The 70,718-nt window shown below is 42.4% G+C and overlaps 5 protein-coding genes across 6 annotated transcripts in view; 1 reads left to right on the top strand and 4 right to left on the bottom strand.

The window, feature by feature from the left end:
• Nucleotides 1-11,604: 11,604 nt before the first annotated feature.
• myca (MYC proto-oncogene, bHLH transcription factor a) lies at nt 11,605-14,270 on the bottom strand. Its single transcript, XM_080514639.1, has 3 exons — nt 14,031-14,270; nt 12,972-13,678; nt 11,605-12,652 (listed from the first exon to the last, which is right to left on the bottom strand). Exons 2-3 carry the CDS (start codon nt 13,645-13,647, stop codon nt 11,994-11,996), a joined length of 1,335 nt encoding a protein of 444 aa, XP_080370765.1. The 5' UTR covers nt 13,648-13,678; nt 14,031-14,270; the 3' UTR covers nt 11,605-11,993.
• An 8,994-nt stretch (nt 14,271-23,264) lies between these two features.
• ankha (ANKH inorganic pyrophosphate transport regulator a) lies at nt 23,265-34,377 on the top strand. 2 transcript variants are annotated; one of them, XM_080515357.1, is made up of 12 exons: nt 23,265-24,127; nt 25,338-25,414; nt 25,689-25,807; nt 26,047-26,130; nt 26,267-26,437; nt 26,528-26,662; nt 27,357-27,449; nt 27,553-27,645; nt 31,724-31,853; nt 31,968-32,091; nt 32,228-32,327; nt 33,533-34,377. In XM_080515357.1, the coding sequence occupies exons 1-12, from the start codon at nt 24,000-24,002 to the stop codon at nt 33,671-33,673; spliced, it is 1,395 nt and encodes a 464-aa protein (XP_080371483.1). In that variant the 5' UTR covers nt 23,265-23,999; the 3' UTR covers nt 33,674-34,377. The 2 variants fall into 2 exon arrangements, with proteins under 2 accessions (XP_080371483.1, XP_080371482.1); XM_080515356.1 differs by having other exon boundaries at nt 25,198-25,414.
• A 1,047-nt stretch (nt 34,378-35,424) lies between these two features.
• On the bottom strand, nt 35,425-45,657 carry LOC308144287 (uncharacterized protein). The gene is made up of 10 exons (XM_080515374.1): nt 45,374-45,657; nt 43,867-44,487; nt 42,292-42,498; nt 41,742-42,050; nt 41,330-41,415; nt 41,079-41,185; nt 40,811-40,954; nt 38,876-39,007; nt 37,387-37,656; nt 35,425-37,110 (listed from the first exon to the last, which is right to left on the bottom strand). The coding sequence occupies exons 1-10, from the start codon at nt 45,520-45,522 to the stop codon at nt 36,901-36,903; spliced, it is 2,235 nt and encodes a 744-aa protein (XP_080371500.1). The 5' UTR covers nt 45,523-45,657; the 3' UTR covers nt 35,425-36,900.
• A 2,201-nt stretch (nt 45,658-47,858) lies between these two features.
• On the bottom strand, nt 47,859-49,814 carry otulina (OTU deubiquitinase with linear linkage specificity a). Its single transcript, XM_080514952.1, has 3 exons — nt 49,665-49,814; nt 49,418-49,539; nt 47,859-48,325 (listed from the first exon to the last, which is right to left on the bottom strand). The coding sequence occupies exons 1-3, from the start codon at nt 49,776-49,778 to the stop codon at nt 47,908-47,910; spliced, it is 654 nt and encodes a 217-aa protein (XP_080371078.1). The 5' UTR covers nt 49,779-49,814; the 3' UTR covers nt 47,859-47,907.
• Nucleotides 49,815-62,680: 12,866 nt separating this feature from the next.
• The window catches only part of pou6f2 (POU class 6 homeobox 2), a gene marked incomplete at its 3' end in the record, with an annotated part of 73,242 nt that continues 65,204 nt past the window's right edge, over nt 62,681-70,718 (bottom strand). Inside the window, exons 9-10 of the mRNA XM_080514946.1 lie at nt 68,461-68,629; nt 62,681-63,188 (exon numbers count right to left, since the gene is read on the bottom strand). Coding sequence (XP_080371072.1) covers nt 62,681-63,188; nt 68,461-68,629 — 677 coding nt within the window. The remainder of the gene's footprint in view (nt 63,189-68,460; nt 68,630-70,718) is intronic.

The raw sequence follows: 70,718 nt of genomic DNA, 5'->3' as shown, positions 1-70,718 counted from the left end.
TGTTTGGGAAAACCTACCTCGACACCTTACAAGCCGGTGTCACACCAGGAGTAAAACGACATTAACCTTCTGCGGAGACTTTTAATCAGTCTAATGAGAGACGCCAGACAGACAGCAGCCTGACCTCCAACCCCTGATGAGCAAGCGATAGAGAGAGCTGGCACCGACAAGACACGATTAATATTTCATTTATGGCGCTTTAATGATCATTAAACTGCACCGTGCACTCAGCTGGAAACATCTGATCCAGTGTTGTACTGCCTGCTTCTCTGTGTAATAAATACAGATGAATACAAATGATGGGGGAGTGGTGAGGTTGACGTAATCTGATAACGGAAGGAAATGAGACACTTTTAATATACCACAAATGAGTCTACATGATATTCAAGTGCAGGTTGACTCAGTGGTAATCATTCATACTTGCAATCGTGTCTCATAATACAGGGGGTAAGAGTAGAAAGTGTGTGCTTCAAACCAAATCCCGACAGCATGACGATAAAAAAAACAACTTCCCAAAAGACAATTGAAATGAAATTTTAATGAGTCACAACCACAATAACCACACATTACTTTGCTTTAAAAAAATTAAAAAAAATTCAATAACATAAAAAGTCAGGTAATCAGAGTCTTAATTTCCTCCAACTCAGTTTTCTGAATAGGAAGCAGGTTTTCTTTTGTTGTTCTCCAACATCAATAGTGAGATATGAAGGGAAAAACAGATTGTTGAAAATAAAAGAGCAAAGGTTTGGTGATGCTCAGAGACTCAAATACTGAGGTGAGGTTTGGGAAAATAAAACAGCAGTTTGGATTTGAAACAAGTTTGTTTTCCAAGTGTCATGGCCTTCAGACAGTTGTGGATGATGACATGTGAAAGAAGCTAAATGTGGAAGAAAGCAGAGAAAACAATTACATTCTATTACATATATTAAAATACTGTAAAACTGAAGGAAACATTTGCCCAAAAATGTCTTTTGAAAGAAGTGACAACGGTCACCAAACAGAATGGAAGCCATGTGTATTTTCTGCTCTGCACAGAAATGAACATAAGATATAACTCATAAATGATAAATAACATAAATGATGTAAAGGGGCTCGAATGTGTGGCTAAAAACACCTACAACTGTTTTTTTTTTACAGTTTACCAAGCAAACAGCACATCCAGCACTTTTAAGACATTTGTCACGGAACAGTACTTGTCTAATGTTTACTACAACAGCTACAATAGCTCTGGTCAAAATATTCTTGATGGGTTATTTTGCTCGGGTTTCTACTGACTGTGAACAGAGATAACCTCCAGGCGACTGTTGTGACACCTGTCACGTCCTGTGTTTGGCTCATCAGGATGACTTTGGTCAATGCTTCCTACATACTTCAATCGAATTACACCACAGTTTGTTTGGTTTGCTTATCAGGTGTCCAGCAGGGCTCGCACTTCCATGAATTAACCACGCTAATCTACAACTGACTCCATTTTAATCAATCCAAACCAGATCTGTGAGCAGCCAAACCGACGCGCTCGCCTCCCGGAGCTCCGCTTCAGAGGCCTGGCTCTAAATACAAGACATCTAAAGACGAGTCAAACTGATAACTGTCATTTTATGAGCCACTTTCTTCTCTCGCAATAATTTGCAACCAGCTGGAACAAGCCAGTTTGAATAAAAGCCACCAGCTTTGCGGATTACTTGTGTATGTCAACATGCCAATATCGGTAACACATGTCAGATTAGTCATCGTGTTTGTCATCACTGCGAGACGCATGTAGGCTTCACCTTTCTCTGCTGTGGGTAAAACAAAAGGGAACCTATATGTCCGACGCTCCTCCTCTGCTCCCATCAGCTCAACAAAGGCATTTTAAAACTGGCTTATTAGACGTGTGGGCATGGTTCCTTTCAAGCCAGGGTCCCTTCCACTTGCACAATGGCAGGACACATAAACACAGTATGTAGGTCAGTCAAACAGTTTGCGTCTGTTGTCTCACTTCATGCCTGAAGTAAGCCGACAGCGAAGTCAAACACGTTGTTTGCCGAGTGTGACTCATCTCTCACGGAGGACGTGGAAAGTGGAACAAGGTTCGCCTCCTGCACCTTGACGTAGCCCTCCAAGCTGCCGTTTGTTTCAGTTTTTTGGGGGTTTTTTTTTTCACCAAATGCTGCCAAGGTCTGTGCCGTCCCGACTCTTTGACAGCAGCTGAGGATCACATTTCTTTTCTCCTATGACAGGAGGTTAACCCAGACCTCCAGGGTGTGTTTATAGCTGCATGTCAGTCAGTGGCATAAACTGTGTTGAGCTACTTGTAATGCGCAAAGTGATGCGGAAAAGATGGGAGGAAATCCATTCACTGATTTCACACATGGAGAGTATTTACAATTTTCTATTGGACAGAACGCTACAGATAGAAAAATAACAAAAATCTGCCGTCCTGTGGGTTCGTGTGAGAAGGGTTCAGTGGAGATTTTGAGACGAGTATGTCAGACAAAGTCATCCAGCATGGAAAAATGATTTTACCCACTTTAAGAAGCCTTTAAAAAGGAAGCTGAGGGAGTTCAAGAGGTTAAAGATCTGCTGGCAATAAATACACACACTAAACACAGCAAAATGTGCTCTTTGCTCCTCTGGTCTGAAGAGGTCTGAACTTCTGTCCATGTCTCTCCACCGTCCATCTGAAATTGGCTCAATAAACCTCTGCAAACTTCCAAACGCAAATTAACTAAGGGTGGCACCGCTTCTGCACAGATGAGAATGCAGCATTAAAATTCTTCTAAAATATACATTTTCACAGCTCTTATCTTCTATCTTTTCTCAGGCTTGTGCTTTTGACATCCTTTACATTTTAGCATCTTTCCACACCAAATTCTATATTTAAGTCTTTCTGTCAAGTTCTGGAGGACTACACCTGGAACCTTTTAATTCTGCATTAAATACAAATATATATGCGGCTCAATGTAGGTCTCCTCTGAGCAGTTTTCCGAACAGGACTCAAACTTGGTTATGTAACAGACATATGTACATTCCAAGTGGCTACAAAAGCCAACAATTAAATGTGGAACACACCCTCCACTGAAGCATTGCTCCCATCGTCTACATTGTGTATCATAACACTAAAACACTTATCTTTTCATTCTTAGGGAAATTCTTATTTCATTGTCAAGTTTCGCTTGTAAATTCAGTGTTTCTTCTGAGCTGATGTCGATGTAAATATGTCTGCACACTTAAATTATTCTAGCACCATAACTTTTCAAGTGCTGAACATCTTACACTAAAAAAAAAATTCAAATTCTGAAATGTTGAATGCTGCCGTCTTTGTTCTTTGACCTGATCACAATACTTACCGTTGCTTTCTGGCCCCAGAGTGCCTCTCAAAATAGGAAAATGGAGTTTTAAATATGCTGCTCCTGCAGCCTGGCTTCTTCATATGTTTTAGAAAGCAGATTGAAAACATTAGAAGAAGATGTGTAGAGGTTGTGACTGATGGTCTTCTATCCACAACATGTGGACATGCGTTTGAAAACGGTCTGTGTATACGTTTGTAAACGTTCGTCGGAATGTGCTGCTGCTGATACTAACCAGGGCAGTCCTGTAAAAGCCGTCTTCAATGTCAGTAAGGGCTTTTTTTGGGCTAAACAAAGGTTTAATACTATAAAATGAAGAAAGAAATGCATAATCATATGATCTGTGACATTGTTTCACCGGGGTTTTAATGGAACTGGTGCTCATGTGATACCTAGAAGACTTCAACTACAACTTGGGCATATTTTAGTATTCTATATATTCTTACTTGTTTTTCACACTCCTGATTTTATACTGGAAATGGACGTGACTCACATTCCCCTTGTGCCTCAAGAACCCGTGGACAGAGTTCTGTTCACAGGCTTTGCCAACAACAACAAAAAAGTTGTGTATTTTCCCCAACGTATACATATTCATAGATGAAGCCACACTGTCATCAGTGTGATTCAGAAAAGACGTACCGCTCATTCAGACATGTAGTTCAAGATGAGCTTGAGCAAACGCTGAAGGTTTTCCAATGCATCTTATCTCCATGCAAATGCAGATTGCCAAGAGCCATCTAATTCGACACGTTTCAATTTGAGGTGTAAATGACATCCTGTTTGGCCACTTTTTCATAGTTCTTCTCTTGGCTCTGCAGATGCGGAGCAGTAGTTGGTCTGCAATGATAGCGGGGGGTCATGAACACCTCATCGGCACAGTGTTTCAGGGTTTAGGAAGAGATAAGGTCAGATTCAGCTGCTTCCCAGGGGTTCTGCCTTCTAAAAAGCCTGTTAACAAGCCTCTCCGGCCCGGGGAGAGTTGTTGAGGCTGGTGGCTCCTGCGTGGCTGACTCCCTGCTGTTGGGGGTCAATTGGGGGTGGTGGTTGGAGTCAAAAGCTTTGTCTTTCAAATCAAAAGGTGTTAAATATTCAAGCTGTTGGCTTGGAGTCGTGAGGAGTCGGGGGCTTACAGGTCATGTATCTGATCATTACTTAACAGTTAAATTCAAACTCAAAGTCTTTCTAAAAATGGTTCTACTATCCACTTTTATATTAAGATATGACAACACTGAAAGAAAGTGTCTCAAAACGAGTTTACGCAGAGCCTATTTTAAATGAAAAAAAGTTGTTTTTACGACAAATGACTAGAGTAGGATTAAAGTCAGGAATTTTCAAAGAACAACTCATCCATAGAACTGCAACCCCGGGTTTCAGATTTGTGGACAAGTTGTCCGTGGACCATCAATCAAAAAGTAAAAAAAGAAATGTCTCTTCTCTTGATCTCAAGAATACACGATAGACCCTATTATACCATCCTAGTAATGGAGGAAATAAGATTTAACTAACTGCTAATAGGGAAAACCAAACTTTATGATTCCAGTATAAGGAAAATCCCAAAAGCTTTCAGACAAAGCAACAGTTCCTACTACAGACCTATTGCTGACCTCAGCCATGAAAACCTGAGGCAAAATCTGCATGTGCATCTGTTTGACAGCGGGTGTGAGATCGCTGGGCTTCTCGCTCTGCCGCGGAATGCGACGCGATATCAACCCTCTGCCCTGTAGACTCAGACAAATCACGGTGCCTCACATTGATCGCAGGGTTTGAAACTGACAGCATTGTGCAGAAACCCAGCACACGTCTAGACGGTCACACAAGTTCCTGTGGGAACTCCCTTTGAGCATCGCAGGGATACTAGGTTGTGGTCAGACACTGGGAGAAGGTCAGACAACATCCGTTTCTTTCACTGTTGATGGAGCGGTTCATCAGCGTGACTGATTGAACGACAGAGTCTAATTCCGACACTGATTGGTGAGTCCTTGGGCAATCTTCTGAGGATAAATCCTCCTCATCACATGCAGTAGTGTTGAGGATGACTTGATTCACACTGTTGGGGAACTTCAAACACATCGTGAGAAACTTCAAAAGTTCACTGCCGTAATGAAAAGTTGAGCCAGTGTTCCAATGTCACGTGTTTTAGTATGCAGAACGCAGCTCGGCAGCGAGCCTCATCATTTAAAGCTCTGGCACCAAGAGGACCGTGCTGATGGTACAATTAACTTAGCATTTAATGTAGTTTGGCCTCTGACAGCAGCGTGTGTTTGAGTTAGTGCATAATATATCAGAAAATAGAGAAAATCTTCAGAAGCACAATATGTCACATTCACTTGCTTGTCTCATCTGGCCAAAGGTTAGTTTTGCATCACATTGCATTTTCTCCCGTGCCAACATTTAGCTTCGAATGCTGCCCTGGGCTTTTTTACACATCCAACTCTGTTGAGAGTATTGGCAGTAACGCAAACAACCAAATTCCAGTGTACAATAATATTGTGCTACAGTTTGCGCTCATGTGAAACGAGGGCTGATGGTCTTCAGTATTCATCAGCAGCTCATTTCCATCTGAATGCAGCTTGAAAAGCTCCTCTCTGACAAATGAACACTTTTAGGCAGAGTGTGAACTCTACGAGACCTTGGGCAACTTACTTTTTTTTTTTTTAGGGGGGGGGGGGTATTTTCTTGATCACAAATGTATATTCCATAAGCATATCCAATGACATCACTGACCAGGGGGACCCATACAGTTACATAACAGCGTGACATTGCTTCTGGCACTCAACATTTCTCCAAGTATTACATTTTTTTCTCCGTCTGATGATCCATACAGTTCATTACTGAAGTCTGTTTAAATTTGTGAAACAGTTAAGTCTCAATTCAAGAAATAAACATAAAAATAAAGACTAAACCAGAGGCAAACAATTTGTTTACAGTCAAACTAAATTGTGATCGGTGTGACTGATTGGTTTGTGAGATTTTTCAAGTCGAAGATCAAGCAGCAGTTACTCTGTGTATCTCTGTTGTCATTTGCATTACAAGGCTCACAATAGACAATGTCTCTAAAAGAGGAAAGAGGGTTCTCATCCTGGCCATCAGCATTTACATTAAATCACTCACAAAGGTGTGAAACTGAGGCCAGATCCTACCGTGATATGGGATTAATAAAAACAGCTGTGTCACTGGATATTCATTGACTCTAGGGTAAAACAGTAAAAACAATCACAAAAAAGCAAACAAATCCACATGACATGTTTTTTTTTAACCATTTATTTACTTTTAAGAACTGAGTGACTCGTCATCGTTAAAAAAAAAAACATTAAAAAAAACAAATAAGCCAAGAACATGTAGCAGGTCAATAATAATCTGCCCAATGGAGGAATTCCTGCCGATGTTATGGCTTCTTTCTATATCCAACAGGTTTTGTTGACAATAAGAATAGACTTGATGTCAGAAAACATGCTGTGGATTTTGGTTGAAGTCTGCAACGGAGCTGTAGAACTTAACGTTAAAAGTTAATCGCAGAGCAAAGAAACAACAAAAGGACTGCGATAATTCACAAAATATACCTATTGGTAACCGACAAGGCAACATAGATTGTAAACTGGGGAATAAAGAGGGTAAAGAAGCAATCCAAAGTTATCTTGATGACTAATAGCTACGTCCTGCCAAAACAGTCACAAATTTAAAAAAAACAAAACTTGAAGCAACCGTTACATGCTTTTAGAATTGCTGAATAAAATCACAATGCAACATCGGTTCTACATGTATATTTTACATTGGAGAATGCATTTGTAACGTTTGTCTAAGCAGTTTCATATGGTTCAATGTTTCGTACTGTGCAAGCGAGAAGCTGGCAGCCCAACACTAGTGGCCACCGCCAATAAAAGCACACAGACGGCACCGAAACGAAGAATGCAAATGAGGCGGCGAACTCCCAAAGAGAAGAGTGATGTCATGCCATAATAAACACCATGAAATAAGAAAAGAGGCTGAAACTTGCAAGCGCCCCAAGTTTGCAGGAGTATCAGCTGCTTTAATTTATCCCAAGCATCCAAGTCCCGAAAAAAAAACAGCGATTACATAAGAGCAGACCTCCATGTATTACCAGGCCTCGAAGTATGTGTGCAGCTCTTCCTTGTGGCAAGGCAGCGGAGTTTGGCTCGCTGCGAGCTTGCCTGGAAATCACGCAGGTCTCGGAGCTCCGCTCCGACATACGTAACAGTGACTCCAGTGAGGAGCACAAGGTCTCAGTGTACCGGAGCGGCCGGGAGTGATGTAATCACGGCGGCGCAAAACAAAAATAAAAATTCCTCCGCTAACTCGAGGAAAAGAAAATATCTTTGGCTCTGGCCTCACTGCGGCTCCATCTGCATGATATTTCCATCGAGCCGGGAACACATGGACATCGTTCAAGAGTCCAACTCTCTCAACTCTGCTCTTTTTTTTCTTTTTCTTCTTCTTTTGTTACTTCAAAAATGTGAAACGTTTGGAGAGCAGACTGGTTCAAGGACTGAAACAATTAGTCAGCGATTCAAGCTAGGAGAGACGTTTGAGAACTTATTTATTGAGCAAATCATTAAACAATTTCTTTTGTCAGCTACTTGAAAAAGAAAACTGGACATTTTTTTTCATATTCCACAATATAAAGTCAAACTAATTAAAAAAAATCTTTATTTTTTTTTTTTTTTTTGAGAGGGGGGGTTAGGTTAGTCGTCTCATATTTAGCATTTGTGTTACACCCGAAAAACCGAGCCAAGCCTCATTTTATCTTTTAACAATGGTTTTCAAAGTGTGGGGCGGGCCTCGCCTGGGGGCCACAGCAGCAGGAAGTATCAGGGATTCATGGCAGTGGCCTTTTACTCAGCAGGCATTTTACCTGTTAATATGGAAAAAACAAAAATCATTATTTATTCAAACACACTTTTTTCAGATCTAAATTAATTTCAAGTGTGAGTGAGGACTTCAAATGACAAGATAAGCTTTAGGGGAAAACCATAAGGTGTAACAGTTGCGGCAGTTGCAGTTAACACATAGAGACTTGCAACATATTTCACGTTTGCACGAGATAACAATAAGCCTGTCGAGGTCCGTAGTAAATAATAGCTGAAAATATGACAAATAATAGTAAGTCTGACATCCAGTGAGTAGAAGCTGAAGGGAATCATGCGATTCAATATATCCAATAAAAGCCCATTTGGAAAACAATAGGAAACTGTAGCAGTTGCAGCACACATCAATTTTTCTTCAGAGAACAAGTTCATAGAGGTCTGTCATGTGCTGCAAACTATCTTACATCCAAACAATTAGAGGAGTTCCAAACTCTTTCACAAGATCCAAATATTCTTAAAAAATCCTTGAGGCATTGTTAAACATCTACACAATCGACACTCCGCTCAACAACGCAATGATACAAACGGGCGAGTATTGTTACCAAGATAAGCAGATGATAAACTAATGAAGGTGGAAATAGTACGAGTGTTTTTGAAGTCTTTTTTTGTGATCTGCATGTGACTTTGAACATCTTCAATACATATAACTGTGAGTTTGTGGATACGAGTATTCAGATGTGCTACAGTGAAGTGTGAGAGCTCTGATATTGTCACTTAAAACTCAAAAGTGCATTTGAGTATATCAAACTATCCCATATTATTAAAGCTTGGTCATGTTTTATCCGGAATCAAAAACACTTTGTAGATTGGCGCATTGCGTTAACAGAAAATTACTGAACAACTAAAACCATTATCTGTTGTTTTGGAACTTTTTGATTGAAGTGTCACAGGTTACTTTCGTGCTTCATGACGATCAATTCAATATCTTTTGATTACAACACAATAAGACTTTTCAAGCTGCATCACAGGTCTGGAGAACCAGTGGTAGTTTTTTTCTTCTTCTAATGATTAAAACAGAAAATACTTGAGTAATAAAATAGTTGACGGATACCTGCTGCAGTTAAAACGTTAAACAGCAACAACTGAACATGCCTGTACCACACCATGCTCGTCTGATTAACCATTTACACATTAATCTTATCCTATTTTAACACTTTGTGCAACCTGGATGTGCTGTGATGGGGGGGATTAATAAAGTCTGATGTCATCTTTTCTTGAAGTTACATCATGGCTCCTCCTCTGCATGGGGGGATTAGAAGTTTCACTCCAGCAGGGTGGATGCATGTTGTCATGGAGCCTTGAACCCAGGTCACAGCACACTTCCCATTGTCCCCTGTGCACCGCCCAGTCCATCTAGACACCCCACACAATGGATCCACTCTAATCCTGCCTTTTGTGGTCCTGCCATGTGTCAGCCTGCATGGCTGCACCCGGCATGTCTCAGACACACTGCTCCACCATATCCCAAACTGCTTCCATTTGCCTTCACAATATACATATGCACATGTACTAAAGCAGCTTCACAAAACACATTAAACAACCCTACATGATGCTGGTACAGGTGCCCTTTGTTATCTTGTGATCTAACTACACTGACAGCCAGGATCAAGCCATGCTGGCAGCAGGTTTTGTTGTTGCTCCAGGGAGAAATAAAATGCCTATACATGCACGCAAACACACACAAAAAATAAAGAAATAAAAGGAAGAATCAACAGGCAAAATGCAACAAAAGCATGTGATCGTGCGATCAGCTGAAAAAGCATGAAACTATAGCGGAGCACGTGTTTGGAAACATCCCCAGCTCCAAACTCTGCAGCTTTACCAGGAGTTGAGACAAAAGAGAAGCCGGACAAGAACCACACTTGTCCTCACAACAATAGTTTTTTTGCGCAGGTTGAGATCACATTCACACCAAAGTAAAATCATCCGCACGATCGATCGCATCCCGACAGCGACACGATTTCTTATTTTGATTTTACTTGCACAACACAGGCTGGGAGATAACGAGACTTTTTTTTTTCCAGGAGCAGCAGGATTATTGAATATGTTTGTTTTTTTTCCCAGTAGAAAGATGTCCTACCTGAACTGCACGGTGTCTCTGCCGCCGCCGCTGCTTTGAGCCTTTTAATTCCGTTTTTTGTTTTGTTTTGTTTTTTGGTGATGATCAGACTTCTCGCGGACTGAAATCTCCACCTCTCTTCCATGTGCTCGCGACTGGGACCACGCGCTCAGGGAGCGCTCGGAATACGGCGCATGACGTCACAGTCAGACCGGCAAACAAGTTAAAAAAAAATCACTGCAGAATCAATGGAAAACACATAAACATTGTGGAGATGCTGATGATACTCACTGAGTGTCATACAATGATATTTTCTTGTGTAGTTTTATATACTTAAGTGACTTTTTCTGCTTTGTTTTGTTTTATTTTGCATATTTTCTTATTAAATCTTAATCTGGAACTGCTTCGGTTTGTTTTGTCATAGAACTATAAATTCTCTGGTCAGAAACACGTTTGATCTGTGTAAATGTGGTGCAGATTCCTATTTGATGAGTTTCAAAACAATCAATCAGGTGTTTTGTCGTCTAAATTTAGATTTTTCTCAGAATTATATCTGAGCAGAAGGGGTCTATCTTTAGTTTTGATACCCAGGTCCAGTAATAATGATCATCCATCCATGATGACCATCCATCTTCCAAACTGCGTTTTTTTTTTCCAATTCAGGGTTGCAGAGCTGGAGCTGATCCTAACTGACATGGAGCAAAGGCAGTGTACACCCTGCACATGAAGCATGCCCATCATATTCACACCTACATGCTATTCAGGGTTATCACTTGGCCACAAATGCTGGTTTTTGGGAATGTGTGAGAAAATGTATGCATGTAAAGAGAAAGTAGAATGCACGCCTCAAGTCCAAAGCTTTATTATGCATGCAAGGGTGCAAACCAGTATGTCAGTGCACGAATGAAGGAGAGAAAAAGCATAGCAATTGGCTTTAAATGCGTGTAGGTGTTTTAAAGAGCAAATCAAACAGCTAAATATGCTTGTTTATTTACAATGTAAAGATCCACAGGGAGCCTTAACATGTAACTTCTAGATTGACTGCCACATTTGTAATCGTGGCATTTTTATGCAATGGAGTCCTCATCTTGTCTTTGATATTAAACCTGCAAATGAGTTCATTTTAACCAACTTCTTCACCTTTTAGTAGTCATAAGATGCACAGAACATCATCCGCATCTCAGGATAAGATGAGTTGTCATAATTGTAGTCAGATCCATCTAAATAAAGCATTATCTCGGGCGTGTCTCTCGCCAATACCTGAACATGTCTGGTTCATAGTGAAGCTGTGATGAGATGCTTTTCATTGCAAGAACAAGGACACAAATTCAAGAAGAAACATTGTTTTATATTTCAAAAGGAATCTAGGAACATAAGAAAAAACCCAAACACCAGGTCTGAACATCCAGACAATTGAGATCCAAAAATACATTTTCTTAAGAAATATTAATTATATACAAAACATAAAAATGTATATTTTAGTGTGGGCATTTAACAAGACAGCCCTATTTTTTCAACATTTTATTAATAAAAATAAACTTTTAAATATTTCTTCCACCCATAACTTCAGCTGAGGCAGTTTCAACATTGAAATCAAACAAGATTCCAAACAACTTAATCCTTTTTGCATTTGCATGCAACAACAACTGTACACCCTAAGCCTTGAACTTGCATAAAAAAAATAACAAAAAGAAGGCCAACGAAAAGTCTTTATGCCAAACTTTAAGCACGAGCGCTCTGTAGCTGTGCCAGTCTCTGCTTTAAAAGTTCACTTCTCCTCCTCAGCTGCTCTTTGGCCGAGAGGAGTCTCTGTTCGTCCGACTGCATACTGTAAATGCACTCCGTAGCCTTCTTCAGGATCACCACCTTGGCCGCCTTCTCGTTGTTGGCCACCTCGGGGATCTCGTCTCGCAAGGCGAAGAAGCTCAACTTGAGCTCGTTCCTCCTCTGGCGCTCCAGCACATTGTGAGTCCTTCTCTTGTCATAGTCCTCGGTGTCAGACGTCCGGGGGCTTGAGCGCGGGCTTGAACACTTGCGATTGCTGCTGATCTGTTTCAGGACCCTGCTGTGGCCGCTCCCACCTCCAACGCCACCGCCTCCACTGCTGCTCTCCAGCTTCAGCCTCTTGACAGCCGGCTGCTCGTGCCTCATGGATGGATGGGCGGCATAATTGTGCTGGTGGGTGGAGACGTGGCACCTTTTCAGCACGAGCGGGCTCGGATGCCGGGTCTCCAGCGGGCTGGGGTCGCACCGTTTCACCGCCTGCCTCTTCTCTACCGTCACCACGTCAATCTCCTCCTCCTCCTCTTCTTCCTGGTCATCCTCCTCTTCCTCCATCTCATCCTCCTCCTCCTCCTCCTCCTCCTCTCCATCTTCATCTTCTGAAAGACAAACAAATTATTATTCACAATATGTTTCAACATCAGGGTTGACATCCTGCAACATAGGGAGGGGCTGCGATGTCTGCAGACCCCTGCACACTCCCCAGCATCAGCTGCAGCCATGTGCCCTCCAGCTCATCTGACAGCCGCCTGTGACATGAGCTGGGTGGACCTGGCAGCCTCCAAATCTGAGAGCAAGCACTAAAGCAACATGCAGTCTGAAGCTACTCATAATGGTACACTATGCACACTCAGCAGAGGGGCACCCTGGGGAGCAGACGGGTGTGTCTGGCGGATGGGAGCATGCCCCACATCTTACCTGAGTCACTACAGCTGCTGCTGCTACTCCCACTGTTGGGCGGCGTGTCCAGTCCCAGATCCTTGCCGGGCAGCGTCCCGACACTCTGTTTGGGCGTCTCGGCGATCGGGTAGGGGAAAACCACCGACGGATCGATGCACTCGGACGCGGACGTGTTGAGGTCCTGCAGGTAGCTGCTGTTCAGCCGCCACGCGGCGGCCGCGGCCACGGCGGCGCCGGCGGGCTCTGCGCCGCCGCCGCCCGCGGCCACCGGCGACTCTTTGCGCGCAGCGTGCAGCGAGGCGAGCCGCTCGGACACCACCTTCTCCAGCTTGGCGGCGGCGGAGAAGCCGCTCCACATGCAGTCCTGGATGATGATGGACTTGAGGAACGTCTGCGAGTAGTCTGCGTCGCAGATGATGCTCTGGTTGACCGCGTCGTCGCCCAGGAACTCTGTGACCATCTCCAGCTGGTCAGCGGTGGAGGGGAAGAGGCTGGACAGGGACGGTCTGCGGCTCGGGGAGAGGGGAGGGGTCGGCAGCAGTTCGAATTTCTTCCAGATGTCCTCGCTCGGCGCCGGAGGCTGGAGCTGCTGCGGGTAGAAATCCTCCTCCTCGTTGTCATAGTAAAAATACGGCTGCAGGGAGTCGTAGTCGTAGTCATAGTTCTTACTCGCCAAACTTGAATTCAGCGGCATGTTGTCTTTTCTTTTTTCACTATTCTTTAAGCTGAGAGGAGAAAAAGAAAAAAAACAAAAAAAAACAACCGGGATTAAAACGTGGAGCTTTGGCGCCGATCCTGCCTGCAAGATTTGTAAGCAACAATCACATGGTGACTCCAAAACAACGACCCCCCCCCCTCCACACACACACACACACATACATACACACACACACACACACTTTTGCACGCCGTGCATGCATGCACCGGTGCAGCTGCAGCGTGTCTCACTGACATGAGGGGAAAACCCAGGATTCACCGCTTTAAAACTACTAACGGAGGATAAGCGGCTATTTTAAAAGCACTAAACTGCAATAAGAAGCTCCAAAAAAAAAAAACAACCCCGCTCCCTCGTCTTACCTGTTTTAGATATTAATCTGTAGGCGAAAGAAATAGGGACGCAGCGGACCCAAGAGGCGCGCGCACCAAAAAAAAAAAAAAAAAAAAAGCGCAAAGTAAGTTATTCCAGTGCGGCAGTAACATTAAATCCTTCCACGGAGGCGTCGCGGCGGGGGTTTCAGCGTTGTGTGTGAAGCGGGCATGCAATGCACGCAGAGTCGGGTAAGAGCTGCAGCGGCCAGCCGGCGAGGACGACGTGCTGCTTCCCTGTCATCAGCAGCGTGAGAATCACAGCTGAGCGCGCAGCGACCTGCAATAAAAGCGACCGCGGCGCCTCCTGTATCCATCCGCCGAGTTTTTCCCGCGAAACTGTCGCCGGCATTAAAAAAAAGGAAAAAAAAGCAGCACAACAAAAATGTAACCTCCGGGAAAAGCAGTTGTGCTTTTTGTTAAACGTACCTCGCGTGCTGAAAACACGCGCCTCGTGGTTAATTCCGTGTATCATTAATTTCTACGTCTGCATTTCTTGTCGGCGCCGGGGTCTATTTTCGTTTGGAGGAAGTGGGAGGGGTCATAGTAGAGTAGTACTCCCATTGACTGCATGCAAAAAATACTAATGCAAGTAGTAGTGGCAGATAATTAGGCTGGCTTGGTTTACTACTACTCCGCCAAAAATACGCACAAACCACACACAGCTTCTGAAACGTGCTGATGCGCGAAAACAAACAATATTAAGTTTTCACCAGGTCGGCGTTTTGCACCTTGAAAGACATTAAAATCATCAGAGGTATTTTTTTTGAGGAAGCGTTATTTTAGTTGCATGTGCACCTCTGCGAAATGCCAGACCTGCAGGGTGCGTTGTGTGTAATCTCACGTGCACAAGTTGTTCACGTAGAACCGTGTCCGCCGTGTAACGTCGTGGGTTTTGTGGTTGATCAGATTAGCGCCAATTAACTCCAGGAAGGAAGCAATTAAAGGAGCGAGACGGGCGCAGCAGATGGATGGAGGTGTCCTCTCCTGCAAAAGGAGTCGTAAGTGAGGGGAAGGAGATGGGCGGGCATAGAGCGCCCTCTGCTGTTCAAAAGGCTGCGGGTCTGCGCAGCAGCCAGGTGTGTGCAGCATCAATGCAGAGGTAAATAAAAACAAACAAAATACAAATCATGCACAAACTTAACAGGATATTTTTCGATTTTTATTTTTGGGGGCGTTTTTACAAGTTTTAGGGATTATTTGGGACTCTCAAACCCTCAGCAACAAAATAGTGTAACTCAGTGGGGTACTGGAGTGTTTGTAAAATCAAGGTTACTGGGTCACCTATTTAAACAAGTCTTAGAAATGCAGTGAAACACTACTTTTATAGTAACTACATTTATTTTTAGGATTTTCAAAATGTATTTTTTCCACAATCTGACGCCAATATTGATATTTCTTCACACCAAAGCTGAACTAGAAGCAAGATTCACACACAAAACATAGAAAATAACTGTTAAATAGAGGTACATGCATGTCAAGCATACAGCTATCAATGAATGTTTTAAAAGTAGTGAACTTGTAAAAGAGAAAATCCTGAAAGAATTTAAAAAAAAAAGTTTTGACATCCTTGACAGCAAAATGTTAGAACAAACTCCTTTGTGCAATTTTATATTCTAAAGGCACATTTTTGCATATTAATATATTTCTTACAATTATGTAGTCGTAATATTCCAAAGCCATTATGTCAAATACAACCGTCAAATCAGTCTGTGGTTTTAATAAAAAAAAAAGAAGAAGCACCATTTCACTTCTTGAAATAACACTTTAATGAACTTGCAGCAATCCATCCATCCACCCATCTCCTGCACTGCTTCATCAAGCTCTTGCTCCGGGGCAAATTAGAGTAACTAATTAGCCTCCAACATGCATGTTTGGACCGTGAAAAGACCTAAAAATACCTGAAGAAAACTCACACATTTTATATGTCATTTATTGTTGTTTGTTAGGCTTTTTAATTGAAAGTTATAGCCCGATGCACATGAATGCTATTTCTTTGTAATATTGACATTACTTGGGCTGTGATTCACTCAGGTAAAAAGGATTTCGAGCCGTCATGTTTGAAGCTCTTTTAAATCCACTGACCTGGGTATTTAATGTACTGTCATTTTTCTGAAACCTCTCTTGGTGTTTGATCTCCTGGCCGGGGAGCTGGATTGTGTGTGACATCAGTTCATATGGAGACTGACTCAGCCTTTGAGTAGGAAGTTTATCATTTCATGACATCCCATTTATACAACATATCCTCCATTACATACTTTCAAGACATTTCTCTTATTAAGATAACTTTTTGGGGATTTTTTTTAAGGTAATTTGAAGTCATGTAGGAAGGCCACAAAGAAAAACTAAAAACGTTCGAAGAAACTGCAAGAAGTGGACAAAAAGAGAGAAAAGAACACCAGAGGTACATTTCACGAGTTTCTCTTGTTATCAGAAATTGGAGGAGAAAATCCCCCCACTCTGAAATTGCATCCTCCTCTCTTTCTTCCTCACTAATTCCTCCATACTTTCTCTCACGCCTCTCCTTTCCCCTGCTGTAAGATGCTGTGTCGAGGATAGCAATCATAACCTCCAGATTCATGCGTTACGGTCACGGTGTTTATCGGCTCCGGATGTTTCTTGTGTTACTGTTTTTCAGAGCGCCCCGGGGACACAGAGGGAGCTTTGAGGCCGGCTGGCATCGGTTCCTCCGATAAGTGGAAGCTTAGGATGGGTTTGATTGTGGTGATTTTTCTTTCTGTCAGTTCAACTACATCTACCAGCCCTGTGTGACACAGTGTGGCTACAATAAACTGCAACCGGGACAAAGATTTTAATCTGGTCTGGATTGGGAAAACAAAAATAGATGGATAAATCTCTACATCTGATAAAAGTCAGAGGTCATTTCACAGCAGATGCATTTTGTCAGCACAAGATAAAAAACAAAAAAATCCAATAGCTTCAAGCAAGAGATGATTGTGAATCATTCTTTAGACTTAGTTTGTGTTCAAAGCATATTTGAATGGATCCTACAAGTGATTGGACCTCAGCTGAAAGCGTGAGCATTTGTTCCTCCAGAAGATAGTCCCTCAATGCCTCTTCTCAATGTCGTCACTCACAGTTTATCGTGCAGCACTGAGATTTATAACGGGCTGCAAAGCTCTCCCTCCCCACTGCTCACTCTGCGCACGTGTTGGCTGGCCGGCTCTACCTCTACAGACACATTCACTGGCTTGGTTTTATGGACAAGGCAATTCTTGGCTTACTGCCTCCGTACCTTTGCAGTTATATGACCCAAAAAAAACCCTAAAACAACTACAGTCTGCGATCCAAAGACTTATTTTTACTTACAACGTCAACTGTCCATATGGAATTGGGCAAAAATGCCTTCATGTGTTCTGCTCCATATTCATGGCATACTTTACAGAACGATCTTGAACTCGGAGCCGGTCAGTTTTGGGGCCCTTTTACAGCAGCTGGAAACAAAAAAGTCAGCATGTTCTTGTTTTACATAACTTATTTTAAACTATTTGATGCTTTTTATAATCTTTTTTTTTTTTTTTGTATCTTTCATATGCTTTGTGTCTGTATTTTTTTTTGTATTTCATGTATTTGTCTATTGCTATTTATTTGCTTTTAAGAACATTTCAGTATTACTGACACTGTAAATGTATTTAAGTACCTCAACCAGGACACACTTGCAAAAGAGATTATTCATCTCAAGGTGTTTCTTCTGATTTAATAAAGGCTAATGAAATTAATTAATTTGTTATGATGATGATGATGGTAAATAAAACTAACTAGTGAGTTATGTTTAGTAAAGTTAAGCTCTCATTAGAGGAGCAGGACAGAGAGAAACAGCAGCTCTGCAACTGTTTTCATGTGTGATGAATATAATGAGAAATTAGCTCACAGAAATGTCAGCAATCTCAAATATGTAATTGTTTTTTTTAATAATAGAAAACAGTTACCAGTGCTTTATTACCAAAACTTGTGATGTTACAATTTTGCAGTACTTTATGTTCTAACTTTTATTTGGGAATGACCAACGCTGCATATGAGTGACGATAGTAAACAAGTTTGAAATGGTTAATTATTCCATGCAGAAGATTTTATTGTCCATATCTCAGAAGTATGTGTGCTTTTGTATCTTTTGTAGAGAAATATTTCTGCTATTCTGATTTATATGTTAGACATTTTAGCTTCAACTCCTGTAAAGATATCGGGGAACTTAAAAAGTACCAAATTCATACAAATAATCCAGATTAAGGTCTTAATTATTAATCTATATGTAATAATATATCATGTTTAATAGGGAACATTTTATGCGGTTAGATTCTCTCTCCTTTAATCTCTTGGCTGTTTGAGTTAACAGTAATTACCTGCATTCTTTGCTTTTAAAGGCTTGGCCGAAGAAACTAAAGTGTTGCTTTACAGTTGGAACATATGTGTCTAATTTTTCAGCTTTTCGAAACACACAAACCCATATTTAGGCATGTTAAACATGCACAAATACACTTGTGAAATTGTTCCAATTCAAAGAAATTCTAAACTATTCAGTGTCACAGGATGTGCTCTCCTAATTTCAAGTCAGGACAAATTGCTTTTCTCCAATGGCACACTTTGTTCCTTCTTTTTTTTATAATTTCCATTGAATAAAGGGGCTGTGCAGACTTTGTGTAGCTGAGAAAAATAAACAGGCCTGTGGAAATGTGATGGTGTTTGACAGACCTGCGCACACAGCCGCAGTCAGAGCCTTTAATGAAGACGGAGGCAGACACACGGGCACAGGGGAGGAACACATCAGCAGACTCATATTGATAAATGGAGGGTGGATCTCCTTCTCATGCGGCCGGGACACGATTCAGCACGACACCTCTGAGCAGGGCAGGAAATCAATAGATGCTCAGCTCAGTGGCTGAGTGGAGGCTGCCAGCCAGGCAGCCAGCAATGAGACTGTGGCAGATGCGTTGGGCTACTCAAGAGCTGAATGTGTCATTAATTATTGACGGTGACATCGGGCGGATATTGACACAGGCGGCAGACGGATAAGCAACAGTGTGTTTGTGCAACAGAATCTCGGGTTGGGTTTCATTCCTCAAGTTTGATTTGTTTTAAAATGAGACAATGAGGCCAAGGACAGTGGGGTGATGAATTCTTCCACTTTGCCTTGACGCCAGCACACTGTGCAGCCGCAACAAAACAATACACCGCGGCTGCATGTCGACATGTGTATTGTATGTTCTCACAGTACTCACTGTCCCCCAATCCTGCCTTAGCAACACATTTCATCATCATCGCCGTATCCACACCGACACTGCCTCCTCACTCTTCATAACCTCCAAAGCAAACAATATGTCGGAGATATCAGGGGAAACACACAATAAAGGCATGCAATAACACATATTTTCGATATATTCAAACCCTGAAAGACCAGAACTCACTGAATTCAGCTGTTACGGTGTGAACAGAAACAAAATCAAGGAAAGCATTTGACTAACATTAGGTTGATTCACAGTTTCAAGTCAGAAGTAAACACAGTAAATATTAACATGAATTATTCACGCTCTTATCAGTGAGTGATTTGTGTCTCTGTTAGCTCTGCAATAATGGACTGGCAACCCTGAACTGGCACCAGACCCATCAGCAAGGAGAACGGATGAGTGAAGATGATCTAAGCTATACTGCACAATACATTTGTGCAATTTGAATAGAGTGTTAGGAGAAAGCTACTACAGTTAAAGTATAAGCCTGAACTGTAAAAGTGGAAAAACAACACCTAATACAATCAATCAAACCGAACCTCAGTAACATTCAGGGGAATTAATGGCGCAGCTCACTCCCTTGTGCTATACACATAAACAATGGGGACAAATGAGTCTTGAAAATTGTGACTGAGTGCAAATTATATCTGAAGACTTACCAGACATTTAAGATTAAATGCATATGCAAGTAGCACAAAAAGATTTGCAATTTCTAACTGCCGACGTTGGGCGTCGGTTTCTGACTGTGTCAGTTCAACCAGTCATAGCACATCCTCACAGTCTGTCTTGATATTAGTGGCTCAGTGTGTGTGTGTGAAGGGATGAATGTGACAATCAGTGCAAAGCTCTTTGACACCAAACATTGCTGCATAACTATCACTTTGTTGGAGGTTTCGCTTTTATTTGACACCCGTGTTGTCAGGTTTCAGGACGATAGCCGTTGAAGCTGAAGACAAAGAAAAAAAAGGAACAGGAAAGCGAATAGGACAGTGAGAAATGAGGAACAATCTTATTACCCTGCCTCGCTGGCAGGATGTGGAAAGTTTGAGTGAATAATAGACTGCAAGATTATTCCGATCATATTTTTCTTCTTGGCTTGGAACACATCATACTGTCATTCCTTGTGCACCTTAATGTTCTACGTGACTTATATGTGATGACTCATCTTCGAATGTCCCCTGTACACTCAACATCAGATGCTTTTTCATTCCTCTGCTTGAAAATAGACTTTGTCATGACCTTAATCACTATGTGTGGGTTTTTTTTATTTTTTATTGTATCTGCAGATGGAGACTTAGTGTAGCATGATAGGTTTGGGGGAAGTCGTGCCGTTTAGTCACACCAGCTCCATTTCAGAATGAGCTATACATTTATGTAAACGTGCATCATCCGCCGACCTTTGACGTTTTAATCTGATCTACGATCTTGTCTGATCAATCTGCTTCAAACTTCAAACTTTTTTTTAAATCTTTAATCAGTTAACCAGAAAGATTTACCGCAACCATAGAGCACATTTCAGAACCCAGTCAGAGAGGAATTTAATGAAGGTCAAACTTACCAGCATAATAACATACAAAGCAAGATTGAAAAAAACAAAAACATAATAATAACATGTTGTAATTTATAAGGTGAAAAGTACATCTACGTTGATAAAAGGACGACGAGACGATAAAGTTGGCAGCTGTTCTGATTTCCAGACTGCAGTGAGAGATCCTGTCCATTGTGAGGAAGATTTGTACCCATTTCAAAGAAAATGAAATCTTGCCTGGGTAATATGTCTTGCAAAAGGTTTCCCTCCTCGCCCCAGTGACTTCATTAGTTCATGGTGAAAACCAAAATCTTTTGGAAAGAGTGAAACTGAGCAAAATCACACTCATTTCACACCATTATGAGCAATAGCATGCAATGGATTTCTTAAACGATTTATGTAAAATAGCCTTACTGCAACACAACTAAGTGCTACTCACCTAAAATATGTAAGATTGACAATCACATACTAGATGCAATAAACAAACTGCCAATTGCACTTCAAGAAGGAAAGTGTAAGTTTACCAAATACAATTAAAAAGTTATAGGAACAATTGTCCCCCCCCCCAATAATATATTGTTTTCCTATATATTCACTTGAGGGAATCTAATTCAACTTTGAACAAAAGAAATCTGAAATTTAGAAAAGGAGTGATTTTATAAACATGTTTATCATTGGAGATATCTTAACATATTCAGAAATAAAACTCATGGCCCAGAGGAAGTTTCCGTGGGGATTTCCAATCTGCTGGTGTCACTACCAGTAGTCCACTTTACAAGTCCGTTGGCAGCCAAACCACCAAGAGCATTGCCCTCATGAAAGTAATAAAATCATAATATCTTCATTGCAAAAAGCCCCCCCCAAAAAAACAGCGGTGTCTTTTCAGTCAACATTACGCATTATGGGAGGATTTAATGCGGTTTGCACAGTTTCTCAGCTTGGTTAATTATGAATTAAAGTTGAAGACGGTGACCACAGGAATGTGATCTGTTAGGGTTATCCACAAAATAAGCTTTTATACTCAAACAAACGCTGCACAGCAGCGAATCCTGTTAGTTTCTGCAACCTGCAGCAAAGTAACCAAATAAGCAGTTTTTTTATACAGAAGTCATGAGACATTGTCTGCTGTGTGTGACTGTGTGTGTACATCACATCACTTTTAGTTGGATAGCGTTTCATTTAAAAAAATGCATGAATGGACGGATTAGGATGAGCACTAATCATAACCTATATTAATAATAAAATTGCTATAACTATCCCAAACCAGCATGGTAAAGAACACCACCAGAATCTGGTTCTGCAGACGTTCCTTTCAAGGGAGAAAGAAATATCTACACTGTAAAGCGGTTTGTTTCGTAGAGCGAACACAGAAATAACATTTCTCACCCTGGACCTTCAAAGTTAACTCATATTTCCACTGAAATCATTCATAGGTCTGTTGTAACAGGCAGCGACTGTGTGAGACGTTGCTATTGGCACTAGAAAGAAGGAGAAAACCTGCGCCCACTCAACTAAGTCACAATCCTCGTCCAATTGCAAAATTGTGGATTCCATCTGACCTCACCTTGTCTGTGTGTTCAATTGTCCTCGAGCCACTAAACTCCAGATGGCTCCAAATGCAGGTAGAGCAAAATACATGTCTGTCAGCCGTCACTACAGCTGAGTACATGGCTGAGATTGTAAAGTGCAATGGGACTGTCTAAGTCAAGTAGTGACAAAACAAATGTACTATATGAGTGGAATTAATGTATAATTATTATCATTATCATTGTTATTTAGTGAGTGCGCTCGCCTCACGGGTTCAAATGCTGGCTCGGGCCTTTCTGTGTGGAGTTTGAATGTTCTCCCTGTGCACATGCGGCTTTCCTCCAGGTACTACATTTTTCTCCGACAGTCCAAAACACAGGGTCTATGTGCCACATGTGGCCCCCGAGCTGCCTTCTTCTCGGCCCTCGGTAGAAGATAGAAGGTAAAAAAACAACAAAAAAAACACATTTGAACCCGATAGATGAAAAATGTGTTGCAAATAGCTCAGATTAGGAAAACTTAAGGCACACGTTTGTAAACAATAACAGAGTAATGAATAAAAAGGTGCCAAAATGCAACACTGAACTGATGTTGCACTGGATACTCTTTAAAAAAAATGTTTTAACCAAATGCACCATAAGCTTGACATCCTTAAATTGTTTATTTTTGAATCAATTGAGTTAATCTACAGTTATTCAGTCAACTCTTGTAGTTTCTGATGAAGAGGAGAGCATTTTGTGTCCCTCACTGAATGGAAGTGGACGAGCAGTTCCGAGTTCCTCCACTAGATGTCAGCATTTAACCAGTTATCGCTAAATCAGGGCTGGCCCGTTAAGCCCAATTTATAACAACAATGCTGTCCTCGGAGGAATGGCACACAAAGACAAGAAAACATCTTTTTTTGTTTTGTTTCAAACAACAGACTTTAAACACAAAGCCACTTGTGTTTTCTTCAGCTAGTTTCCAACTGCGGGGTTGTTTTTTTCTCCGATCGTGCTTGTCTTGTACAAATATTCCAGAAATGTGTGTGTAACGTGAAGCGCCTCCTGCGTGCTGCTGGTGTGGTGGATCCATCCTGTGATGTCACGCCGGGGATGTCAGGACTCAGGCCCATGTGCCCGGGGCGGCAGCAACAGTCTCGGGGAGCGTGAACGGCAGGCGGATCCACACACACGCACACACGCGCACACACACACACACACACACACACATACGCACACACACACATAGACACACACACAAACACACACACATATCCACGCCGTGCCACCGGTGACACAGCGGGGCGTCCTCCCAGCCAAACCCAGTGCTGTTTGAAGTCACCTTGCGTCCCCTCCCACCCAGCGACGATGATTTGCGGGGAAGATGCGCCGGTCTGGATTCTCCGTTGACCTTCGGATCCTGTCAGCAGCAGCAGCACCGGAGCTCCGCGAGCAACCGCCGCCGCTACAGGAGCGCCCCGGCTCCCGCCGCTGCCCCGCCGAGTAAAGAAGACGAAAAAAAAACCCAACCTAAACCCACCGCCCTCCTCCTCCTCCTCCTCCTCCTCCTCCTCTCCCCCGGCTGGATACACAGGTGCCCGGACTGTCCTCCTCCTCCTCCTCCTTCTCTTCCCGCCGCCAGCCGCTTGGTTCCCCCGTTAATCCCCGCGGACCGAGGCAGATGCCCCTCGCTCGGTCCTCCCGGCCTGTACTATGGTGGAGTTTCCATCCCTCAGCCCTTACTGGCCTCTCATCCGCTTTCTGGTTCCTCTGGCGATCACCAATATTGCCATCGACCTCGGGGAACAGGTAAGCCCTCCGCTCGGCGTCCCGTTAGCCGCGGCTAACGGGACGCCTTTTCTCTCATTTGTCGTTATTTAATCCGCCCGGCGGAGGAAGTGTGTGTGTGTGTGTGTGTGTCTCCCCTCCAGCATCTTTTATTCCCCCTCTTCCTCGTCACTGAAACTGATGTGTTCTTAGTCCAACATGGCCGGTTGATCTCGCGCTACAGCAGAAATCCACTCGGCTTCACATGTACATTATTGCGGAGCAGCGGCGGCAGAAGGCCCTTGTTTATTCCGCTTCTCGTTGCAGTAACGTCGAGCCGGCCGAGTGTCATTCACACCACAGCCTGTCAGTTTGTCAATAAGCCTGAAGCCACAGGCCCGATTGTGTGTTTTTTCTTTTTTTTTCTTTTGACTCTCCACGCGAGCTCAGGTTGAATTCAAACAGCCAGTGTTGACATTGTGTTTTTTATTCTTTCCTGCTTTGACATTTCCTGTCCCTCTCCTCTTTTCTCCCAGTGGATCTGAGCAGAGACAGAGGAGGAGGGGGAAAAAAACAAACACATGCAGGCTTGGAGATGTCAGGATTAAGCTTATGTAATGGCTCTGTTCGCTGGTATAAATAGACTCAGTCCTCCAAAAGGAAGGGGCCAGCTGTAGTAGGCTCGTTTTCTCAAGGCAATTGTTTTACAGTTGACTCTAGAAATGACACGGACACTGGCAAGGGCAAGGGAATGAAACATGCTTTCATAACTTTTTCTATTTTCTATGAACCCAAACTAAGTCAAATGGGATCCGCTATGGCAGGTTGTTGTTGTTGTTTTTTTTAAAATGTAATTACACTCTGAGTTTTGCACCAAGCCAAAGGTCCAGTTCTTTTATTGTGTCTATAAAGCACATTCACTTAAATGCGGGTTTTGGTGGAGCAGCAGTTACCATGTGGCCACAGATAAAGTTGGGCTAAGTCATGGTCATGTGGGCTTGGCCACTGCCATGTTCAACTTTTCTTTTCTTTTTTTTCTTTTTTAAATTCTTGTTCTTTTGTGCTGTCTCACCTCTTCCTCCCCTCTAAACATCCCGCAATCATTTTTCCAGGCCCTCAACCGGGGCATAGCCACAGTCAGAGAGGATGCAGTGGAAATGCTGGCCAGCTACGGCCTGGCCTACTCCCTCATGAAGTTCTTCACGGGGCCCATGAGTGACTTCAAGAATGTGGGTTTGGTGTTTGTCAACAGCAAGCGGGACCGCAGGAAGGCCGTGTTGTGCATGGTATCGGCCGGGGTCATCGCGTTCATCCTGCACATCTTGATAGGTTTGTGTTTTGGGAGGCTGGGGAGGGGGGGGGGGGTTAGTGCACGCACGAGGACAGAGTTAAGTCTAAACCGCATCCTGTGAATGTGAAGTTTTTTGGCATTTGTGGCGAAAGCCGAAAGTTTAATTTCCTGCCCATGGCTTGTTTTTGTTTTTCTCTGGAATGGGAGTGGAGGAGGGTGGTGGCGGTGGGATCACTGTCCAGACAGTTGGGCAGAAATCTTCTCTTTTTACCTCAACTCACCTGTGTTGTTTTTTTTTGTTTTGTTTTACAGCGTACACAGATTTAGGGTACTACATTATTAATAAGCTCCACTATGTGGATGAATCTGTGGGGCACAAGACGAGAAAGGCGTTCTTATACCTCGCCGCCTTCCCTTTGCTGGATGCGATGGTGAGTTGTTCTCTCTCTCTTTCTCTCTCTCTCTGGATTGAAACACACCTGACCTAGAAAAAGCTGTTGTTTTTTTTTAAATTTAATCCTGCTGGTTTTCAACTGATGGTGTGTACGCGGCCTCGCTTCCATCGCATCGTCCAGCTGTGAAGGAAGTGTCCTAAATGGAGCTTTTGTCTTTTGGCGTGCAGCTCTGTGTCTTGTGCCGACCGCTCTGTCCATTGTGTGTCTCTCCCAAGGCCTGGATCCACGCAGGAATCCTTCTCAAGCACAAGTACAGCGTCATCGTCGGCTCCGCCTCGATCTCTGATGTTGTGGCCCAGGTGACGAGATCCATCGCTTGCACGTCAAATCGAAGCCTTGTAAAATTGGGTTTCGTGAAGCTCTGTTTGGAAGTGGACTCCGCTGCGTTGTTTTCACCGTGTCCGTTCTCCCCCCCCCCCCCCCCCCCCCCTGCAGATTGTGTTTGTGGCCATTCTCCTCCACAGTAACTTGGAATGCGTGGAGCCGCTACTCATCCCGATCCTCTCCTTGTACATGGGTGCCTTGGTTCGATTCAGCATTGTCGGTTTGGGTTACTACTGTAACATTCACGACAACATCCCAGACTCCAGTGGACCTGACGTTGGGGTACGCGCCGCCGACTTCTCCCGGATATGAAGCAAAAACTCCCTGGAGATGAGCGTTGTATGTATTGACCGGCTGGGTTTTCCCCTCCAGGGTGATGCCACCATCAAAAAGATGCTGAGCTTCTGGTGGCCCCTGGCCCTCATTCTGGCCACTCAGCGCATTAGCCGACCCATCGTCAACCTCTTTGTGTCTCGCGACCTCAAGGGGACCAGTGACGCCACAGAGGTGGGTCCATCTGTCTATTAGTATTCATTTTAATCACAAAAGGTTTTTTTTTTTTTTCATGTGTGCTCTGTTTTTTATTTTTTATATTAATAAAGCCACTGCAATTGGCTTCATTATAAAACAAGTAGCATTACAGATATTACAGCGTATAAAAGTGGATTTTACAGCTCTCTCAGGCCGGTGGACTAATTTTTCCCTCAAGTTATTGCACACCAAGAGCCAGATGCTAACAAACTCTCTCTGGAGCGTTCTGGCTCTCACACAGAACCCCAACTACTAGAGACAATACAAAGCTGTTTACCAGAATCAACTGGAAATCGTTGACAACACTGGCTGCCAGTGGTTTGGGTGATTCACCGTGTACATGTGAAACTCAGGGCATGATTACACTGAGTGAAAACATTCCTATGTGGCTCCACAACCCCCCCCCCCCCCCACCCTGTGTAAAGCTTCACTTTTCCCGTTGTTCTTTAGGACACAATAACAAGCTCAAGGCGATTCTGCAATTATCAACTTTTGCAAAATAATGCCCGGCTCAAAAGGAAAAAAGCCAGAGACACACACACACACACACACACGTGGGCTATTGTTAGGCACTTGCCATTAATCTGGCCGAGCGCGGTTCCGAGTATTTTCAGCGTTCAAGCCGGCAGCGTGTTGATGACTTGGAGCCGCCGTGTCTTTGTCATTCCAGGCCGTGGCTGTGCTCACAGCGACATACCCCGTAGGTCACATGCCATACGGTTGGTTGACCGAACTGAGGGCTGTGTACCCTGCATTTGACAAGGTAAAAAAAAAAAAAATCACACTTTGTTTACCGTAGTACTCACAGCTGATGTTTGTTTTGTTTTGTTTACCCTGTGTCACTCATGAGCTTCTCTCATCAACAGAACAATCCCAGCAACAAGCTGAACATGGGCAGCGCCATCACCAAGTCGCATATTAAAAAGTTTACCTTCTGCTGTCTGGCACTGTCGCTCACGGTAAGAAGAGGAGTTTTATACAGGCATGTGATTTGACTGATGGCGCAATCAGAAAATATGGCTTGTCTTTATAGTCTTGTGTCCAAAAGGGCAGTTTTGTGTTCGACTTGAACATTTAGGCATTGGCTTGTTGAAAATACTTTTTGAATTGAATCATTTGAAGGTAAAAAACAAAAAACAAAACAAAAACAAAAACCATCCAGTTGTTTCTTGGCAGTCACTGCAGCCTCACGCTGTCACAGCTCATACATAGTTCGAGTGGTAAATCCCATAAAACTCCTTCCCACTCAAGCTGGTTTTTGTTTAGAGTGCAATGTGTCCTTCACTCCGCGTTGACCTTTCCCCCAGTTTAGTCGTCCAACTGGAGCCATACTTGGCAAACTATATTGTTTTTATGATGGAAAAAGTCCCTCTCTGCTGCAGACACCCACATTTCTAAAAGGAGCGTGAGGTTAGTCGGCCCAAAACACTTCACTCTGGTATGAAACCCTGTTCCCATTTCATCTCAATCCTGCTGCATCACAGATTAGGGGACGAGTCACTGGGCCAGCTTTCAATCCCAAGACTAACAGAACCGATCCCTTGTCGTGCACAAACACGTCGAGCGTAGTTTTAACCCGCAGCGCCCGAGGTAAGACCCCGTATGAATGTCATGTTTGTAATCCATTCTCAAAACTAGGGCAAACATGTGAAACCGACTTGGAAAAAAACAAAACAAAAACAGCCCACATGTTTCAGTTACTCCGTCATCCTTTCAGAGCCTCGTACAGTAACGCTCGGAGTTACTGGGGGGGGGGGGCTCTCGCGGACTCAATGTACTTTTTCTCTGCCATCCTGTCGCGGTTTCAGGTTGCAGGGAGAGACATTACAGTGGAATTTGCGAGGAGGCGAAGGGGCTTTTGTCCTTCTTCACACTCCCACCCCCGGCGTTCGGAGCTTATTAAAATAGGCATTCGCATAAAAACCTAACGGTTGATGCATTCCAAAAGCCACCTCGCAGGTACACACTTCTACTTAAGTAGTGAGCGCCGCTGTCGGCGAGGGGGTTTTGGCGAGCGACGGCGGCGGATCGTCCTATTTACTGTGCGTTCAGCGTCGACAGAGTGATTCAGAGTGAATCTTTGTCGGCAGCCTTTAACCCAGATTGCTGCTCGCGGAAGAAAAACAGGAAGTTTGCGGAAAAGGTTGGGTCTTTTAGAAAAAGGAGAAGGAGGAGGAGAGTGGCACACCAGATGTGAAATCCTGCAGTCGTAAACATGTGTGTATGTGTGTGTGTGTGTGCTAACGTGCCAAAAAAAAAGCGAGATACAGTTGGTAGGCATGTCTTTTTCGCAGTGTGGAAAACAAGTACTCATGCCCGGACTTGTTGTAATTACGGGCGGAGAGGAGGTAGCGCGGGGAAAACAGCAGTGGAGGTAGCCGAGGTGCCTCCCGACGAGGGCACTGAGTAACGCTCCGCAGCAAACACATTTTGATGAAAACAAGGCTGCCGGGGGGGGGGGGGGAGGGGCGGAGGCGCTGTACCTGGATGTCTCACCTTGTTTGGAGAAAACCACAGCCGAGTCAAGGGAGTCGGCGGTTTCACTTGAGCCAGACAAATTGCTCAGCACGTCCCTCCTGCTGCCAACGTAATGATAGTTGGTCAGGACTCGCCAAGTGAAATCATCCGTGACAAGTAAATCTCTTCATGCGTCTCGGCGAACGCAATCAAAATTCAGAACCCACATCAGAGGGCAAGTTTACAGTTCCTCGGTTATACAACGGAGGACATTGCGCGTTGTCACTTTTCCTTCCTTTCTTTACTGTTAACATACCAGACGAGTCAGTCTCAGCAGCGGGGGAATGTTCACATCGTTTGTATTCATTTAGCGCCGCGTTTTGGAGTTAAATCAACTGTATACGTTAAACAAATTTCCGTGTTTTTGGTGAGAAAGAGTCACATAAAGACGTACAGAGTTATTATTTGAAATACATGTGGGCAGAGGAAGGTCGGCAGGGTTAAGTGAGTGTCTTAACATCTTGACAGATTCAGCATATTGACACGTCAGAGGTTTTTTTGAATGTTGATACCCTGTGGAGCTTCTGCACAGGAACGGATCCCTGCAGCCTTATAGTATTTAAGCCAGGAAGCAGACAATTTACATTTTTTGCTTGTGTTTCCAGTTTTTCCTTAAAAACCAGTTTAGTTCTTTTTTTTTTGTCAAATATTTTTATTGGTTTTTACATTGGGAGGTACAGACACATGTAAAAACATACCAGATGTACAACAATGGTCATCTCTCAATGTAATTAAACTCGCTACACAGTTTAGTTCTTTAAGTAGAAATTCAACATACCTCTACAGGCAAGTCATCTACAGTTGTATTGAGTTTGCTTGCTATATCAATATTGGTTGAAGCTAAAGTTAGGTTTGTTTTCCATCGTCGTTATTCGTGAAGGATTCCAGGAAGAAGGCCATATCGGGTCAGAATTCTTCGTAATTCTTAATATTGATCTCAGACGTCACTGTCAATTTCATACAAATCAAAGTATTTCCTCCTGCAGAAAAGCATATTGTTGACATGTTTCACAAATCTGCCAACGCTGCAATTTGTGCCAAGTTACTAACATACCTGGCTCGGAGGATGCGCTCACACATGTCATGTTTGTTTTTGTCGAAGCAGAACTCTTTTTTTTTTTTTTTTTATGTTGCTGTGTCAATTAAGTCCACTGGAAGAAAAAGTTGTCGGGAGGCTTGCTACTATTTGGAATAAACTGAGCTGTGACCAATCGCAAAATCCTCCCTCAATATTCCAGCTTTTAGCCCTGAACACAGCCTTGGGTGTTCAGGTTGGGTTTTGTGAGAGAACTGGACATGATTTTACAAACTTTTCTCCAGTCGGGGTCAGACTGGAAGTGGACATGGCCAGATGCACTTCAGATCACTTATCCCGTCATCTTCCTGTGCCCTTTGGGTCAAAAGCTGTCAGGAGGTTCAACAAGCTGAGAAGAGTTGTGGCTGTGATGTTCCTTCTCATCGCTATTTACAGTTATAGTGGCCCGACTGGTTTTCAAACTCGTTTGAGTCAAGTGGTTGTTTTTTTGATGAGGGAATCTTGAAGCCCGACACGTCAATTCCATCACTTCACAACTACGGTCGGTTGTGTCCAACCGGAGACGGGCGTAGCGTGTTGTTGCCAGGTTACCGACTGACCAGAGGTCTGTTGCTCCTGTCCGGGCAAGCTGCTGCTCCCACACAACCGATTTTACTGGGAGGGAAATGTTATCAGGCTTCGCAATCACCCGTTGATGTGAAAAAGTATGCACGGAAGTGAGGGGGGAGAAATTAAAGCATGTTGGGACTGGAGGCTGGAGGCCCGGCGCCTCGAGACTGCTTGCTGCTTAATAAGGTTAATGGAGGAAAAAGCGCTGGGTGATAAATGATGATGAGCGACGTGGAATGACTGGTGATTGTGTGACGACGGCTGGACGGTCTAGGAAGCCATGCAGATGACCTTCGTCTCAATTGTTTTGGTAGCACTCATTTACTGCCACCTATCAAAAGTGAATGTGCTGCACACGTTTACATTAGTCAGCGTGTTTTTCCCAAAAACTGCTCCTGAAACCTGACACTATAATTATCCGTGTACAAGTCGAGTGCTTGTGGCTCTGCAGCCAAACTCGTGGTAACGTACAGTGACTTGTTGAATACAGTGTAGCAGTGAGAAAAGCAGCTTTTTTGGATCTCTAGTCTGAAGAGTTAAGAAATTCTCTTTATATGATTTTAAATATAGTGATGCTCTGCTTAACCCCCCCCCCACCCTCCCCTCATGCTGTGATCGCACGGTAATAGCCACGATCCGCCTTGTTAATGTTGCACTTGCCGCGGGGACGGCTTCTGGAAACGACAACATTGTCCGTTGTTCTTTTGCACGCGGCCTCGTTTTATGTGTAGCATCAAAGGCCCCCGGTTCAATCCCAAACCCCTTCAGCTAATGAACTAATGAAGTCTAATCAGGCGCGCCGGGCTGCTTTCTATTGTGATGCAGCGAGCGCACGAAGAATGACTCTGGTGGTCTTGTCGATTTTGTGCGTCCAGCTCTGTTTCGTGGTGTTTTGGACTCCTCATCTCTCGGAGAAGATCCTGGTTGACATCATTGGGGTGGAGAACGCGTTTGCCGAGCTGTGCATGGTCCCTCTGAGAATCTTCTCCTTTTTTCCTCTGCCAGGTGAGATCGCACCTTTTTGCGACGTGTTCCGACTTCCCGCCGCTGCTTTATTATGGGTACGGCTCAGACCAGTGGGGTGATGTTTCCACTTTGTGTGTGTGTGTGTGTTTGCAGTGACGGTCCGGGCTCATTTGACTGGGTGGCTCATGACCCTGAAAAAGACCTTTGTGCTGGCCCCCAGCTCGATTCTCCGCATCATTGTCCTCATCACCAGTCTAGTGGTGCTGCCTTATATGGGGTAAGTCAACACCTCAGAGAACACCGAGGCCTCGCACAGTTCACCGTCACCCGTCTGATGGCTCACTTGTTTTCACACATTCACACGTGAAGCCGTAAACGATCTGGCCCGAATGTAATCCAATCCTTTGTTTCAGAGTTCACGGGGCCACGCTCGGGGTGGGATCCCTCTTAGCTGGCTTCATAGGGGAGTCAACAATGGTTGCCATAGCAGCCTGCTACGTTTACCGACAACAGGTGAGAACACCTGGGCTGAGATCATGACAAACACCAGGACAGATGCCTTATGTTGTCTATTTTTCTGTTTTTTTTTAAAGTGGTATTTCGTCATGGTATGTTTTTTTTTTTTTTACTAATTATTATTGTCCGTCCCGAGTATGAAAAGGAGTCTCAGTAAGTATAATCCATCCATCCATACATCACCTGCAAGAAAAACATGGTCTGTCGGCTTTCTGCAAGGGTTGTTAATGTTCTGGAGGAGAAACCCAAAGGTCTCAATTATCACTCGCAAGTATCTCAATGAGAAAACAGAGTGCGGGCCAGCTTAGGTCAGTTCTGTACAAAGTGTCCATTGAGTCGGTCATATGACAGAAATATTCTCATTAAAAGGGTGGATTGATAGAACATGACCTTGTCCTCGCCGCGTGTATTCGGCCAGCAAACAGAATCATTTTTCAATCATTACTCATTTTATGATCAGTCTAAATTTTATGATCAGCTCTCGTCATGAAGTCTCTGTTATCATGTGTCCAGTCCAGGACTTTTAACCCCTTAACGTCCCTCATTTGCTGCCTTTATGTAAACCAAGTGTTGTGTTCTTCTGCATTTCGAGCAATGTATGAATGACTACACTTCTAACTGTATTTCTACAGAGTAGAGTTTCTATAAAACTATCTACTTTGCGTGTTCAAAAGAAAGAATTGAATACATGTCGCTATAGACTATAATGGGTTGAATAAAAAGATTTAAAATGTAAAGAAATTGACCTTATGTGTCACAAAATATCACTGAAAAATAATGGAAGGTGTGGTGCCCTATAGAAAAAAGCATTTTTTTTTCAATTGCTCAACTTTTCTGTTAGTTTCTAAAATAAATGTTTTACTTTTTAGAAAGTAGTTGTGTGTATATTACTAGTGAAAGGATCATAGTAAGCTGTTATCAAGTTTTGCAATCAAACTTCCTTCATAGTAATTTGCAAATTCCCCTCATATTTGCGTTCTCGTTGTCATATCTGACACAGGAGATGTGCTCATATGGCTCCACAATATTGTCCCTTCCTGTGTGGAAAGTTTTTTTTTCTCTTTGAATAAGACCCCATCTGTGTGTTTTCACGAGAGAAATTAAATTTGTACAGCTGTGATTCTTCCTGTTTCGTCATTAAAGGTTGCTTCTTCCTCATAGACTGTTCAGACACGTGTCTTTCTCCTCGTTCCCTCCTGCAGAAGAACAACGAGATGACCAATGAGTTGGTGGTGGAGGGCGAGGACGCCGCCCCCATGAGCGAGGTGTGTCCCCGGACGCCCATGGACGCGATCGAGGAGCTTCAGGAGGAGGAAGAGGAGGAGGAGGAGGAGCAGGAGTGAACTCTCTTTGAAGCCGGGGAGAGAAAATATGCCAAACTCTATTGTGGAACTTTTTGCTGAAGAGGAGCCCGCCGGGGGCCGTCACGGTGCAGGACAGGAGAGAGAACCTGAGCATGGTTTGGTTTCAGAGGCAGCCCCCCCTCCTCCCCTCCCCTCCCTCCCTCCCCCCCCCCAACAGACTGGAGGTCGCCTCCACGTCGACCCGCACATCATTAAAACGCACACTGTAAAGAAAGCCATGCACCTCAGTGTTCATTCATCTGTGTAAATACCGTCACGTCTTCCGACCTTCTCAAACATAGTTTTTTTTTTTTTTTTTTTGCAACATCGCATCTGCAGGTGTATTCACCATTTTTCATGTGTTTACTGGTAAACAGGGGGAAAAAATCGACACGGGAGAACTCTTCCTCCTCAGTGGCAAGGACCGACGCGTCTGTGGAGTGGTAGTGGAGTTGCCAAAATACATGATTTAATGTTCTTTTATCCAGTTTAAGCAGCAAGGCCTTGCTTGACTTCAAATATAGACACATTGTGGGACGTGTTGGGTTGTGCAATCGTATTTGACATACAACGGTGTACAGGATATTTGTTGTTTTATATAGGTAAAATGCATTATTGTATATTTAATTGCGGAGAGGGGTCAGGCATCCCTCGTGAAATCACAGCGTGTTACAGAAAAGTCACGATTGTTCACTTTCCATGCAGTCTGGGAGTCCATCCACTTTTGTTTGGCCAAACGTTTTTCCTGGTAGTATTTCGGACTGTCGTACGTACTGTATATACTGTATAGGCATTCTTATTTGGCAAATAAATTGCTTTATTATTACTTTTTTTTTTTTTGCTCATCTGGAATTGGCTTCAGCCTAAGTGGTTTGACTGTAAACTGGTTGAATTATTTACGTTAAGAGAAATGTTACTCCAGAGACAAACAACCACCCTTTTCCAAAGATAAGTGTCGACACGCCGTTAGACCTGTCAAGAGAATTGAATCCTCATCCAAACTTTAAGGGTGTGTTCATACCTGCCAGATACGGATCTCATGCGGGTCGGTCGAGGCAACGGCAGATAAAATGTCTCCGTTGATCTAAACTCTGATCTGAACACGATTCAAACTGGACTTAAAAGGCACATTTTCCCCAGTTTTTATTTTAAGATCCCGTCTCACCGGGTACTTTTGAAAGTATTTGCGGTGTTTTGCACTTCCCTCGCACAACAAGTCACTTGAGTTTTGGGCAAATCTTTTCCAACAGCTCGTCGTCATCGCGTCTCTGACAAGTTTATTTAAGGTGGAGAGATCTTGTCTTGTGATGCTTGCGAAGACATTCATGGCTCTGATGCGGCAGTGAGACACCAATTTAGCAAATGTCAGCTGAACTTCATTTAGCGTTTTTGGTACCTTTGATTAGTCACGAGATTAGTGCTGTGGCACGTGGTCTATAACACTCGACTCAGTCATCACAGTTGGAGCCGGTCCAGACATGTGGGGAGGCCGGATACACGGCGGACGAGCTCAGGTTCAAGGTCATCCACTCCAAAGATAAAAAACCAACGCTACAGGAAGCAGTATTGTACATATGAAACCCTGTTTCCTTCCAGCTGTTACCTTGACTGAGCGGGCGCCGAGTCCCCGAGCACGGCCCTTTAACGACTCGGTTTCCACCAGGAAGGGGATCCAGTAAAAACGAAAGACCCGCAAAAACAGAACAAAAGGACACATTTGTGATTTTCTGTGTTTTTATTTAAATGCCGTCCAAAAACTCTTGACGATGCAAGAACAATCCTGCAAATGGCATCAGCAATGCTTTACTGTAAGACCTTTACCTGCTCTGTAATTAGGGCGAGGAAATAAGCCTCTTCTCACTAATGACCAACATTCATTCCTAATGTGCATCATTTCTAAGGCAACATGGAGGTCCAAGCGAGCCTCTTTCCCTCTGAAGCCGGTGGCTGGGAGCTGGATTGTTGCTGGTAACTGCAGCAACCCTGGCACGTTTCTTTAATTCAGAACAGCTTGGTTAAAGGCAACATGTTACACATTGAGTTTAACACACACACACACACGCACACTCACACAACACAAATCATACCTCTGACACAGGCTGCCATTAATCCTCCGAGTCGTCCGATCGTCACCGGACGGATCATCAAACCCTTCATTGACTAATTCAGCCGACCGACTCGAGATCGGTCACACTTACTCATTTTTAAAAATCCATTTCTGACGTCAAAAAAAAAAAAAAACTCTCAATAAATTAATACACAAAGTGCCCAAATTCCAGTGTAAACATCTCGGATCGATGTAGTACGTTTGGCGCTGATCACCCTCTGGACCAGGACTAGACAGACCAATATGTAAAACATAGAAACATTTGGGCTTTTCTTCATCTCAAACACAAAAAAAAAAACTTGGCAGCATATTGGGGCCACATTATGGCATTTTTTTTTTCATTTTGAATTTACAAGATTAAAGCTTTTATGAAAGAATAAAATTTAAATCAAAACAATTTTGAAAAAAGTCAATGGTGAAAATTGTGAATTTTTTGAGAACAAAGCCAAATTATTGCAATAATAAAGTTGCAATGTCAAAAATAGCCTATTTAGAGGGTGAAATAATAAAAAAATATACCACGTTTGGCTTTCCCTTCTAAAGCTTAAGCTTTAATCTTGAAATACAAAAGAATTGTTCAATTTTTTTTCATATTTAATGTGGTCCTAATATGTAGTTGTACAATGAAGCCCTGCAAGATAATCTGGATCAAACACGGATGATCTCAGAATATCAGATATGTACACATACTCCGATAGAAAAACTCTGTATACAGTACAGTGTGTACAAGAGCGTGTCAACCACGTCTTGTACAGGGTCTCAAATCAGCATATTGTTGAAAGGAATAAGTCCACATTTTGGGGTGTGCTTATTGGCTTACTCTCTGATGGATGTAGCCAGGAGCCTGTTAGCTTAGCATTAATGGAAAGAGCTCAGTTTCCTCTGTCCAATGATGACAAAACATGCATCTAACAGCAAATCTAAAGCTCACTGATCACCAATGACGGTTTCATTCCAGCTAAACGGCTGTAAATGATGAGCGGATGGCACCGTCCTGGCATTTGGAAGCAGGCTAACAAGCGTCTTTCCCCCAAAACGATTCCTTTAATTGGCGTAAATCTGTTCGTGGTGGAGGACCTGAGGGGTGTTTGTATGGCAGGAGGTTTCTCCGCGGTGGCGATCAGCTGGAGGCGAGCTGCTCCTGGAGTTTGGCGGCCTCCGCGACCGGCACGTTGTAGTGGCGGTCGTCCTCGGTGACGAGGCACACGGACGGCCAGTCGCCCTTGTGGTCGTCCGGGTAGTACGTCACGAACTCCTCCGTGTCTGCTTTGTACAGTCTGTAAACTTGAATGGTGCACTGCAAGGCGTAGCCCAGCAGGAACATCTCCACCTGCGGGGGAAGGACGACAGCGGCCGTGTTTACGGATGACGGGAGATTTGCTCTGATGGTGTGCACGGTATTTATGGGTGCGGTCTATTTGCGGGATTTGGCAATAATGGCTCTAATCAGAACACTGCAAATAACAATTACGTTCGGCCCCCCTCGGGCTGATGGCGCCTCAAAAACACCGCAAGCAGCGGCACGCTTCACTGTTCGTCTACACGCCCGTTCAAGACGACAACAGCCAGGAGTTTTATCAAGGAGGATGATGCTGGCTCCTCTCACCTGCTCCAGCCCGGCGGTGACGCCCACGTGGCTCAGGTGGTTGGCGAGGAAGGCGTGCGGACAGTCGGACGAGTCGCGCGCGAACAGCAGCCAGCAGAAGAGCGGCACGTCCTCCCCGGCCTGCATGCGGCCGTGCAGCTCCGCCGCCCGGGACAGCATCAGCAGCTTGAGCGCCTCCAGCAGCCCCAGCTCCTCCTCGCCGCCCTGGAACACTCGCTCGCACAGCTGCTGCCGCTCCGCCGCCGAGGCGCAGTCCACCGCCGCGCGCCACTGCAAGCAAAGCAGTAAAACAAATCACACGTATTATCTACAGGAAATTAAACGGCTGTACAAACCTGTTCTCATTACAGCTTCAAAATTCAATATTAGGACGTAAACATCATTAAGGCGATGTAAGTGAGGTCATATTTACTTTTGCTACTTCAACGACAGGCTGCTTAATGACGGGGAAAAATTATTTGGATGCACTAATGAGGGGCGATATCAATCAAATAAATTCCTCTCTAAAGCTATTAGCAACAGACAGAAACGTATTTCACAGAAATGTCTAATTCATTTTTTCATTCGATTATCAGCAGAAATATAGATTTTTTTGGTGTGACTTTCCCTGCCAACATTTTCTTCTGTTAACATCTCTGCAATATTCTGTAAACACATATTTGAAGTGTTTCAAAAAAAAGAAACTGTAATAAAATCCTCAATTACGATAAATATAAATATACACGGGAGTAAAGTGTGTTCGAGGTATCTCGGGAGCTCTGGCTTGATTTAGAGTGAATTGACGTAATATAAATAGAAGCGCTCCATCCCGTTTCATTCACAAGAGCGGCGTGACTTCAAACACAAAGACGTCACGGCTGTGCTAACATTGTTTATATTGACCCGTCATACAGACGTGTTGACAATGAAACGCAGGATCCAGAAACATCCCGCTTTTCTTTGATCTGAACGTCTCATTCACTTCACAAACACCACGGGGCCAAACAGATTTACAGTGACTGGTGAGCACGTGACATCCGTGCATAGACATGTAGGGGGGAGAAAAAAAAAAAAAAAAAGGGGGTTTTCACTGAATACTTTCTCTCGTGAACCTCATCATTCTGCTCATAAAACAAGAAGTGTGTGTATAAAACAGCAGAATTCCTCGACTTACTAGCAGCAGTGACCGAATATAAATCCTGCTGCGGCCTTCAAACTGTTACACTCAAGAGTTCAAACGCTTTCTTTGAGGTTGTGGGTCACTCCATACTCCGCAGAGCAATACCAGCTTGCTTTAATGACACACTGGGAGAAGAAAAAAAACCCAGAAGCAAGCAAGATTTCAGGAGAAGTGAAACTCTTTAACATATGGAAGCAATCCCATGTAAAAGCTCAGTGGAGGGAGATCAATACCCTCAGTGTCTACAGCCAGGATAAAAATAGTGCGGTGGTTACACGCTGTGTTTCTTGAAAAGACTTTCTGTGTGTGAGTGTGTGTGGAGGCTTTCACCTTGTTCTGGAGAAGCTCCAGGTAGCCCCCGAGCTGCCGGGTGGCATCTCCCGTCCCGTCTCCCTGCAGACACTCTCCAGGAAACGTCCACCGACTTATCAGGCCTTCCTGAGCCGCCAGCTGCTGCGGCAGCTGTAAACACACAGGGACAACCGGAGATTAGAGACAATCAGAGGGGGCTGCCCAACCGACGGCAGACGAGTCCTTTCTGGAGGGAATATCCAGAGTTTCTGCTCTCATATATGACGGATATGTTTTGTTGTTGATGGAGGCACCCTCTTGCTTTTTCACGCGATCGCTTAAGCGCTCCTCGGTCACATTAGGAGTCTTTTTCAGAGGTTTTAACCCTCTGATGATTATACAGTTAAACCTTGTTTGTGGAGCCGCTTATTTTTCAAGCAAATTGGTTCGGAACAGATGTCTTTGAACTCATAAATGCTCGACGGGAGCAGCAGCCCATCATCACTGTGCATATCTGTCGCTGCGAATTCCAAATGTGAAGCAAAAAGTTAAAGGGGGAAAAAAAGAAAAGAAAGGGAGAGTACAGAAACCGATGTAAACATGTTGAATGATGACTGACAATTACAGTCACAAAACAAACTCCCGAGTGACTGAATGAAAACTGACGGTGATCCTGTGGAGTCGGTTCACTTTGAAGTCCGTACTGTGCCTAAATATTTAACAAGAACTCGACTCTCTAAAGTCTTTCGAGGGCTGTAAAATGTAGCGTGGATGGAACAGCGTGACCTGCAGCCAAAGACCATATAACTTCTGAGGGTTGCGCTGCATTAGCCTCTTACATCGGGTATTTATGACCATCACAGATGTTTCTCCTCTAACATCAAGACATTAGTACACGAGGGAAGATTTGTGTGCATTCACACTGTGTACTCACGTGTGCGTCTCTTCCCAGAGGCGGACATGACTTTGCATGTTGTTTTGCAGTTTTACGAAATCGTGATGAATTTAATCTTCCACGGGTCCTAAAACTGGCAATCTTTTTAAGAAAAAGCATCACTGATGTCACCAAGTGTGTATCACTGTCACTCCTGAAGCTAATAAATATAAAAAAGCCTTGGGGGCTTCAGTTTAGAGTAAATTAAGCCAGACATAAGGTTTTATAAATACTTTGAATCATTTTTATTATTACATTAACTTAGAAAATCACCATCCAGCAATGAAACAATGGAATCTCAACTAAACGACGTACGATCTGTATAGTAGTTTGTAGAAAAACAACATTGGGAAAGTAAAGAGTGGTCATTTGAATAAAGAGCAGATGTTTGAATGGATTTTTCCTCTTGACTTGAATTTTTTTTTATTCGAAGATGAAAACACAACTCCAAAAATGGTCTGTCAATTTCATTTTAACGTTTTTTTTTTGCTGTTTTTCTAAATCTGAAACATGTGTGAGATCCTCTACATACAGACTTCACCACACTGTTCCAACTCTCCACCCTCCTGCATTGTGTGCTTCTTAACAAAACCAGCATGGTTAAAAAAATAAATAAATAAAAAATGAAAATATATACTTTCTGAAGCAAAACCAAACTTGTTGTCCTGCCTGCTGGTTCTGCTTTGGGCACACAGCGGAGGACTCTCGACACACACTCGCCTGTCAGAGTCGTCTGTTACACAACCAGATGCAAGTGTCAAGGTCTGTAAACAGACTTCTGAGGAGAGGCCAGAAAGATCACCGATTTGAGTTTTTAAATAGATATTTCAATGGTGGCACTTCCTGGTTCGTGTACAGTCTCAGGCCTGATCTAAACCTGTCAAACTCACCCTGATATCATGCAGTGTTTCATGTGTGGACTCGCACAAGATAAGCTTCTTACATATTATTTCAAAATAAGAGTCCTTGCACTGTTTATGAGGAATCGAGAAGCCAGCGTGGCGTCAGCGTCGTGAGGCCACGTGCCACGGCGTTCCTACCGTGGCGATGCTGTCCTCCTGCAGCCACGCAGGCAGATGTGTGCTGTGCGACAACACCTGGAACAGCGTGGCTCTGAGGGCACAGTAGTTGTCGCCCCTCACTCTCCTCAGGCTGCTGAAGCTCTGGGACATCTCCTTATAGCCCTGCAGCGGCACACAAGAGACGCCACAGGATGCCTCTTATTAGCCGTAAACGGAAGCAAAACACAAATAAACCCGGGCCGGCTTTAACGTGGAACATTTGTCCCCGGGAGCTGCGGGCACCGACCTTCTTAATGAGAGCACTTTTGGCAGTGTTTCCTCGCCACTCTCGCTCGCTGTACAACAGAATATCCACCGCCGGGGACAAACTGCATCTGTCCTCCACCTGTAGAACTGAGCGGGCCACAGGGGAGGAGAAGTGACACGACGGACGGGACAAAAAGAAGCACTGTGGACACTGAGCACTGCAGACAGTGGAAGCAGTTGTGTGAAATGTCCGATGGGAGTTAATTACACGGAGGGAAAAGATGTACTGACATTGAGTCTCCAAGCTGGGCGGCCGTCCTGGTTTGTTACTGTGTGATGCAGAAAGCTCCTCGGCTCCTCTGTAAAGATCCTCATCGCTGGGGAAAACATGGGACAACTCATGAGGACGGTTGTTCATGCACAACATGTTTAGACATTTCTTATCATCATTAAACCTTTGCATCGTCGTCGCATTTCACCCGAGGCTGAGAATTCAATAATACGAAAATAAATCCTGTTGATTACAGGATCAGGAGTGTATTTTTATTTTACCCCAGTGATTTTGGATGACAAACATCTGTACTCTGACAATAACAAGCCCCCTTTCCCACATTTCCCTGATTTGTCACAAATATTATAGAACTTGTAAATTAAATCTTTATGTATTTTCGATCACTTTTAAACCACACATCTCTTCACGGACCTGTTCTCCAGACCGCCCTCCTTCTTGCTGGCCGGCGCGACGGCAGCCGTCACGTCCGCGGTGGCGCTCGCTGCCAGTTGCTCTTCGTTTTCCGTCGCCTGCTGGCTCTCAGCCTGGTCCGCGGCCTGAGTTCGGGCCTCTGGGGAAGTGCTTTCTGGATCTTCCTCCTCCTTCATCTCATCATCTTCCTTCACTTTGGGAACATCTTCAACTTTGTCCTGCACTTCCAGCATGACTTCATCCCCCGAGGCCTCTTTCAAACTTGTTGCACAATCAGGATCTGACTTTGCATCCTGATCAGAATTAAGGCTAAAAAAAAGAAGAGAACATACGAGTTCAGTCGTCATGTTTTACACAGCTTGCATTAAATGTGACCCTTAAGTCCCATTTCAAATGAAGTAAGCCTTGTTGCAACAACACAGAGGAAGATAACAAGCTAGTCATTTTCACAGGACACACAGGAGTGGTAACTCTGCCCCCTAGTGGCGTAAGCGACACAAACACCTCACAAGAACACTGTTTTGATATGAGAAACCTTGAACCCACTGACCTCTCGCTGGCGGCAGCTGGAACGACGGTCTCTGGCTCCTTGACCGGGTCTGATGAGTCCTGGTCCTTGTCGCTGCAGTCGAGTCCGGGCGGCTCCGGTCCAGAAGAAGACGGACAGTCATCGAGGCTCTTGGTGTCTTCGGGACGAGACTCCTCCCTGCACGGCGAGGAGACGCTGTGCTCCAGGTCCTCTGTGACAGCACTGACGCTAGAGCGAGGACAAAGATGGAAGTTTATAAATGATCTGGGGATAAACAACATATTCATACCATCTATGAAGGTCATCTTATTAATTTCCAATAACAATATTGAAGTTTCTACACTCTTCAAAATTTTTTTTTTCCTCATAAAATGGTAGATTTTGAGATACTGTGCTTTTAATTTTTGTGACAAAATTTTAAAAAATGTACGAAAGTAAACTGAAACAAATGTTTCAGTTTAAGCGTAATTAATGTAAAGCAGAGTTCCAACCTCGGGCCTGGAGAGCCCCTGTCCTGCATGTTTTAGCTCTCTCCCAGTTGCAACAAGCCTGGTTGCAATGAGGGGCTCGTTATTGCATAACATAGGCTTTTTCGCAACCTGGGTGATGACATCATCATTAGATTCAGGTATGCTGAAGCAGGGCGAGAACTAAAACATGCAGGACAAGTTCAGGACCAGGGTTGGAGACCTCTGAAAAGCTATTAAAAATACGTGTACGTTGTCAATATACTCCGTCTTTTGCAATGCACCTGATGTTAGTGGCGGTCCATAATATCAAATGTCCAAATATATTTTGGATTAATGATTGAAGGGCCTGTAAACTTAGGACTGCAAACAACAGTAACACACAAAAGTTTAACTCCTCCCAGCAAATTTCTAACCTTTTGTGTGTGAAAGAGTCAATGATTGCATTTCTACTGGCAACATGGAATGAATAGACATTGAAAATTCTAGAAAAAGGAATGGAAACAAGGAGTCTGCCACAGTGTTGGCATGACATGTTCACTGAAAAATCTCCCGTGAAAGATATGACAATACTACATACAAACCAGTATAATGAGACAAACAAGTCTATAAATGTCTGATTTCTCAAATTATGGTCACAGAATGAACTCGGCAGTATTTTGTGATTTTTCTTTTTCATTTTTTTAATTCAAGACAATCTAATCACTTCCTCCTTCAGCACTATGTAAAGTTGAAACCAGGCCTCAGTGTTACACAGGGTGGCAGTGTTGAATTGCTTTGGTACCAGCATGTCTTTCACTGGACTTTCATTGTTTTGGCTAAAGTCTCTTAACTTCAACTATTGATTCCTCCAGGGACTCAATACAGCATCTTGTGGTGCGTGTGTGTATTGCATTAACGCATGGGGGAGCTGTCATAGGTGTCTGATATAGGTCATTAATTAAAAAAAATAGATAAATGTATTAGATTTGCCTTCAGATTCAATGCAAAATGTTCAAAACTGCTCTTACAAAACGATTAATGGCATTGAAGGCATACTTAACATGGTTTAAAAAAAAAACTGAAATTGTTTGAGAAAAATTAAATAAATAAAAGCACAAAACACATTTATTCTTCAACTATAACTCACCAGCTCAACGGTTCTGCCTCCTGGCCCGCTGCAGCGGTGTGATCGGGCTGAGCAGCTGCAGCAGAAGGTGCGTTTTGCTCCACCGACGCTTCGTTATTCCGGGTTAAAACTTCGGTCGACTCGGCGGCGGCGGCGTCGTTGTGCACGAGGAGAGGGGAGCTTGGCTCTTCCTTATCGCCGTCGTGAGGAGCGCTCGCTGTGATGTGCTCTGTTGTGTGTGTTTCAGTCTGAGGGGGATCTTCAGAGCGAGCTGCGTCGTCTGCCACCGAGGCAACATCTGGGATTTTTCCCTGCGCCGAGGACGCGTCTTCTTCCGTCACTTCTGCATTTGATGCCACCAAAACTTCCTTCTCGGCGGTGGGATCTTGCTCTGCCTGAGAGTTTAAAGTGCGCTGCAGAAGTTCGGCTTCCCCACTGTGGGACGGAGAAGGAGTTGCCTTTATGTCTTTGTCTTGTGCTCTGGTGCCGTTCTCTTTGAGTTCCGACGCTCGATGGGGGGAAGGTGTCGCCGTCTGGATGCTCTCCGTCTGCAGCGGCCCGTTTTCCTGAGTGTTACCGAGTTCAGTCAATCCGTTCTCGGGCTTCGCCGGTACGGCCTTGGCCTCCTCATCGGGACTTTTTCTAAATGAAAAAACAAAAACAAGCCAGCGAGACATTACAGAAAGACAAAAAAAAAAAAACAACAACTCCAAATCAGCCGATAAGAGATTTTCGTGTCACCAACAAGACGCGGCAGTGAGAAGCTCCACAAATACTTCAGCGATGAACGTAGAAAGGAAACTTCTCACCCAAAACACTCAACTTCTCCTTTCTAATCAAACCCACTGCCGTTTGCGAGGGCAACAAATTCGCCGTCCTGCAAACTTAAAAGGACCTTTGGAAATTCCCTTGCCCGTCACCTCAGTCACTTCTTCACACTGAGCATCCTACTCAAAACCACAGCGGGGGAAGCAAATCATTTCTACTTTAATCTCCATAACAGATCTTTCAAAGGGTATTTTCCTAAACACACAGACTTGAAACTGAAATGATTTAGTTTGTTTCAAGCAACAAAACTACAAAAGTAATGATTCTGAAATCATACAGAGAACTTTTGTTGGAACTGACACAATCTATAATCTGATTTTTCAATCCAAGGCTGCAGCGGGACAACAAACAGAGGATAGTTTGTTAGAAGTTCAATATGTTTCCCTCTGGTCTTAAAGGAAGTTCTGTCCCGCCATGAATGATCACATTGTCTGACAACAGTAAAGCCTGCTAGAATTAGTCGATGTCCAGACAGACAGTGCAGGGAGAGCAGTATATTTAACAGATCATGAGCAGCAAGGGTGCCACTAGTGTGTCTACACATAAATTTTGTGTCAAATCTGAATCAGAGGCAGCAAATACAGCCAGAATTTATTGTTACAACACTGACGACCCGACAAGCAACCACTCAAAGCTCAAACCTCTGACGTCCAGCAGCCTTTACATACTCAACAGTTCAATCTTCCCCCATCGATCTCACCTCATGTCATCGTCGCCTCCAGGACCGCAGGTGCCGACCACGACTGTGTCTACCGCGCACGCCGTGACCTTCGAGTCATCTTTCAGCAGACCACTTCGCTCCTCCGCACTGCCACAGGGACTTTCAGTGCGACAGCAACAGTTCCCCATCTGCTCGCTCCCTCTTCACGGGAGGTCGGAGAGGTCGTAGCCCCAACAGTGGCGCCGGGGTCCAAAAGTCAACCAGGAGCGACCTGATGAGTCGCTGGAGCGTGGAGACTTCAGGAGTCCATATTAAAGAGGGTCAAGCTGCTGATGGAGCAAAGCAATCAACGGTGTTACAACAGATTTCGTACCTGTGTTAAGACTTCAGAAGAACCTGTATGTTGCAAAGTATTATGGGCTATCATCAGCTTTAAAATTAACTATATAAATCTGTATTAAAAACAATGATAGCGTTGTAATATTATGACTTTAAAGTGTGTAGTTGTTCAAAGCTGTTGTGGCCATCAGCACTGTAGCATGACTCCTACCATTTCATTTTCTGATTGGCCTCAATATAAATAGGTATAATAAATATCAGTATATTCATTCCAAATCATGAAGACAAACTTAATTTTGTTTGAAGCTACAAGATAATCAATATGCGCAGGAATAAATGGTCTATTCTGAACGGGGTCACACTTGGCTTTCCTATTTAATCTGCAACACATAATCCCACAGTGTCGGGTTTCCATATTAATAAGCAAGGCAGAAAACAACAAGAATAAAAATCTAATTCACTTCAGTCACAATAATCAAGACAATGGTCACAATACAAAAAGCATAAGTATACATGGACAGAGGAAGTAGTAAAGGAGAAGTGAGCTGTGGCATTTTTCAAGCAGAGATTGAATTCAAATCTCTGGCATGAGCTCCATTTGTATGTCACATGACAGTCTCTCCATGGGTTTGGAGCGACAGATGAGACCTGCTGCTGTAGCAGCTCCAAATCTTAAAGATGATGCAGGAGTCAGGTCAAAATACCGACCATGACCTGGGAGTGGATTGGGTGTTGGTCACTTAATTATAATGAATCATAAATACTTAAGAGTAATGCCATGTATTGAAAGACACAATGAAGGGAATCACATGATAACAGCAGCATTCAAACCTGCAAACTGAAGGTCTGTTTTCTAACCAGACACCCACAAAGTGACTGGGATAGGAGCACATATGAGATACATTAAGGGTATTGGAACTAATGGAGCTTTATTATGCTCTCCCCTTTAACTTCAATCTGCAATTAAACTTAGCAAGCAGAATTAGAAGATGCTGTTCAGAGCTATTTTTGAATGAACGGGTAAACAAGAGACGAACCAGAAATTGGCAGGTGATATAAATAGAATGGGGGAAAACGAAGCTCATACCAGACAGTTGTGGTACGACTGCAGCTCGTCGGATCAACACGCAGTGGGCGACATTGTATTAGTTTATGATGTGCAAATGGAGCTAAACGTCCCTGTTTTGACAAAGCGTGTGACACAGCGTCTGGCATGTACAGCTACACCCTTGTTGTTTATGTCGGCGCCTCACAAGGGAGGGAGTTACTGTTGAATATCCATACATGCCTGATAAAAGCTGCACTGGAGTGAGACTCTCGGAGCTTTCGGTCCCTCGTCTTCCTCCGCGGAGCTAACGAGCTAGCTGCGGTGAACTCACAGCACAAACATGCCCCGCCGGAGACTGTTGTCGCCGCCGCCGCCGTGGTGTCCCTTTCTCACGAGCGACAGCTGCGTTATCGTTTGAAGCGGCTCATTTCAGCTGCAGGGCGGCGTGTTTGAATGCGGAACGTCTGTCGGGTCGGAGCGGCTAGCATTAGCATTAGCCGAAGCGGAGCAGCGGGTCACGGTCCCAAACATGACGTCATACCCGGGAGCTCTGCTGCGTTCAGGAACACCTCGGATATCGTGGTTAACATCATAAGCACAGCTTTGGTCATTTTATAAATATAGCCTTCCCAAATAGAATTATGTATAGCCTTTCATTATTTAGTCCCAAAGTGGAGTGCACACCCTGCGTTTTGGATCATACATTGAGTGCTTTGGAAGGCAATGACATTGTCTACTTTAACCTACCAAAGAAGGCTAAGATTTTAAAAAGCATTACAAATACTGTCATTTTGCCATTCTATAAGCCACAATGAGCAACTGTTAGAATGTGGACTTAAACCATGAAGAAATTCTTCAGAAAAAAACGGGTTAAAATGATCTTTGCAGAAAAAAGTTACAGCATCCCATGAATTCAAATCGTATTTTGTTTTTTTCCACACGATTTAAAAAGCAGTTGAATTAGATTGTTTGAACGAGAGGTGGTCTTTCATTGAGGCCAGCAATGCAAGTCTTCTGTACATTTATTTAAAAAATTGTCAAACAAACCAAAAATGATATCAATTCCAAATTATATTTTACATTATGTACATCAACTGTGTGTTAAAAAGACAAAACAACTCACACAAACCCTGTTTTGCTTCACAGTTAAAGCATTCAAGCTGAACTTTGAACCTGCTGTGACCTTTTATAGATTTTTAATCTCTTCTATATGAGTGATCAGCTTCTGTGGCAGTCCCAGCTTCAACACAACATCTATACAGTTCTGCAGGAGGGAGTTGAGACCTTCCTCCAAACTGGATGAACAGTCAGTGGACTGTGAATTGACATTCTGACGCTGTTGAGAAGAGCCCAACTCCATTTTTTCTGCCGTCCTGCAGCAGTCCGACTCTTTGCATGCCCCCTCAGCACAGTCGCTCGGCCCCACCTCCAAGTCCTCCATGCTCTCGGAGACGTCGCTCACACTGGGAGGAGGATTCTCGAGAGCCCTCTTGATGCCAGCAATGATCTGGTCTTCATGCTTTGTAACCTGCTGCAGGAGGTCAGTCACACAGGCTGGGATGGGGTTTTCAGGATGCTGGATCTGACACCAGCAGCTTATAGCGCTGAAACACAAACAAAGAGGGGACAGCGTCACCTACAATGGCACAGAGAAGTGACTGGGGGCAGGCATGGGCCGCACAGAAAAGAAGCAACACAAAGGATACTCATGATGTTTCTGTGTGAAAAAGGGGCTCAAAAATGTACAGAATTTGAGGGGACTTTTTTTTTTTGTTTAATAACAAGGTGGAGCAACTAAAGATTTGCAGAATCAAAGTATTTGACAAATGCTTTCAAAAACAGAAAAACAGTACAGAAATGCATTAAGCAACAATTACTACAATGTCATAACAAGAAAAGTTCCACAACAACATCAACTAGTGTTTCGCACTTGTGGTAACATGTGTAATTAGGACTGATGTCTTGAGGCATGACTTCATCATATCATTACCTGAATTTTGTTGTGCACTCTCCTTTAAGATTCACCAATAATATTGTTGAAAATCAAGTTCCAGTTGTTCTTTTGATTTCATTTGACATTTCCAAGCACAACAGTAACAAAGAAATTCAACACAAAAAGTATCAAATCAAAGAGTACACATGAAATAACATTTGTAGAAACTATTTACATTATTTCGTCTTGGGTTTGACACAAACTAGCCTCTGTAACATGATAAAACACTGTGAGAATAAGGCTCAAAAACACAGAATGACATCAATCAGAAACATAAATAAACAAGACATCATCAACTTCAAGCCGGTCATTTGCTTTAACAAACTCAGCTGTGTAATGACAAACATTAAAAACATCTTAAACAAGGAGGGAACGTGTATAACACGCTGAGGAGGTGTTTAGTATGTTAGGATGTCAGGATGAGTGCCAGATCTTTGAATAGTAAAAAAAACCAAAACAAAACTGCAAATCATGGGATATTTTCTTTTTTTCAATTAGAAAAAAGTGGTTGTGCATGAAAGGTCTCTTGTGATGTGTAGATCTCAGCAGATCTACACATCACATTTCCTCTCAGTCTCGTCTTGATCATATTTTGATGACATTGGTGTCATCGATTTGTATGAATCTTTGTACTTTTTTTTTGGTGTTGAAGGTTTCTATCCACACTATAGTCAAATCTCGCTGTGCTTCACAAAGGTCTTACCTGACGATCCCCTTCAATCTGCCCACCGCCGCAGTCTGCGCTGCTCCTTCCCTGAAGCCCTGATTGAACCCGGCCTGAAGCGAGGCCTCCTCCCCGACATCGACCCCGTCCACATAGCCGTCCTGTTGATCCAGGGGGACAGAGAGGCGCTCACCGACATGTCACAGTGACATTCCAACAGGGACACCGCGAGGGAAACCGGATGGAGAGAGAAGACTTGACAGCAAACAGAGGCATTAAACTTTACCCTGACTCGTTTCTTCATGTTGGACATCCATTCTTTACTCTGGAGACTCAGCTCGTCCCCATGCTCGTCAAAAACATCTTCTCCGCTAAAGGACGCAGCTTTGACCCACGACATGGTGACTTTAAAACAGACAATATCTGGTTTAAAGAGAAAAACAGCAATGTTTGACTCCACATGGGACACGCATGAGCATGGAGGAAGAGGAGACGAACCGCTGTATCAGCAACCATTACCGTGACGTCATCAGTCCGCGACCGACAGAGGGCTTCCAAATAATACATAATATTAACAATAATAATAACAATAATATTAATAATAAAAACAATCTCTCAATTTTAAGACAGACAAACATATAATTTACTTTTGATTGTCAATTTAATACAAACAAATATGGAATAAAAAGAACATAAAACTATAAACAGGACACACAAATGTGCAAATAAAAGTTACATTAAAGTGTGATTTAGTTTGATTTTTGAAATTGAATATATATATATATATTGCACAAAATATAATACAGAATTACAAGAAATACAACTACTGTGCTGGAGAACGTTTACAACAATTCATTTAACACGTTTTCAAAAACTAAAAATATTAAAATGCCACATTAAAAATGTCGGTCAAATCGTCCAGGTGTGGGGACATTAGGGCATGGGGGCAGATAGATAAACACAATACTGGACACACAAGTTTTTTATAAAATGTGTATTTTACACATAAAATACAAAAATCTAAAAATGCAAAACAATAAATTCAAAACAAAGGTGTGAAACTTTATTCAGATATTATTAATTTAATTTAATTTAATTTAATTTACCACAGAGTGTCTTGTTTTAGGATGGAAATTCTCTTTGTCAGCTGCATTTCTTTTGTGGTGAAGCAGCGACAGCGCTATCTAGTGACAGTACAAATCCCTACACTAACTAAATAAACCTGCAGAGGGCGCTCAAGCCTCATTGTAAAACTTACGATACTGGGATAATCATCATCATCATCATCATCATCATCATCATCATCATCATCATCATCATCATCATCATCATGGTCTCGTATGATTAATCAAAGCCGATTTGCTTTTGAATTTTAGTCATGCTGCGCTACTGTGTGTATTAAGTTACATAAAACGTGCATAAATAATTGTATATAAATAACAATATTACAAGAACACCTTTAGCTTTGTACAGGCAGATTTGTCTTTTTAAAGGTTTGACTCGGATTTTTATTTTAGTTGATTTTAAGATTTGTGGATAAACTAAAATGATTTGATACACATGAGATTTGTTAAGACAGATACACTTTAAAAACATGTTTTATAAAATATAATGTCTCAAAGCTCAAGGTAATATATATATATATATATATTTTACAGAAGTTACTAAAAGTTGTAAAAACAGAATGGCATTAAAATAGATTTCCAAAAACTGAAATCAAACCAAAAGTTATTATTAGCTGAAAATTTTGTTAAATTGTGTGATTAAATGTGCCGAGGAGCATTTCACTTATTGTTATTTATTATAAAAGCCTTTGTGTAACTAAAATGATTGAAAAACGATACACAGTAACCCCATTTTGCTTTTGATGGATGGAGCTTTGATCTGAAAATATTCTCATTAAGAAATACAAGAAAACTAAATTCCTGTTAAATATTTACCCATCAGTCAGAAACACGTCCGTTGCTGTTTTTGCTCTTTTGCCCACAAAACACTCAACTGTCCATAGACATGTTTAGTGCAGCTTGAACGCTCCAGATGTTGGAAACTCTGTCCAGTGCATCTGTACAGCTTCCTGTTTAAGTTTTCAAACAAGAAAATGTCACCCGTCATGACAAACATATTATTCACTCATCAATAATGCATCTGGCCTCCCTTTTTCTCACTGTTGAAGCAGAGAGACGGGTAAGAAGAAGGGGAGAGAGGGGAAGCAAAAAAAATAAATAAAAAAAGCTCCTTGTTTTATTTTCAGATTTTCGCATCTTCCATGCCATGCTTTATGGAAAACACAAGAGAGAGCGCGGACAGCGGGTAAATGCGTTTCACCTTGGTGGAGTGCATTTGCAGCCGCTGGACAACAATGGCCTTGAGAATACTCTGAGGCCACGGCGGAGTTGTCTCTGTTCTGGAAATGGAGTCGGCCCGGAGGCCTCATTCAGTGGCAGCCACACCTGCAGTTGCCCCCTCGCTCGAAGAGTCAAAACAACCAGCCGGGGCAATCACCTGACACATTTCCATCCAATTTCCACTGCAGAATGTGTTCATTTTCAGGCTAATGGCATGTCATTTTGCAGGAGCCTTTGGTCAAGAATTAATCCTGGAATCAAAACAGATTTTCCGGGGAGCAATCTTCCATCAAGTATTGATTTTTTTACACTCACGGAGCCTGTACTCCCTAATTTAACCTGACAGCCAGCAGCACAATGGACTGGGAGCACCTTGGCGTCTCACAGAGGGAGCTCTCCTCCTCCTCCTTCGCGCCATGAAGTGAAAGAGAGATTGGGAAGGAGGGAGAAAAAGGACTCCCAGATGAATAAAACAAAGAGCATTGCTTACAGAAAACAGAGAGATAAAGCTTCCGTCTCTCTGTTTTACCTCTAATTATGTTTTCGAGGATGGTGCAACTTGGGCAGGTGAGGCTGAGAGGGAAGAGGGGGAGAGTGTTCTGGGGCCATCAGCTATCATTATGGGCCTGTTGACATCTCCCTGTCTTTGAGTGATTCTCATCTGTGATTTCCCCTGGCCATTTTCTGCAGATGCACGAAGAGGGGTTTCATCATGGCCCCATAAAAAGGGTCCAAAGTGTCCGCACAGGCCCTCACTAATAAGAAAGCAAAGATGTGTCCGACCATGTCACTCCTCTCCCATCCATATCTGCTCTCTTGATGCCGTCAGATATGCAATCATTCTCTTTTCGCTCCCTCTTCTCCTCGTCTCCCTCTCCCTCTGTATGTGCTGTAAGTATACTATACCGTACGTAGAGGTCAGCAGGATGAGAGGATGATGGAGGGCACGGCCAGTTATTTTCCTCTAGCTCTTAAAGCTACGATGACCCATGTGCAGGGAAGTTGCACTTTGCCAAAGGGTTTTTCCTTGCGCTGGTTACAAACTACCTGACACAAGAGAAACTATTTCAGTTTTCATCTGCTGCTCTTAACTTGTAATCAAACATTTTTTTGAGGGGAAGGAAAAAAAAAAAAAGAATGTTTTTCCTGATCATAGTCAAGATTTGGTTCCACAGTTTCTGCACTCACATATGAACGGACAGTGAAAGCCAGGATAAAGCTCTTAATATGACTCTCGATTATGCTGATTCATTGATTTAATATACAAAATACTTTTTGACAATTTTCTACCCACATGTCCAGCGATGCTGTGTGAAGTATCTAGAAATACGTTTAATTTCGTTTATTTTGTCAATTACAATAAAGACATCTCTTACATTCAGAAAATCACATACAAGCACTCAAAAAAATCTTCATAATCAACATAAGAAAAGCAGGATTTTTCTCCTGTGAAGAGTATTTTTACTTTGAAGGATCTCATGTATTTGGTTGCATTGGGATATGTTAACAAATTATCAATATTCAGGAAAAAAAACAACTATATAATGGGTAGTTGAGCCATAAGTCAATTTTAATTTTGCTTCTCATAAATATACATATATTTTCTGCTTTGATCAGTTTTAACCTTCTCAGTGTGTTTTTTGTCTGAAAACGCTTCAATTTAAATCTGTGAACAAAGACAAACTAATCACAGGACTTCACTTTGAGTTCAGTGAATGAGCATTTAAATATTCATGTCCTGGTCAAAACTCTCAAATCTCTATCTTCATTATTCTACTATGAATACTGGTGCACAGCCAAAGAGCTGCGTGTGGCCTGCAGACTTCATAATGCTGATCTCACTTCAAAGATTTGCTTTGTCGTTTAAAGTTAAACCGTTATAATTACAAACTCAGTTCACTCTGAATCCATCGCAAGAGAAACATGTGTCAGCCAATCACATTTAATCAGCTAAATAAATAATGAAAAAATAGGCTGTATTGTCATTTGTTTATTTGAATTAACATAATGTAGAATTTGAAGATATTGTTGAGGCTTGTATTACAGGAGCGGTCGCAGCATTTTCAATGGCTTCAGTCCAAATGTTCATCCCAGAAAAGTGGAGCGGGAGGATCCGAACGCATCTATTTCTGCAAGAAACAACACTTTAGCGGCCCCTGGGGGCCGCAGTAGTCATGACAGAAGCAATGTAAGGTTGAAATCTTAAGAGGGAGAAAGTAAAGCAGTACTTTACTCAGGATACTGGGATTTTAATCAGATACTTAATAGAAATACGCAATGAATTGTCTGACGTTTGTATATTTGTAAATTAATTCAATGGCACGAACATCCTCTTTATTATTGCGTATTTATTTTCATACATTGTTGTTTTCTTTTTTGAAGCTCAAAATCAAAGTGCTCCACCTCCGGGAAAAGGAAAGCTCTCCTCCGTGGTGGATGTTTTCTCCTCTTTTATCATTCTAAAGTCTTCTGTGTCTGTTTGTTTACCAGCCCCTTTATTTTGTTGACTTGTTTAGTATTTATCACTTTGAATTCGGTTCAATCAAATTCATGCTTTTAGTAACTCCCTTAACTGTTTTCCCTTGTTGGTTCTGCTCTTCTGAGCTCCTACACACCCACCAACTCACCGCCAAGTATGAAAGATTATCAACTTACACATTTATTTTTTTTTTAATTCATTTAATACTTATTTTTCCATTGGATATTGAACACAGTGGGCATGCCTCAAACAACAACAAAAAAAATACAACAAAAAAAGTAATTTGGTTAAATTACAAAAGATAGTTGTATTAAAAAAGCTGATTATGCACACGAAAAAGCAGCAAGAGGAGAAGAATGAGTCATTCTAGAGGCGTAATATGTTGTTTCACACTGGCAGTCAAGTCAATATTTATTTTTATTCTGTTTACTATGAAGAAAATGTGAGCATGAGTCAGTTGGAAACCTTTGTCCTGGACCGGTCTCGCTTCGTTTTGTGTCAAATAACTGTACACCGGCAGCACGGTGGACCTCTTGTGGGTCACGTGTTCTTTTCTGTGTGAAGTTTGCACGTTTTCCCCGAGAACTTGTGGACTGTTTCCAGTCGTTGCGTTTTCAGGCCTCCGGACGAACAACCTGATGATGGGAGGATAGTTAGGTTGAGGGACAGTAACAAGACTTTTAAGTCAGTGTCCAGACTAACTCACAAATACGTCCGGTATATGCCGCGGCTATTAAAGAGCAGTGAATCCAAGTTTTAAGTACAGCGTTATTGATCGGCGTTCTTTATGGACTGTGTTTGAGGCAGGTGGGGAGCAGTGTGAGCCGCAGCTCGTGATACTTTGGTAGAAAACTCTGCTTGAAAACAGAGACATCACAGGCTAAAGACATGCATTCAAAAACTGGGCTGCGAGAAAGTTAAATGGACTATGGGCCGATGCAATCAGCTGCTCATGTCAGACAGGTGTCTCTGTAAAGACCCGGGCTATTAACTCCTCTACCTGCAAATACCTCACGGTGTGTCACTGCTAATAACACTGGGGGGGGGAGGGGGGGGGGCAACAAAAAAAAAAGGGGGAGAAACAACGGTGAAAGCAAAGGGGATCATATGCATGGCCAAGCTCGATTGCATGTGAGGATTGGTAATTGCACCCCCAGAGGCATCTGGGTGTGCGAGAGCAGCAAAGTGGGAGACGCCTGAGCAGCTCGAGCTTCACAGTCAGTGTACCAACATCTCAACCCTGAGGAGGAAGTGAAAACAAAGAGGCGGGGGAGCGGCGGGTGAGAGGATATACAGACAGTTCATTTACCCAGAACATCAGCCCACCGCACATTGTCTGAAAGATAAGGGAAGTGAATGCTTCATGCCTGATGGAAAACAAAGGCAGCAATTTAAAACCATCTGCATCCAACACGTGCTCGCTCTCCCCTCCGCCTCTCCCTCGCCGTGTCCTGACTGATATTGAAACATAATCCATTTGGAGCGCCGACATGTCATTATATTTCTATCTGGCCTCCTTCTCTCCATTCAGGACAATTTCAGGTGAACAGGAATGTTTTATTTCAACAAGTCAGACAGTCTTCACTTTGATTCTGTTCGGGAGCAAAACAGAAAGATGGAAGGGCACGCTGGGAAAGAGGAAAAAAGAAAAGGAGGACTCATAGTTTACTTTAATTCCTTCTTAAGGAGACCTCAGCCGCTCTCTGCCTCAGTAGGTGCAGAAAAGAAAAACAATGAATCACACGGATTCCGAGATCAAAACTCTTCTTTACTGGGCGACTGTCTTTACTACGAACATCAAGCAGCACAAAGGCTGGGGTGAGAATCCTCACACTACTGTACACTGCTCTTAGATCTCAGGCATAAGAGAAGAAAACAAGAATAAAATGCAGGTTTTCGAAGAAACAGACTTTTCTTAAGGAGTTTGAGTTTCTATTCATGATGTTTCCCTGCTGCATCGACGCGTCGGGACGTGTTTGCTGTGACTGAAAACGCCTTAATATACTTTATTTACTTTAAAGTAGGAGTGAGAACAGTTCACTATCCAGCATATTTTATCACGTGAAGACAATTTGCATAACATTAAGGAATAAATACACCATCAGGTCATGATTTGGGTCGATAGAGGACGGTATGTATGTTTTGACGATGATGCTTTGCTAATAATCTGAACTTTTCTGTCCCTTCCACTCAGAGACACGTCACCCTGCCAACTGAACCAGAACCTGGTTGAACAGTTTGCATGTTCTCCTTTGACGTGTGGATTTTAGAGTAACCACCCTGCCGGTTCTCATACATAGAACAAGAAAAAGTGGGGTGCATGACGGTGTCATGATCAGCAGTTCCTGGTTTGATTCCAGGCCTGTTCTGAATTCCTGGAAGAGTTAGTTGTCTTAGGTAGATATGTGACTTTTGGATTGTGTCTCAGTGTTTGTGCTGTGATGGCCTGGTGACGTGTCCAAGGTTTCACATTTTTTATGGATTAAGGTAGTTCAATCTCGGAATCCCGTAAAAATTTAGATTGTGCGCAAATGAGAACAAAACGTGACTTACACGCGAGTCCGATTGATAAAAAGCTCAAAACCCTGACATTTACCCCGTTAAATGTGCCGGGGAGAATTTCCTTTTCACTGAGCTGTTCCCCCTCATTGAAAATCCGTGCCACGCCGCCGCAGAGACGAGAGCGAGAGTAGGGTGGAAAGTAAACTTTTATCAGCAGCAGAAGACAAACAGTTTGAGAAAACAGATATGGGTCAGGAGCTGCATCTGCACAATTACATTGTTAATGGCAGAGACAATGAATATGGCGCGGCTGGAAAACAAAAGAATATCAAATAACGCGCTCGGGCTGCGTACACCTCAGCCATCACGGCTCAAAAATGCACCCAACGTCTTGATATGAAGGGGGAAGGAGAGAGAGAGAGAGAGAGAGAGAGAGAGAGAGAGAGAGAGAGAGAGAGCTGAAAGGAAGACGAAAAAGCATCTTGAACATCAGTTTTCAGTCTAATGTTAATAATTTATGTTGTCTGTGCTTTTTATTATTATTATTTATTTATTTACTACTTTCTTTTCAGCAGCTTGCCCGTTTTTTTTTTTTTTTTTCTTCTTCTTCCAAAGACATCACGGACAGGGAAGCTGGATCAAACTTTTGAGTTTAGCTTCAAAAGGCTTTCTCCTCGTTTATTTATATATTTCTGCTTCTTTACACTTGTCTTGTTGTTATTTGGCGAGGCAAACACATGAAGCATTGATGAGAAAGCAAACCTGACATGTATTCTTCTCCCCCTGACCCCGAGGAAATCTAAATAAATGGCTAAATATTGTATGTGAGCGTCCCCTTTCATCGCATCGCCGCTCATTAAAACACTTAAAATGGACAGTTAAATTCGTCCGTCCGTCACTGCGCTGGCAAAAGGTCGCGCGGGTCAAACTAACACGCGCCGCCGTCAATAGGAAGGTTTGTATGAGGCCATTCAGCGCGCACTTGACCATGACCTCGCAAAGATAGAAAGTCAGGACAGCTTGGGTTTTATTTGACATTTTCAATAGCCGTGTTTATGCGCGCGGCTCGGAAAGATGAAAAGAGAATCGGTGATGTTTTTGAAACATTTGAATGCTGCCGAAAAAACTTTGAACTCCGGGAGCGTCCTGTAACCGTGTTGCTTATGTACAGCCTCTTTTACTGAAGCGCAACTTGTGAACTGAGCGGCCGACGCACCGCCGTAAGTAAATAAATGCGTTTAAGGACAACTTTGTTTTGAGAGCTTGACGTGTGTGCACAACATTGTTTGCAGAAACACTGTAATAAATGATGCATTTATCCTTAATTTGATGCATTCAAACATGCGATTTTGCGGCCGTGCAGTCACACAGAGTGGGATTATAAAGGCTGAGATGAAAGATGTTACTGAGGTTTACTTTTTCCTGTGAAATATTTACTAAGTTTGCTGAGACGTCTTATTCAGAAGTCAAGACCCGACTGTAAACTGAGACTTAGTCAAATCCTTATTCAGAAAAACTTGTGAAAGTATTTGCATCAACCGCTTAAAGGAACCGAGAGCATATTTGAACATGACTATTTTGTAACTAATGCTGAAGTACAGTCAAAATAAAAGCTCGCTGCTTCTAACGAATTTTACTGAGAATATTTGTTTCTAGTTTCTGCCATTTATATAAACGCTATTTTAAAACAATCATGTGAAAAGCTCACAGGCATCTTGTTGAGGCTAAACTATGCAGTTACTTTCAGCCAGTGAAATAATATAATCGGGACTCTGATTTCATATTTTGTGGAAATAAAAGTATATCAAACGAAGCAAGTTTTACTGTTTTAGTTGTTTTTCTATTCTATTCTATAGAATACAAAAGATGATGAAATTACTTGTAGTAACATTTCAGATGAATTACTTCTTACTCAAACTAAATTGAATGAATTCCACAAGTAAAAAGCTGAGATGACAGTAAATGTGTTACTGTCAGCAGCAGCTGATCCTTTCTTCACAACAGCTTATGTAGATTAAAAGATTGTAAAACGATTAATCTGAGCTATTTATTAAAGAGTCAGATGTTTTGTGTGGAGTCAACAAAAGCTGAGCAAGTTAAATTAGCAGATGTTTGCTGGTTTTTATCTCGTCGTCGGCACGAAATGTGTCCAAGGATTTACAAGTACTATAATTAATAATGATAGTTAGATGTGTAATCTATTCAATGGAATAAAAAATGATTTGGCTGCTCTTCAGCTAATAGCAAGTTTATTTTTTCCCCCTAGAAATGTCCTTCTTTTCCTTTTAAATTATATGAAACCAATCTTACATGGCATAATGTTTATTATTCATTAAATCACTTTCATAATTACATATGAGATGAAGAAAATGTAAGAAATGACTTAAACTTTTCACTTAAATTAATCATCAGCTGTGATAATTTATTGCAAAAACGTATGCAATCAAACTAAATATTTCAAGCTGGAGCTATAGAGTTCAGTTATTTGTGTTTTTAACCAAATTTCAGCTAATGTCCTACTTCACTATGTCAAATAAATGCTATGTAGTACTATTTTATCATATCATATCATATCATATCATATCATATCATATCATATCATATCATATCATATCATAATCGTACACACTGATGTGGTAAAGCAGACGTTTTGATGCAGTAGAGTAATTCCAATATAAACTCAACACAAAGTTCATGTCAAACAATTGTTTATTACTAATTATGGTACAAATAAATGTGACAGACTTGGAGCTTTTTTTTTTTTTTTTTTTTTTTTAGAAATACACAAAGTGCTGCTTAACTGACCAAACAGATATTGCTCTATAGATTTAAGTACAGTTTTCAGTCTATAAATTAAAAAAAAGAAAAGAAAAGAAAAGAAAAGAAAAGCAACCTCTGCAGGCTTTTCAACTTTGGTTTCTAGTTCGTTGACTGTTAACAAAACATTAAACCAGCTTGTCTACGCTAGTAAAGTTTCCCTAATGTGTTGAAAGCGAACAAATAAATCATCCTAATTGAGTTAAGAGCAACACTGCAGTGATCTCCTTTTTTTTTTTTTCACTACGCTGGGTCTACGGGGCTGTGACAACCGAGAGGTGAGTGTACGGCGCCGGAAACGAGAGAAAACTCCACAATAATATCAAACAGAAAAGTCACGTTGTGGCTCCGGAAAACCACTTCACCAAAATAAAACAATCATGTGTCACTTAATAAATAATAATAATAATAAAATTAAAAAAAAGTCTCTCCTTCCACATTGAAGGTGAAAGCACACACACACACACACACACACACACACACACACACACACACACACACACACACACACACACACACGCACACACGCACACACGCACGCACGCACGCACGCACGCACGCACGCACGCACGCACGCACGCACACACACGCACACACACACACACACACCCTCCTGTGACCCGCGGCTGCTTGTATGGCGTACTGAGGTAAACCTTCCATGAACTCCTCTACATTTTTCTACTCTTGGATTCATCTCAGATCTTTTTTTTTTTTAAAGATTGTCAACATCATGGATCTATTTCTCTGTACAATGTGCATAACTATAGAGCTTTGGTCCAGCATTGAAAAGTTGAGCGAAGGCATAACTCCTTTCTGTGTTTTCTTTTTGTTTTGTATTTTCTTTTTTTGGTTTTGGTTACAGCTTTATTGTTAAGCCTCAGAACTGATCCACTGCTGCTTTCTCACACTTTTAGCCGCGTCGTATTTCTTGGCCAAGGGTTTGCCTGAAGAGATTTTGTTTTTTGTTTTTTACCCCAATGAAAGAAAAAAAAAATGCACAGAATGTGTAGGCGTTAATGCAGTAGATGTGTGTGAGAGGGAGGTGCTGTGGATGCACACATGGACCCGAACAAAAAAAGATTAAAAAAATAAAATAAATCCTCCATGTTTGCATTTCCCTTTTTCTCGCCTATTTGGTCTTAAAGCACAGACGTGTGTAAAGCTTTTCCACGTGTTTTCAAACATTACAGTGTGTGTGTGTGTGTGTGTGTGTAGGCAGTGAAGGAGTACATGAGAAGGGTGGGGGGGGGGGGGGGGGGGGAGAGACTGAAAGGCTGAGATAACCAATGTGACATGGAAGGACGTGTATCGAGCGGACACATGATTCTGAATAACTTGCATCAAATTTTGCCTCACTTCAAATTAAGTCGACTCGTTCTGACATGTGACACTTATTCTCAGCGTTCACCTCGTTTTTGATCCTCCTCTATCCTGTGAGGGGTTTTGTGAGAGCCAAAATGTCTGCAGTGACGGTCTGAGACGCATCAAGCCCAACATGAAAATACAAAAAAAAAAAAAAAAGAGGGAAAAGATGGCACATAAAAGTGGAGAGTGAACAAACTAAAACCCACTAACACATAAACTCATCAGGACAAGTCTATTAAATAAAAAAAAATTTTAAAAAGTGCTCTCCCACATAGGAGCTAAAAACAAATTTCCAGTAAATATCGTTGATTGTGACATCAATAAAAATGCAGAATTTAACAGCATCTTTGCAGGAAAGCATGTTTAATGTGACATTTTCGAGTTATAAAAAGAAGTAAAACTGGATTGAGCTCAGTAGTTTGGTCAGTGGCAACAGAAACGCTTCAGCCGCGCACACATATCAGAGCAAAAGTAAGAAAAATCAAAAATGAAAACAAAAACACTTTTCAGTCATATCATCAAAAGTCAGATTATCACGTGGAGCCCGGGGGGAATGTTGACGCATGCTGAGGCAAATCTGCTTAAAAGAAAAACCTTGGGTTTTTTTTTTGTTTGTTTTTTTTATATATATATTGCCATGTTAAGAGACGACAGTAGACTGTGCTGTAGCTGTTTGACATGATGATGTTTTTTTTTCTTTTTTTCTTCTTTGACCCACAGAGTAAACATTTGTGGAAAAGAGCGAAGGAGAAAGCTGTGTGAACAAAAAAAAGTATTAAAAAAAAAAAAAAAGCAAAATCTTCCCCAGTCCTTGAGCTGAAGTGTTTGTGTTCTTTGGCTATCAGGCTTTGGCAACAGAATGACACAGTAGCTCGAAACAAAGCTGCAAGTAGACTCGACACACACCGAACCCCCCCCCCACCCCACCCCAAAAAACCATCTTCATCATCATCATCATCATCGTCGTCATGTGTAAATCTTCAGTGTTGTCTCCCTTTGTCCATCCTTTGTCACAATCTCGTGAAATCATTAATAAATACCTGTAAAAGTTGTACAAAGTTACACCGTGACTGAAAATATTTGCAGAAGAAACACAAATCGGAGGCAAACAACATTATTTATGCAATCGTTTTTTAACAGCAAAGGTTCTTTTTTTTCTTTTTCTTTCCTCAGTGATTTCATTTTGAAGACAGCATTTTTTTTTCTTCTTTTTTTCGTTTTAGATATTTACATACAAACAATGAAGGAAAAAAGTAAGCGAGACAAAGATAAAATGTATACTCAACCTCACACATATAGCTTAGATTTTTGCCAGTACAAATGTAAAAATTTAGAGCACATTTACATTACAAAATTATTCTTAGTACTCAGATGCAACAGACTTTGGTAAATAGTGTTTTTGATTTGGTATGATCTCTTTACTAAATCCCTCCTGGTGGGAACCAAAATTTGGGCGACAGTCTGGCCGTTAAGGCCAGAATCTAAAACTCTTTGAAACAGCACACTGTAAGTTTTTAGTTTTTTTTGTTTGTTTGGTTTTTTGTTTTTTTTTAACATAATTCTCAGATAGTAATCTCTTTTTTTCATGTTTTTGGTTTCCGCCAAGGTCATTTACAGAACTGTGGTAATCACACTGACAACACATAGTTTTTGTTTGCAAACTCATGACTGTCCATCCGGGTGACTTTGGGAACAAGTTTCAGTTCTCGTTGGGTGGAGGAGATCGTCCACCTCTTCCTTGTTTTTAAATGGCTGCCGCTTTCTCGCCCCGCCGGGCCGGGTCGGAGGACTCCTTTATTTCGGGAGCTCCTCTAGAGAGTCAGTGAGGGGGTCCATTGGTGCAGCCGCTCCCAGTTCGGGCTGTTTCAAGCGCTTTATCGTGTTTTTCAAGGCTTGCCTCTTGTTGCAGAACCAGACGCGCACCACCTCCCTGTCATAGTTCAGTTTCTCGGCTATTTCCGTCATTTCCTGACCGGAAGGGTGTGTGTTCTTCTCAAAGTGGCTGTTGAGGATCTCGAGCGCCTGCGGGGTGAAAGAGGTCCTCCGCTTGCGTTTTTTCGAAGGCTCGCTGCCGATAAACTCAGTCAGGTTCTGCATGCCGGATCGGTGGCGGGCTTCAGCCTCGGCCATCCAGCGCTCCAGAACGGGCTTAATCTTCTGGGCGCTTTTAGGGGTGATGTCCAACTTCTCAAACCTGGCAGGATATAAAAGGCCAGGGTTCAGTTTGCCTGTCAGACTGTTACCTATAGTGTTCTCTTGGGCTTCCTGTGGTAGGAAAAAGTGGCTTCTCAGGATGGTGTGTCTGGGGAGAATTGAGAGAAAAGAATCTTACTTAGGCGCCCTGCCAGAACAAGGGATAAGCTGCCTGTCTTTTTCGTCTCCTCAACCAGAATGCCACAGGGACTGAGACTATCGTCCAGGTGCACATCGGAGACAAACTCCTCTGTATTCCGCACCTGGAAGCACCTCTGCTGCTGCAGCAGCAGCTGCAGGTGACTGTGTCCAGCAGTGTGATCGTTTTTTTTTTTTGGACGAGGCTGTGGTTCTCTGTCCCAGATTGGCAATAATGGAGAAAGGAGATATTGCCAATGACTATGAATCAGATCCAACAGAACCAAAAAGACAGAACAAACATCTATCTAAATGTTACCGCAGTGCCGAAAACTCGTAAATCAACACAACAAAACAAAACAAGAATTACTTTCAAATACCCATTTCTTTCCCTCAGGTGATAAAAACAACCCAAAAAAAAAGAAAGAAAAGAAAAAAAAAATTGCATGCAGTTAAATATGGCAGCATCATTTATTTACAAAAAGAGCTTGAATTATTAATCAAAATGTACATTCAATACATTTTTCAAACTTTCTTTCGTCTTTTAACAACCTTTCATTTTATATTTAATAAGAATACATTTGCACACTCTAATGCTGAAAGTTTCTGCAACTTTGCACATAATGCGGGCGTCACACCGGCGTGACACACCGAGAATGCAGAATGGAGCCTTTTCTGAAAACACGTCCGGCTCGCAGCTCCGTGCAGCTCAATGACTGTCAGGTGCATTTGGTGCATGATTTAATAAAGGTTTTAAAAGGGTTTTCCTCCCACAACACTAATATATGGAATTATTATATTTTGATGGATGGAGAATAAATTCATATCGAATAATATGAAATGAAGTGATTCTGATTGTTACTGGTCCGACCAAGTGAGGATGTTGACGCACCGGTAGATATTTGGGTTTAAAGTATACATGATGATGTTAATTATAAGAACGCTTTAGCACATGTTTTCAAGTTTGTTCTCCAGCTGCTGATTCCTGGAGGTTCCTGTTTTCTAAAAGTTCCTCTCTTGTGGGATCAGCTTCGAGTTTCAGCTTGAGAGACTAAAAAAAACATCTACTGTTAAGGTTCGACATAAAATGTTGTTTCTAGATAAAGTCTACAGTGGCGGCTGGTTCGGGACTATTTTCTAGTTATGCTGCTGTAGGTTTATAATAGTGAGAGTCTTTAATAAACTCTCCATTCATTCACAAACACATGTCTCTCTCTCTTCTTTGTCTTCTCTCTCTCTTTACCTCCTGTTGACGATTTGGATCTGAGCTTCCTGTCCTCATCAGTTCTGCAGTGTTTGGATTCGCTCGCTATCTGATGTCAGCTTGTTGCTCTTTGTGTCTCCCGTGTCTTTTTTCTCTTATTTCTTTCTCTCTGGCAGAAGAAAGTTTTCCCAGAAAGGTTTGGAGTGGAGCCAGCGACAGTCACAACAGTTAATTCTGTGCCAATAAATGTCCAATCACAATGTTTTCTTGAGCTGAAGGAGAAAAGCGGGACTGTGAAGTCTGTGTGAGATGATGTTTTATGTCTTGCAACCTTGATGATCTGGATTCTTCGCATCATTTTAGTCTGGAGTTCTTTACTCTAATTTAACAAGACAGAAACATTTCAGTGAAATGATGCAGCTAATGCTGCAGTTATATGGTCAGTGGAACCCAGAATGCATCCACAGGCCTCTTTGTCTCTTTAAGCATAATGTTGATTTAATCTTAGGAACAAACCAACTCTTCATTAAACATCACATGCGCTCGGACAGACACCATGTCGTTCTTCAAATACCTGCTCTGAAAATAGTTGTAACAGAATTTATTAAATATATATATAAAAATAAAAAAACGGTGCAAATGCTTTTAGTAAGATAACATTTACTGAAAGCCAGAGTGAAGCTCTGCTCTCTTGGGAACAAACAATGCAAAAAAAAAAAAAAGTGAGGGGGGGGGGGGGTGGTTTTTAATGGTGAGGTGAGCTGAGGGCGAGATGCCCATGCATGCATGAACTTCCTCTGTTTCTACACCTCGTCGGCGCATCCCCCTTCCTTGTCGACAGGCGGTATTATTTATAACCATTCTCCTAAACAGCGAAGAGCGCGGGCCTCCATACTGCGGGGAATACATTAGTAAATATGAGGAGTCACCAGAGACAGGACATTTCATGGATCAACAGGAACCGCGGACACTAAAATGAGTGGAGAGCCGCTCGGCTGGGGTATGCACTCGCTCCGCGGTGCATCGGCACGAGGGAGCGAGCCGCTCTGCCTCGTCTTAAAAGTACCTCAGGAGCTCTGCTTAGACATGCTGTATGTTTGGTTTGAGTTACAGTTCGCCTCGGGGTTTACAGTCGAGGAGCAGAGAGAGAGCTACACACCGAGCATCCGGGCCGGTTGATGCCACATTGTACCTGATTTCATTTTCATCTCCGCAACAAAATGACCTTGACATTTTCACCTTTGCAATTTGATTAGTTCAAGCTTTCACTATTTCCTATTCATCCGTTGTGCAGTTTTCAAGCCGACGTGATTCATGGGACGTAAGCCTCATGAAGAGACGAAACAATGATTCTAAGAAGTTGCATTTGTCTTTTTGATAGATGTCATTTAAGGAGGTTAATCTTGCGGTTTTATAGTTTACTGTTGCTACTGCTGGTTAAAAATGATGTTCTTAATATGAATGTGTGATAGAAAAGTCTGTAATTACCTAATATTTCAGAGTGCACCACTCACACCAGACAGGAGTCTGTTTAATAATAACAAATTACAGCATGTTTGGTTGCTTTAGACCAGAGAAGTCAAATTACTTTAATTTAATCTGTAAAATGATATCCCCAAATCCAAATTCTCCTGTTTGTCTAAAAGTTCTACATTCAATTGAATACAATGTTTCATAAAACATGAATAAAATTAACCTCTAAAAAAAGGGAGCTCGTATTCTCTATTGAAGTTGTGATACATTTGATACATACAAAAGATATGATTCACTCCAAGACTGTGACGCTAAATGACAGATTACCAATAATAAGTTTGTTTTCACTGCTGTATTACTGAAGGTCTCAGTGATTTGCTATCTCGAAGAGGTCACATTACAAAAAGTGATTACTTTTAAGAAAGAAGTAAAGTTTTCTTTGTATTTTCCCTCTTTCCAGGTTGATCTCATTCAACATCTTTGCCTCAGGCCGTTATGAACTTCGCAGTTCACTATGTCATTGTCGTTTGATGTAATTAATGAGATCAATTATTGAGATATTTCAAAACTCTTCTTGTGAGACAATTTCTAGACAGAATTGTCCAGAAAATTTGCTGTCATCAAATTTCAATTGTTGGTATTTATTTAGTTTGATTTAATTCTCTAAGAAAAAATGCGAAATGTATTAAATCATTTGACATTTTCACCCATTTTAGTCAAATACCATTTTTGGTTCACCTTTATTTGAACCGATTTGTTGGAAATCTTTGCTCATTTCATTCCACAAAATGTTTGAATATTTATTTTCAGTGTAAAGGAAACCCTAAATCATGACATCAACTTAGTCATCCCATAAAGCAGCTTTATTGTCTAATCCCACAGAGGCTTTCTGATGAAATATTCAATAGTTTCTAAGACGTCTGTGTGCAGATAATTTATTATACACTTAATATTCTAATCATGTTCACTTATGTTCTCTGTTTTTAAAAGATTTAACCCAGGAGGAATGAACCTGAGCTTCACCACGTTACACTGGATGACACCAGTTTTTGAAACAGTAATTATAGTGAGTTACTTTCAATTTCAAACACATGATTTGAATTAAATACTGGTCTGTTGTTCTTTACTGTCCATCTCATTCATTCTCTATCGATCTTTTTGCCTTCATTTGACCTCGATCAGACTAAATTCCGGCCAAAAGAGACACGCGGGCGCACCGCTGGCTTTAAGATGCCTTTGCCTAATGCCCGCGCCTGTTTATATAAACTAATAAAGTGCTGGGAAACATGGAGAGCAATGAAAGCAGACAAGATGGAAGCATCTGTCAGTGTCTGTTCACTGTCTGGGTTCAGAGCCGGAGCCCCTGAGCTACTCTGACGTCTCGTTTCTCCTCAAACTTCATGTCTATGTTGATGTTAACTAAACTAAAGCATGTGAAGTTTGCCCTGCTACTTAAAACATCAGGATGTCATGTCCGATGTCAAACAAACAAAAAAAAATTGTCTTAATGGCATGAATAACAGCCCGCAGAGTGTTTATTTTTGAAGCTAATGGCTTTTAATGTATGTTATAAATATTTGAATTATGCCCGGCCGTAAATATTTCATGTGTGATTTTAAGACCTTAAACATTAGTCTGGGCCTCATAAGAACGCCGGCTCCTGTGCTGTTTCACATTTTATCGGCTGTTTGATGTTGATGTGATGAAATTTTTAAAGGTGCGTGGCAGCGCCGTGTCACATAAACAGCACAGGTCATCAGAACGTGCATCTCAAAAGGGTATTAAAATGAATAAGGCAATGAGATCTGAGAATTTATTGAGAAACACTGGTGCAAAACAAGACTGTGCCTGGAACATTCATCTCCATTGTAACCCCCCCCCACTCATCCAAACATCGACTTTAGCAGTAATTTTATTATTTTGTTCTCTTGTGAGAGTAATATTTGGAGGCCACATGGCCCAATTATTCTGTCCTCAAAGTGAAGTGTGGCTCATTTCGCATCTTCATGCTTAAATGTTAGTCGAGTGGAAAAATGGGAGAAATGAAACACTCATTGTCCGATTGTCTGATTGTCTCATTAATATATAATGCACCATTTATGGCTAAACTGTCCTCGTGGAAGCAGTAAAACATGGCAGTCTTATTAACAGCTCATCGCCGTCAAGCTCTCTCATGTTCGGGCGGCGCGAGCGGCAAACGGGCTTAGTAATTATTAAATGCTTTAAGTGCTCCGTGCGATACTTGTGTATGTATTTTGCATAAGTGACGCGCGGCTGTCATGTCAGCGGGTGAGAGGGAGCGGAGAGAGAACGGTGAGTACAGACATGAGAGCTTCGTTTGCCAGTCAATTATGTATTTTAATATCTTAATAATGTCTGTTAAAACATGACATGAAAAATACATGGGAGCACCCGACAGCTCACTGAGCCGGCACTTCTTCTGCTGCTTTCTTTTGACAGAATCGGAACGTATTGATTGAAGATAATAATAAGATTTATTGTTAGATTCTGTCTACCCCCCCCCCCCCCCCCCCCGCCATTCTTTGTTTTTTTTGTTTGTCCTTACCTGCAGATGGCAGACTGGCTGTACGCCGGCCCCTCGGCGGCGCTGAGCGCTTGGCCCACCTGAGTCTGTGTCAGGCCCAGGGAAAGCCGGCGGATCTTGAATGCTTTGGCGAATTCACGAATCTCCTCCAGGTTGACCCCGTCCACCTCGCTGGGGGCGGTCTGCGGGTCTACAACACAACACACACATCTCATTTTTATTAGCCCTCTGCTCCGCCGCTGCTTACTCTCCCTTTCAGAGTGAATGAGGCAAACATCCAGCCATATGTGATCATGATCGTCTCTAAGCAACTTTTAGAAAAACAGTCCTGCTCTGGGTCAGGACTGATTATTTCTCTGTGCTGGAGGCTGCACACCCCAGAGTGATGTTTTGTTGAGTAAACTCATCTGAGGTGTGAATACAGGTATGTCACGGCTTTGACTTGCGAGTGCAAAATTTTTAAATCTCCCTTACAAAAGCACTTGGACAAAAAAAAAAAAAAAAAGAAAAACACATGGCACGCAGTTTGTTAATCCAACAGTTCTGCAAGACTAAATCTTTCAGGGTAAATATACATAAATACACTGAAGCTTTATATGGATAAACACATTATTTCCTCCATCTGACCCTTTAACAGAGAGTTTAAGCCTTTAAAGCCGCCCCAGTCCAGAACGAAGACGAGTTACACAAAGAAATGTTGTTTGTGAATCTTCAATCTAAAAAAAAAAAAAAAAAAAAACTTCAATGAAGCATTTTGAAGAATCTCCTTGCTAATAAAAAGTGATTTCACATCGTACATCAATGTCAGGTGCCCTGGCATCCTGCTTACCAAAGCAAAGTTTGTGCCTCTGAATTATTCATTTTGGTCATTATCAATGAATTATTAAAGGAATCCTCCAAGCGTATTTAAGCAAAAATCTATGGGGCTGCCGTCTCGTTGTGCCTCATAAGTGACGTGCAGCGTCTGCAGCGTGCTCCAGACGTGTGAACACTCGGAGAACGAGGGACTGGAGATCCGGAGCACTCACAGCGCCGGGTCCTATCATCTCCACGGTGATGAGCACGTCCGCCTCATTCCCACTGCGGCCTATTTACTTAGACTAATGGGAAGTTTGGCCTCTGGATCAATAGTCTCTCTTTGAACATTCAGTCACAACTCAAAAATGATTCAAAGAACAAAATCTTCTTTTTTCTTTATTACATTGAAATATTAAATGATGGAGTAAGGATTCCCAAACAAACCAAAAAAATGGACAATTTCGTTTAGAGGCAATAAGCGATACTTAAATAAAAGTCACAATAATTTAAAAGCCACGTGGTTCCAATAGTTAATCTGATAATATTAATGTGGCAAGAGAGGTTACTCCCTTAACTTAAAAAAAAGATGAGTGGGAACATAATTACAGGCTAGACTAATATTATTATGTCTACTTTATGAGACACAATGAAGAAAAAAACTGTCTTTTCTTACTTTTTCTGAGATGACACAATAATCTGGTGTAAATTGTAAAATCTTGAGTAATGTGAAAAAGAGAGATGAAAAAAAAACTGTTCCACACATGTGATATGTATTTTAATATAATGTGTTTTAGAAATGCATTATAATTACAGGCACACTCTTTTTTTTCCCTACACAGCATAAGCTCTCAGAGTAGGAGGAAACAATATATTAATAAAATAAAATAACAGTGAATTTAGTGTATGAGTGGATTCTGCTGTTGTACAGTATATTAAACGGTCTTCGAATCATTGCCACTGCTAAATTGTTTTTATCAGCTGATTCTCACCAAACAAACCTCGAAATCACAACTCATTTCTTCCACACCTGTATTTTGCCTTAAATCCTGACAGGAGTGTATGTGCACAAGTTATCTTATGACTTTTTCACTCCCATGCCGTTCGCTTTTTGTTACGTAAATAATGAAAAACAAGCATCAGTGCAAAACATTTGCTTAGCTGCTCCTTTACGTTTGACATTTTCCCATCTGATTAATAACAGTCATTCTCCGCTCTACAATCTGTTTGTGTCTTTTTGTTTGTGGCCAGTGGAAAGACAATGGCTTTTCATCTCCTCTCAGTCTGATTCTGTCAGGGGATTTTGCTTTGCGTACATTCGCTGTAAGTGATATTGGGAGGAAGTGATTGTACTCAAACTCAGCATAAAGCATTAATTCTATCAAGGTCTGCGCCACCATGATTTTGTGCAGACTCAAATGTGGTTTATCAGATATTTTCCAGGCTACAAGTAAACATAAACTAAACACAATGTCTACAACGAG

The sequence above is a fragment of the Blennius ocellaris genome, assembly GCF_963422515.1.
Source record: "Blennius ocellaris genome assembly, chromosome: 19".
In the NCBI taxonomy this organism is placed as follows: domain Eukaryota; kingdom Metazoa; phylum Chordata; class Actinopteri; order Blenniiformes; family Blenniidae; genus Blennius; species Blennius ocellaris.
The sequence above is the reverse complement of the archived record's forward strand: the minus strand, read 5'-3'. Positions and strand labels throughout refer to the sequence as shown.

Excerpts from the sequence above, each read along its gene's own strand:
- ankha (XM_080515356.1), top strand. The coding sequence starts at position 24,032 with ATGGTGGAGTTTCCATCCCTCAGCCCTTACTGGCCTCTCATCCGCTTT. Across the intron at positions 24,128-25,197 it reads CCATCGACCTCGGGGAACAG|GCCCTCAACCGGGGCATAGC; the intron begins GTAAGCCCTCCG and ends TCATTTTTCCAG. Across the intron at positions 27,450-27,552 it reads TGTACCCTGCATTTGACAAG|AACAATCCCAGCAACAAGCT; the intron begins GTAAAAAAAAAA and ends TCTCATCAACAG.
- LOC308144287 (XM_080515374.1), bottom strand. The coding sequence starts at position 45,522 with ATGGGGAACTGTTGCTGTCGCACTGAAAGTCCCTGTGGCAGTGCGGAG. Across the intron at positions 41,416-41,741 it reads GAGGGCGGTCTGGAGAACAG|CGATGAGGATCTTTACAGAG; the intron begins GTCCGTGAAGAG and ends TGTTTTCCCCAG. Across the intron at positions 37,657-38,875 it reads TGGAGCTTCTCCAGAACAAG|TGGCGCGCGGCGGTGGACTG; the intron begins GTGAAAGCCTCC and ends CTTTGCTTGCAG.
- myca (XM_080514639.1), bottom strand. The coding sequence starts at position 13,647 with ATGCCGCTGAATTCAAGTTTGGCGAGTAAGAACTATGACTACGACTAC. Across the intron at positions 12,653-12,971 it reads CAGCAGCTGTAGTGACTCAG|AAGATGAAGATGGAGAGGAG; the intron begins GTAAGATGTGGG and ends TTTGTCTTTCAG.
- otulina (XM_080514952.1), bottom strand. The coding sequence starts at position 49,778 with ATGTCGTGGGTCAAAGCTGCGTCCTTTAGCGGAGAAGATGTTTTTGAC. Across the intron at positions 49,540-49,664 it reads ACATGAAGAAACGAGTCAGG|GACGGCTATGTGGACGGGGT; the intron begins GTAAAGTTTAAT and ends CTGGATCAACAG. Across the intron at positions 48,326-49,417 it reads AGATTGAAGGGGATCGTCAG|CGCTATAAGCTGCTGGTGTC; the intron begins GTAAGACCTTTG and ends TTTGTGTTTCAG.